The 72,089-nt window shown below is 39.8% G+C and overlaps 1 protein-coding gene across 1 annotated transcript; it reads left to right on the top strand.

The window, feature by feature from the left end:
- Positions 1-18,468: 18,468 nt before the first annotated feature.
- On the top strand, positions 18,469-62,483 carry LOC110562465 (cytochrome P450 2J4-like). The gene is made up of 9 exons (XM_060365241.1): positions 18,469-18,684; positions 27,121-27,283; positions 30,190-30,339; positions 30,791-30,951; positions 37,051-37,227; positions 40,649-40,790; positions 45,767-45,954; positions 49,012-49,150; positions 62,229-62,483. Exons 1-9 carry the CDS (start codon positions 18,469-18,471, stop codon positions 62,405-62,407), a joined length of 1,515 nt encoding a protein of 504 aa, XP_060221224.1. The 3' UTR covers positions 62,408-62,483.
- The last annotated feature ends 9,606 nt before the right edge of the window (positions 62,484-72,089 follow it).

The following is a 72,089-nucleotide window of genomic DNA, read 5'->3' as shown; positions in this document are numbered from 1 at the left end:
AAGAGACACCCAAGCTGTGTATCAAGAAGCATTTTTATTTTATGCATACAACAGTGCCTAGAGGACATTTATGTACTTATCAACAAGGAATCCCAAATATCACAAGATTGAGTGTTTTATATAGTTTTTTTTTTGGTCTGTATATTGCTATATATACTGTGATTGGATGTTTGCAGCTACTAGATGCTGATATCAACAATGATAGATGAGGAAGAAAGCACTACGGAGGAGACATGGACAGGTTTTCATGAATGACAGCACATGTCAGCTTGCACTTATGTCTGGACTGAACATTGAACAACCCAGTTGTCAGATCCTTCTGCCTTCTCTCTGTTTTCTAGAGCCCTCTCCAACTATTACCACCACATACTAGGGAGCTGTCACACTCACAGTGCTGGTGTCCACCTATTTATAGTGTCCAGCTGAGGAGTTAATTTATTGGCCTGGTGTGTCTAATAAATTTGGGGACCTGGTCATCTTGATAAGGTTTTAATAGTTCCATATAATCCCAAATTACTCTCATAAATGTATTTTCTGGCACTCTTTCTACAATCAGTGATGTTATTGTTTTGTCCATGCTTCCTTTGTGGAAAAATGGTATCATCTGGTGTCCACTCAGGTACACAATCATCTTAAAAATGGAGTCAAAATTGGTTAGTAAAACAGAGTCTCTCATGGCAAAGTGCATTCTGTACTGTTTTACATGATATGTTCCCTGCTCTCCATTTTGGGATTAGGACCCTTATGTGCTGCTCTAACTCAGCATTCCTTTCCACAGGTTTCATGTCATGTCTAAAATATTGTTGAATTCCAATGGATATACATGCTGAAGCACCATCAAATGCAATTTGCAAGGGCATCTCCAAAACATCCACCATCTCTAACAAAGGTGTAACCTTAGGATCATGCTTTCCATAATTTAAGGCAAAAGCCCACTGGAATTCTGAATATGAATCTATGGCAAGGTGCATGTATTTCAGTTCTCCAAACTCTGTAAAATGAAGCACACCAACCACTGTATGACCTTGTTCTAAGACAACACTAAGTAGGATCTTCATTTCTACTTTAGTATGTAAACCTTTATCCAGTAATTGAACTTTTAAAATACGCACACCAATATCCAGTCTGACCAAGTTGGCCTACAGCTGAAGACTTTCTCTCCAGTATCTCAATGGGCTGCCATTGTGTAATATCTTCAAGCCTCTGTGGACTTTTCTCATCTGGAAACACCTCTTTTGTTGTCAGTGCTAGTACCGGATTGGATTGCTGTGAATGCTCTCTATTTGGATTCAAAGATTTCCCCAACCTCTGTTCTATGGTCTTTAATTTAGCATCTTTTCTCAATCTCTTCTTTCTCCAACTCTGTCTTATTCCGATCGTTCCTAAAGAGGATATACAGAACTGAAATCATCAGTGAAAAATTATTTGTATAAAAAGGGAAACAAACTCAAATTGTATCCAGAAGTACTGTGTCATTGTGTCTTCCTCCATTTTCAACAAAGAAAAAATATTTTTAAATCTCAAAATCTTTCCCTAAGGACTTTACTTTCTTAGACCCAGCTTCCCTTTTAGACATCACCAGTTCAGATGTTTAAGGCTTCTCAGTTTGTCTCTGGATATATATATATATATATATATATATATATATATAATTTTATTTTATTTTATTTTTTGCTTCCCTCACTGGAGCCTGACCTCTTCCTCACTCTGGGAAGCTATTGAGTCCAAAATGTTTGCTCCTCAGATGAGCAACTTTGGGAAGCTTCCTTGTTAAAGAGCCACTTTTTTCTCTACCTAAAAAATCTGCCTCTCTGGGGTTTATATGTATCAATTTTCGTTTTATTGCAGCCTGCCGGGGGCCTTGCTGCTCTGCAGGGGTCTGTCTAATCAGGAATCTGTGAGCTCCTAGTTTAAGAACTTCTTTTGCTTTGTTTTTAAGGAACAGAAATAAAAAAAAAACTGCTCTATAGTTTTACTTCCTATGTAAGTTCTTGCTAGATTACTGTAAATTCTGCTAAACTTTGGTATGCCGTTTGTTGTGGGTTATTAACATTTATTATTGATTTATCTGGAGTTAAACAGCAGTTATTCCTAAACCACCTGTATACCCAAATCACCACATAGAAACTAGGATATACTTAATTAACCTAGAGCACAATGCTGGACAATGATTACTCCTTCCTAAACCTCTAAACCGCAGAGCTTCCTCCCATTCAGAATTTTCAACATTATACTTTCCTTTAGTCATATCTTAGGTCAGATTCATCTCTCCTCATGGTTCCAAGACCTCTCCTGCCTTATTCCTGCTCTCCTACCCTCCCACTTGCTTTCTTTTCCTCCCCTCTGGACCAGGATGTCCCACCCTATTCTCTCCATTGCTCAACATTGTGACTGGTTGTTTTATTGACAATACAGAGAACAAATGGTGGCATATTTACACAAACTTGAGGCCATCACAATGCAATGTCCTGATTAAAACTAGATAGTGGAGTAGATAAATCAGCATTTCAGTGAACAAGGGTAAATGGTATACATTCTTCAAAAACATTATACCAACAGAAGAGTGGCTATCTGGGCTGTTTTCCTGCCAACATTATTTCTAGTGGGTGGAAAGGAATGCAGCAAGGCTGATTTTTCCCCACAACTGGCTTGACAGGTCTCCAGTGCCTGGCTTTGTTCAGGCTTGTGCTTTAAACTTTAATTCAATAACCCCAAAATCCCGTTTTTAATTCTTTGTTGTCTCAGTACCTCATTCTAAGTCCTGAAAGCAGAAGGACTTTGGGAAAATTCCAAACGGAAATTTCCACACTAAAACACGCCCCCCCCCCCTTTTTCTTAAAGTTTGCTGGAAATGCTATATATAAAAAAAGAAGCATCCATTCCTTCAATAATTACACCACAGTTTTGTTAATGCCATATATAATGAGCATTTCTCATTTAATTTGCAGCTTTCCTTTCAGTCTACTTTTTCCTGGTACCTGTTCTACAAGGCATATGACAACACATGTAATCTCAAGATATGAATCTTCAATCTTTCTCCTCCAAAGAAACATGGAAACAGGCATGCTACCGTTTAAATTAAAATTAAGTAAGGCCCTTTGTGGACCTAGAACAGAGATAAAGGATCACGAAACGTCTCGGTCTTAAAAAAACAAACCAACAAAACCAACCAAGTGTGTGTGGTTAGATAACTGGACTATGCACACCATGAGGAAGTCCAGGGTATGACAGACTTGAGGTGTGCTCTAGCCTTTTAACTAAGGATCAAAGAGATCAGAGGAAGCTCAGTTACAACAGAAAGTCTAGGACTCTACCCCTGGAGTCCAGCTTCCTCTTGAGCTCCCTTAAGCCTGATGATATAAATTTTATACTGAGATCCAAAGGGGAAAGGTGAGGGATGTCAAATCGAAGCACCCATGGGCATCCCCATAGGACATGTGTTTTCCTGATCACAGTTAAATCTGTAAGCTTATTTTATCCTTATTGACATAGTCTCTGAGAGCAGAAATCTTACCGTATAATGGAACAAATCAGATTAAGAAATGTGAAATGTTGCCCCCACAAAGCATTTGATGGACAGGACTTGGTAAAGGAAAAAAAACATAAAAGTTAATTCATTCCCACTCTGCCTATCTCATGAAGTTTATAGAGAGCCATAAGAAACATCTATGTCTTTTCACTTTAGATTGAGATAGTACCAGTAGGACACAGAAAATGTACCCAGCTTGATGAACCAATAGATTTCTTGGAGTCACTCACAAGTGAATATATGATTCAAGGGAAACTTTTCATCAAGAAGTTTCCTGCTTGCTTCTCAGGCAGCTGAACAATTGAACTGTCTTCTCCCCATCCCACAACCTATCAATAGTTTCCCAATTATGTATCCTCAGGGAGGGGTCTTACCAACCTCATGAACCCTTCCTGTCTCTCCATGAGGCAATGCCAATAGGTTCCATGCATCAAAGGTAGCAAGCACCTAATCACAACTGTTCTATTTTGTCTCTGCAATGGTCCTAGAGAGAAATGATATACATAATCACTACCTGACTCCAAACACCTGGTGTCACTCCTTTTTTTTTTTTTTAATTCTAGGGAGAGCTCACCAGATTTGCCATAGTTTTAATACAACAGTACAATAGAGTTTGTAACCATTTAACACAAGTGTTCTTGTCATTCCTCCTTAGAACTCAATTGATCATGGTACCTTGTAGTTTAATAGGTATACAATATCATGACTCTGTAAAGTCTTTCTGCTCAGACCAGTTGTCAAATTGGTGGGATAAGCATTGCTTCTGCAAGCTCATATTCCTATTCACACACTCATTCCTTCATAATATCTGTCCACTGGAGCCTTCCCCATCTGCTGGCCCATCAGAATTGCTCTTGATCCATTCAGCATTTTTTTTCTACCAGTCCTCATCCTACTATGGGGCATCTTTTCCAGGTATATTAATCCTTCAGGCATTAAAAAGTTTGGATGTTGAGATGGCCTTGATTTTCCTGAGCCCACATGCTTTTTAAAGAATGGAGGGCGCTACAGCCTGGTCGGAGGCTCCTCAACCACTATTAACACACTGACTATTTTAAACCTGTTTTCCAATAAAGCTTATCATTCTGAAGAGCTTAAACAGTACAAGGGATCATCTCATCTGATGAAGGAGATCTATGTCCCTGTTGTTTAAAAGCAACTGGAGGAGAACATAGAGAGATGGCTCCAACAAGAGAGATGGTTCAGTAAGGAAGGGCATTTATTCTTGGTGACAATCAGGATTCAATCCTAGCACCCACATGGCAGCTCACAACTGCTCATAGTTCCAGAGGAGTCATTACCTGCTTCTGACATCTGAGGGCACCAGGCACACTTGTGGTGCATAGACATACATGCAAGCAATAATTGGGAGGTGAGAAGGTTCCTACAGTTAAAAAAAATAAAAATTTGGCTAATGTGATAATTTGCTCTTATTCAGGAGCAGTTAGAAAAGACATCTTCATAATGAACTGAAATCGATTCTGACTGCATCCTATACTAACATGCAAAGAGGTTGTAGCAGACATTTGGTAAAGGGGTCACTGGGCAAGAAATTGTCAAAAGAAAACACTAACACTGACTAAATCACCTTGATAGGAGTATATTGAAAGCAAGGTCATCAGATAAAAAAATGTAGGGTTGAGGAATGAGATCTTGTATCAAAGAGGATCTTTTTATCTCAATAAGTCTCCAGATACAAGTAAAAGATGTTCCTCTCATTCAATTAAGTTTACATTTGTGGTAATATTCTACAATATAGCATTCAGCTGGCATTTTCTTCACCACTTGCCCTTTCATAATTGAAAATAGATTCTTTTCTCATACAACATATTCTTATTATGGTTTCCACCCACCACTTATCCTCCCAGTTTCCTCTGCCTTCTCTCCCCTATAGACTTTTTTTTTCCATTTCTGTATCTCATTAGAAAGACCCGAAGGCAACAGGAGCTCAACAAGGAGAGCAACAGAACCAAAAAAACTCTGGGCCTTTCTGAGACTGATACTCCAACCAAGGATCATGCATGGCGATAATGTAGAACCCCTGCACAGATATAGCCCATGGAAGCTCAGTCTCTAAGTGGGTTCCCTAGCAAGGGGAATAGGGGCTGTCTCTTACATAAACTCAGTGGTTGGCTCTTTGACTACCTCCCCATGAGGGGCTGGGGGAGACTTATCAGGCCACAGAGGAAGTCAATGCAGCCAGTCAGTTCTGATAGGCTAGGATCAGAAGGAAGCCAGTCCTGATGAGACCTTATAGGCTACGGTCATATGGAAGAGGAGGAGGACTTCCACTATCAGTGGACTAGAGGAGGGGCATGGAAGGAGAAAGAGGAAGGGTGAGATTGGTAGGGGAAAATGGAGGGGGCCACAGCTGGGATACAAAGTGAATAAACAAGAAGAGCAACAGAACAAAATAAATCTGGGTGAAGGGGTCTTTTCTGAGACTGGTAATCCAAACAAGGACCATGCATGGAGATAACCTGGAAACCCTAAACAGATGTAGCTCATGGCAGCTCAGTTTCCAAGTGGCTTCCCTAACAGGGACTGTCTCTGACATGAACTCAGTGGCTGGCTCTTTGATTACTGCCCTGTGAGTGGGGAACAGTCTTACTAGGCCACAGAGGAAGATAATTCAGCCAGTACTGGTGAGACCTGATAGGCTAGGGTCAGATAGAAGGGGAGGAAGACCTCCCTTATCAGTGGACTTGGAGAGGGGCATGGGAGAAGATGAGGGAGTGAGAGTAGGATTGAGAGGGAATGAAGGAGGGGGCTACAGCTGGAATACAAAAAAGGAATACTGTAATTAATATAAAAAATAAAAATTATATTAAATAAATAAATAAGAAAGAAAAGAACAGGCTTCTAAAGGATAACAATTAACACAAAAAATAAAATATAATAAGATAAAAGTAAAACTTTAACATCAAGCCTGGGCAAAGCAAACCAACAGAAGGAAAATAAACCCAAGAAAAGGTACAATAATCAGACACCCACTAAGCAACACCTTTCAAAATAGACAATATTTACCTTGGTGTGACTCTAACCAAGCAAGTGAAAGACCTGTTTGGGAAAACAACAACAACAACAACAAAAACCTTTAAGTTTCTAAAGAAAGAAATTGAACAAAATATCAGAAGATGGAAAAAATCTCTCATGCTCATGGATTGGTAGGATTAAAATAGTGAAAATGGACATCCTGCCAAATGCAATCTACAGATTCAATGCAATTCCCATCAAAATACCAACACAATTCTTTACAGACCTTGAAGGAAAAATTCCCAACTTCATATGGAAAACAAAAACCCAGAATTGTCAAAATGATCCTGTACAACAATAGATCATCTGGAGGTATCTCCATTTTTTATCTCAAGCTGTACTACAGAGTAATAGTAATTAAAACTGCATGGTACTGGCATAGAAACAGAATGGTGGATTAATGGAATCAGATAAAAGACCCAGAAACAAACCCATATGCCTATGGATACTTGATTTTTGACAAAGAAGCCAAAATCGTACAATGGAAAAAAGACAGCATCTTCAACAAATGGTGCTGATCTAACTGGAGGTCTACAGGTAGAAAAATGCAAATAGATCCATACTTATCACCTTGAATAAAACTAAAATCCAAGTACATCAAAGACCTCAATGTAAAAACAGACACACTAAATCTGTTAAAAGAAAAGGTGGGGAAGAGCCTTGAACTCATTAACACAGGAGACAACTTCCTGAACAGAATACCAACAGCACAGACTTTGGGATCAACATTCAATAAATGGGACCTCATGAAACTGAAAAGGTTTTGTAAAGCAAAGGACACTGTCGTCAGAACAAAACAACAGCCTACAAACTGGGAAAGAATCTTCAACACTATATCTGACAGAGGACTAATATCCAGAAAATATAAAGAACTAAGAAACTTAAAAAGCAACAAATCAGGTAATCCAATTATAAAATGGGGAACAGGGAGGACAAGATGGTGGCACCAGGAGAACACTGCATCTGAGGAGCAGGACAACATTTTCCATAAAGCGACCAAGAGACTGAACTCTGGGCCCTAAAACAACAGCAATCATGTTTCCCAGGTGAGAGGAAACGCCCACAGCATGGGAATCAGTCAGGTCCACTCTCAGGTCACCCAGCCAAAACCCGGAAGAGATCCCTAGTCTCACAGGCACTAGGTCGCCAGACCAGAGCTATATGGCTGCGCGTCCTGATCACCTTCTCAGGCTTATCAGTGGGAACAAAAAACACTAGAGACTGGGAGTCCCTGTTGGGAGAAAACCCCACAGGGAAGGAAGGAAATGGTACTGACTTGGGTCACCCAGTCTTTCCCTGGAAAAATTCTTACAGACCAGTGGGTACAAGCCACCAACACTGAACTGGGCTCCAGCCACAGGCACAACAGTTGCTGCACGCCCAGCTCTTCCACACAGACAGAGCTGTGCGCCCCAGGGCAAAAGAGACTGGGAGTCCCGGTCTGGAGAAATCCTCATAGGAAATGAAGCAAAGGGGATGGACTTAGGCCACCCAGTATATCCCTGGAAAAGGGCCCGTAGACCTGCCCAACCCAGGGACCTGCTGTGTGCCAGATAGCCTGCTGTTACCAGGAGAGCCGTACCCACCCATCACAGATTACTGCTTGGGTACTGGAGCACAGAGCCCCAACCTCAGACCTACAGAAGCCCAGAATCCCCTAGATTAACCCCCAGATACTGTGCCCAGTTATCCCTAACAAAACTGACCAAACCACAGAACACACTGGTTACAGCAGCATCTCAATAAACTTACAGCAAGAAACCCAGAAGCAGGGCAGCTGTCTCCAGAACTTCTCCTGGTGAGAGGAGAGCCCTCTCGACTAACAAAGAGCACAATTACCACTCAGGTCTCTATACCTGAGGTGAGCAGTGGCAACTCCTGAAAAATATGGGCCATCCAGTGACTATACACAAAAAGTTGAGAAGGCTTCCTTCAGGAAAAACCATCTTCCTGCCAAGGGAATTCTCCCCCACAGGATTCCAGGAACCACCAGAAACTAACTCCAAACACCTAAGATAGCCCAATGGGTAGAGGGCAATGTAAAGGCTCAACCAGCAAAAGACAGAGCAATTGGCATCTTCAGAACCCAGTTATCCAGGGGCAAGAATTATAACCCAGCATAATTGAAATTCAAGAAGATGACCTAACATCTATTCTCTTGAAGAGGATAACAGAGGAAACAAATAAAATGCATAAAGACCTAGAGGAAGATAAACTCAAACAGATTATGGCCATCCGGAATGAAATAGAGGAAGCTAAAAACAAACAGACTATAGCTATTTTTAAAGAAATAGAAGAAGATAATAAGAAACAGATTATGGCCATCTGTAAGAAATACAGGAAGTTGCAGCCAAACAGTTTGTGGCATTTAGAGAAGAAAAAATTAAATCAGTGAAAGAAATGAAGAAACAGAGGTTTGTTCAAACAAACAGCTGAAGGAATTGAAGGAAAAACAAGAAAATACAGTCAGACAGGTGAAGGAAATCAACAAAATGACTCAAGATCTGAAGATAGAATTGGAAAAATTAAAGAAAACACAAATGGAGGAAATTGTGGAAAGAAAGAACTTAGGGAAGAAAACAGGAAGAATCTCAAATGTGGAAGATACAATGGAAGAAATAGATATATCTGTCAAAGAAAATGTTAAATCTAAAATATTCCTGACACAGACTGTCCAAGAAGTTCAAGACAACATAAAAAGACAAAACCTAAGAATAATAGGAAAAGAGGAAAAAGAAGATTCCCTCCTCCCAGGCACAGAAAATATTTTCAAGAAAATCATTGAAGAAAATTTCCCCAACTTAAAGGAGAGGCCAATAAGAATACAAGAGGCCTACAGAATGCCTAATAAATTAGGCCAGAAAAGAAAATCCTCCCACCACATAATAACCAAAACAGTAAGTATACAGAACAAAGAAAAAATACTAAAAGCTGCAACAGAAAAAGGCCAAGGAACATATAAAGGCAAACCCGTTGGAATCACACCTGACTTTTCAACAGAGAATGTGAAAGCCAGAAGGGCCTGGACGGATATCATGCAGACCCTAAGAGAACACAGATGTCAGCCCAGGCTACTATACCCAGCAAAGCTCTCAGTCATCATAGATGGAGAAAACAAGATATTCAATGACAAAAACAAATTTCAACAATACCTACACACAAATCCAGCATTAGAGAAGACACTAGAAGGGAAAATACAACCCAAGAAAACTAGCTACTTTCAAGAAAACACAGAAAATAATTAACCTCATTACAGTAAGACAAAAAGCAACCAAGCACACAACCTTATGACCACAGGCAACATCAAAATCAAAGGAACTAACAGCCACTCGTCATTAATCTCTCTCAACATCAATGGACTCAATTCTCCAATAAAAAGACACAGACTAACAGAATGGATGCATAAACAAAACCCAGCAATCTACTGCATACAAGAAACACACCTAAGTCCAAGGATAGACATTAGCTGAGGGTAAAGGGTTGGAAGACTGCTTTCCAAGCAAATGGACCCAAGAAACAAGCAGGAGTAGCCATTCTAATATCTGATAAAATAGACTTTCAACCAAAATTAATAAAAAGAGATGGGGAAGGACACTTCATACTCATTAAGGGAAAATTCCATCAGGAAGACATTACAATCCTGAACATCTATGCCCCAAATACAAGGGCACCCACATTTGTGAAAGAAACATTGATAAAATTTAAAGCACATATTGATCCCCACACATTAATAGTGGGAGACTTCAACACCCCACTCTCAACAAAGGACAGGTCAACAAACCAGAAATTAAACAAAGAAACAATGACTCTAACAGAGGTAATGAACCAAATGGACCTAACAGACATTTACAGAACTTTACACCCGAACACAAGAGAATTTACCTTCTTATCAGCAACTCATGGAAACTTCTCCAAAAATAGACCATATATTTGGTCACAAAGTGAGCCTCAACAAATAGAAGAAGATAGAAATAATCCCTTGTATCCTGTCTGATCATCCTCAATTAAAGCTAGACCTCAATAACAACAGAAATAGCATAAATCCTACACACACATGGAAACTGAACAACTTGTGACTAAATGACAGCTGGGTCAGGGAAGAAATAAAGAAAGAAATTAAAGTCTTCCTAGAACTCAATGAAAATGAAGACACAACATACCCAAACTTGTGGAACACAATGAAAGCAGTGCTAAGAGGAAAGTCCATAGCACTAAGTGCCTTCAAGAAGAAATTCGAGAGAGCTCATTCAAACAACTTAATGGCTCCATAAAAAACCCTAGAAAAAGAAGAAACAGACAAAAAGGAGTAGATGGCTGGAAATAATCAAACTCAGGGCTGAAATCAATCAATTAGAAACAAATAAAACAATTCAAAGAATCAATGAAACCAAGAGCTGGTTCTTTGAGAAAATCAACAAGATAGACAAACCCTTAGCCAAGCTAACTAAAAGGCAGAGAGACACCATCCAAATCAACAAAATCAGAAATGAAAAGGGGACATAACGAGAGACACTGAAGAAATCCAATCAATGATTAGGTCTTACTTCAAAACCCTACATGCCACAAAATTTGAAAATCTAAATGAAATGGACAATTTTCTTGATCGATTCTGCTTGCCAAACCTGAATCAAGACCAGGTAAATCAATTAAATAGGACTATATCCCCTAAAGAAATATAAGCCATCATCAAATGTCTCCCATCCAAAAAAAGCCCAGGGCCAGATGGTTTCAACACAGAATTCTACCAGACTTTCAAAGAAGAGCTAACACCAATACTCTTCAAACTATTCCACAAAATAGAAACAGAAGAAACACTACCAAACTCATTCTATGATGCCACAATCACCTTGGTACCTAAACCTCACAAAGACACAACAAAGAAAGAAAATTTCAGGCCAATCTCCCTTACAAACATTGATGCGAAAATACTCAACAAAATTCTTGCAAATGAAATACAAGAACACATCAAAAATATCATCCACTATGACCAAGTAGGCCTCATTCCAGGTATGCAGGGGTGGTTCAATATACGGAAATCCATCTATGTGATCCACCATATTAACAAATTAAAAGAAAAAAAAAACACATGATAATCTCCCTAGATGCTGAAAAAGCATTTGACAAAAATTCAACATCAATTCATGTTTAGAGTATTGGAGAGATCAGGGATACAAGGCACATATCTAAACATAGTAAAAGTAATATACAGCAAACCTCTAGCCAACATCAAACTGAACGGAGAGAAACTAAAAGCACTCCCACTGAAATCAGGGACAAGCCAAGGCCACCCATTCTCTCCATATCTCTTCAACATAGTTCTGCAAGTCCTTGCTAAAGCAATAAGACAGTAGAAGGAGATCAAGGGGATACAAATTGGAAAGGAAGAAGTCAAATTATCACTATTTGCAGATGATATGATAGTATATGTGAGTGACCCCATAAACTCCACCAGGGAACTCCTACAGCTGATAAATCCCTTCAGCAAAGTGGACTGATACAAAATTAACTCTAAAAAAAATCAGTAGCCCTCCTGTATACAAAAGACTAAAGGGCTGAGAAAGAAATTAGGGAAACAACACCCTTCACAATAGCCACAAGTGATATAAAGTACCTTGGTGTAACCCTAACCAAGCAAGTCAAAGACTTGTATGAAAAAAAAATTTCAATTCTCTGAAGAAAGAATTAGAATAAGATATCAAATGATGGATAGATCTCCCATGCTCGTGGCTTGGCAAGATTAGCATAGTAAAAATAGCCATCTTACCAAAAGCAATCTACAGATTCAATGCAATTCCCATCAAATTACCAACACAATTCCTTACAGACCTGGAAAGAAAAATCTCAGCTTCATAAGGAATAACAAGTAATCCAGAATTGCTAAAAACAATCCTCTACAATAAAAGATCTTCTGGAGGTATCTCCATCCCTGATCTTAAGCTGTACAAAAATAAAAACTGCATGGTACTGGCATAGAAACACAATGGTGGATCAATGGAACTGAACAGAAAACCCAGAAATAAATCCCAGACACTTACATGGACACCTGATCTTTGACAAAGATGCCAAAACCATACAATGGAAAAAAGATAGCATCTTCAACAAATGATGCTGTTCTAACTGGATGTTTGCATGCAGTAAATTAATATAGATCCATAGTTATCACCCTGAACAAAACACAAGTTCAAGAGGATCAAAGATCTCATTAAAAATCAGATACACTAAATCTAATAGAAGAGAAAGTGAGAAATAGCCTTGAATACATTGGCACAGAAGACAACTTCCTGAACAGAATACCAACAGCTCAGACACTAAATTCTACAATCAATAAATGAGACCTCCAAGAAACTGAAAAGCTTCTGTAAGGCAAAGGATACCATCAATAGGACAAAATGGCAGCCCAGAGAATGGGAAAGGATTTCCACCAACCCTACATCCAACTGAGGGATAATATCCAAAATGTATAAAGAACTCAAAAACTTAGACATAAACCAACCAGATAGTATAATCAAGAAATTAGTTATAAGGGCTAGAGGGAGGGCTCAGAGGTTAAGCTCACTGGCTGCTCTTCCAGAGGTGCTGAGTTCAATTCCCAACAACCACATGGTGGCTCACAACCACCTATAATGAGATCTTGTGCCCTCTTCTGGCTGCAGGTGTACATGCAGGCAGAACATTGTATACATAAGAAATAAATAAATATTTTTAAAATTTTTGTTTTTTTATATTAATTATAGTTTATCTACTTTGTATCACAGCTGTAGCCCCCTCCCTCATTCCCTACCAATTCCACCCTCCTTCCCTCATCTCCTCCTTGTCCCTCTCTAAGTCCACTGATAGGGGAGGTCCTCTTCCCCTTCCATCTGACCCTAGTTTATCAGGTCTCATCAAGACTGGCTGCCATGTCTTCCTCTGTGGCCTAGCAAGGCTGCTCCTCCTCCGGGGGTGGGGGGGAGGTGAGGAGGTCAAAGAGCCAGCCACTGAGTTCATGTCAGAGACAGTACCTGTCCCTTACTAGGGAAAACCCACTTGGATGTTAAGCCGCCATGGGCTACGTCTGAGTAGGGGTTCTAGGTTATATCCATGTATGGTCCCTGTTGGAGAATCAGTCTCAGAAAAGACCCCTGTGCTCAGATATATTTGGTCCTCGTGGTGCTCCTGTCCTCTCCAAGTCTTACTAAGTCATATGATTCCCTGTACTCTGCCCAAAGTTTGGTTGTGAGTCTCAGCATCTACTTTGATACACTGATAGGTAGAGTCTCTCAGAGGTCCTATATGATAGGTTTCTGTCCTGTTTCTTATTTTCTCCTACTTCCAATGTCCATCGCATTTATCTTTCTAAGTGAGGGTTGATCATCTTACCCTGAAGGAAATGACTTATAGAGCTAGACAGAGATTTCTCAACAAGGAATTTCTAATAGCCCATAAGCACTTGATGAAATGTTCAACATCCTTAGTCACCAGGGAAATGCAAATCAAAACAATTCAAAAACTTCATCTTATACCTGTAATAATAGCTAAGATAAAAAACTCAAGTGACAGCACATGCTGGTGAGGATGTGGACCAAGGGGAATGTTTCACCACTGCTGGCAGAAGGGTAAACTTGTACAGTCACTTTAGAAATCAAATTGGCTATCTCTCAGAAAATTGTTCTACCTCAAGACCCAGATAAACCACTCCTAGTCATATATCAAAAAGATATCACAAAGACACTTGCTCAACTGTGTTCATAGCAGCTTTATTCATGATAGTTAGAAACTAGGAACAGCCTGAATGTCCCTCAACTAATGAATGGGTAAAGAAAATGTAGTACATTTACACAAAGAAATACTACTCAGATATTAAAAAGGAGTACATCATGAAGTGTGCAGACAAATGGATGAAACCAGAAAATATCATCTTGAGCAAAGTAACCTAGATCCAGGAACACACATATGGTATATACTCATTTATAAGTAAATAGTATCCTTAAAGTAGGATAACCATGCTCCAATCCACAGACCCAAAGAACCTAAATAACAAGAAGGTCTCAAGAGAGGGTGTTTGGCTCTCACTCAGAATGAAAAAATAAAATAGACCTAGGAGGTAGAGAAGGGGAGAAACTTGTATGGGAGAAGGGTAGGGAGTATAACAGGAGAGATCAAGAGTGGGGAAAATTTAGGGAGAGAATTGAAAGAGAGAACTGAAATCAGGTGTAGGACATCCATGGAAAGAGCCAGAAATCTTGGACGAGGGGAAATTCCGAGTAAACTAGGAGGCTGACCCTAGCTAAAACTCCTAGCAGAAAGGATTTAGAACCTGTAATTGCCACCTCTTTGGCCACCAGGTAAAACTTTAAATGGATGGCTGTGATCACCATCCCCCTAGCAAAACCTTCAACCCCAATTGTTTTCCTGCCTACAAAATATGCAGGGATGTAGATGGAGCAGAAATTGAGGGAAAGGCCAACCAATGAATGACCCAACTTGAGATTCATTCCTTGAGAGAGAGCAAACCCCTGACATACTGATATTTTGCTATACTTGTAGATAGGAGCATAGCATAACTGTCCTCTGAAAGGCTTCACCCAGCAGCTGATGGAAACAGATGCAGATACCCATGGCCAAATAGTAAGCAGAGCTTGGGGAATCTTGCAGAAGGGGAGGACTGAAGGAGACAGAGAGGTCTTGGATATCCAATAAAACATATAGAATCAACTATCCTGGGCCATAAGGTGCCCACAGGCTGAAACACCAACCAAAGTGCAACTTTAGGAGGTTGCAACCCTCTACACATATGTAACTGATGTGTAACTTGGTCTTCATGTGGCTCCCTTAACAACTGGAGAAAGGGCTCTTTGTGAGTCTGTTGCATGCCTTTGGAGCCCATTCCATTAACTGAGCTGTCTTGTCTAGCCTCAATAGGAGACGATGTGCCTAGTCCTTCAGCAATTTGATATGACAAGGCAGGTTGACATCCATGGCAGGCATCCCCTTACTGAACAGAAAGAAAGGAGGAGTTGGGGGAAGGTGAGGTAAGAGGGAGAGACTGGTAGTAGAGGGGAAATGGGAAGCTGATATCAGGATGTAATGTAAATAAATTAATTAATGGAAAATAATAAATTGATAATAATAAACAAATCAGAATAATAAATACATGAAAAAATAAATAATAAAAATAAATAGAGCTGTGTTTTCTGGTGTTTCTCTCTGTGGGTATGTTTGTTGTCATCTGCTGCAGAAGAAAGCTTCTGATAATGGCAGAATAAGGTGCCATCAATGAGTATAATATAGTATCATTAGTAGTCTTTTTATTATTAAGGTTTCTATTGTTTTTGTTGTTTAGACCAGAATTACCTATTTTTACTCTATGACTCTGGTTCTTTGTTACGAAGGCAGGGTGCAGTATGGCCTTAAGTCAATTCAGACATTCATTTACAAAGTTTATGCCACAATTGCCCTAGTATATTTCGAAAGTAGAACAGATTGTAGATCAAAGGTTTTGTGGTTGGGTTGGTGTTTACTTTTATATTTTACTAGCCTGCATGGTACCTTTTTCAATTATTGATCCTAAGACGTAGGATGAAGCTTTTATGTAAGCACCAACTCCACCTCTACAAGGTCAATGAGTTGTGTGGGTGTTGTCTTCGTAATATGACCTTGCTGGCAGTTTGTGGAGAGTAATATAGTATCTTGAATGCACACGGAGTTGTTTGGGGACTTCCATTGGATCTTTTGAGCCAACTACTCAATTGGATGAAATCCAGCCTTTGCACTGGAGGCTTCATTTGGTGATAAGAAATGGCCAGTTGCATTTCTGTCTCCATCATTTGGAGACTTTACTGAGTAAGTCATCATATATTACAGGAAGTTTAAATATACTAGGTTTCTATATGTCCGCTCAAATGCCCTTCAGTTCCAGCTGTCTCTCTCCTCAGTCCCTCCTTTAATCCCATCTCCTATTCTACTTTTCACCTGATTCTTTTGTTCTGTTCCCTCCACATCCTTCTTCTACAATCTATTGTATTTCTCCCTTTTAGAGAGATTCATATGTCACCCTCACCCCCATTCTCTTATTTTATACCTAATCTCTCTGGGTCTATAGACAGTAACTTGGCTGTAATGTATTCAAATATCTAGATATAAGCTAATAGATACCATATTAATATTTCTAGGTTTGGATTGCCTCACTCAAGATAATTTTTGTAGTTTCATTCATTTGCTTGTAAATTCCATGATGTTATTTTTAAAAAGAGCTGAGTAGTACTCCATTGTGTAAAAGTACTACATTTTATTCTTGCATTACTCAATTGAGAAATATTAGATCATTTCTAATTTCTGTGTATTACGAACAGAGCAGCAATGAACATGATTGAGCAAGTGAACCTGTAGTTGGGGATGTGACAAGAGTGATACAGCTTGGTTTAAGGCAGGTTGATTCTCCTCATTCTCGGGAACCTCCGTACTAATGTCTGTAGAGGCTGTACAAGTCCACTCTCCCATCAGCAATGGAGAAGGGTTTATCTTGCTTCACATCCTCAGCAGCATGAGCTATCATTGGTATTATTGATCTCATCCATTCATATAGGTATAAGATGGAATCTCAAAGTAGTTTTGATTCACATTTCCTTGATGTCTAATGATGTTGAACATTTCTTTACGTGTTTCTCAGCCATTTTTGTTTCCTCTGTCTGACTTTTATGTTTAGATCTGTACCCCATTTGGAAATGGGTTATTTGGCTTTTGATATCAGATTATTGAATTATCTATATTTGTCTTGTGCATATATGCAGTGAAGTAAGGTGTAATTGCATGGTCCAGCCTCTTAAAGAAAAGTGTGACCTTCCCCACCCCTACAAGAATCTGTCAATTGTGGAGAGCTACACTTCAGCCTCTTTATAAAAAATTTTATAAGGTTCTCTTTAAAGCTTCATATCTAAGCTGTTACATCTTTTCTGAGGAGTAATTGGAGGGGTTGTCAGAGTTTTCTATGTCTCTCTTTTTTAACCATGAACCTGCTGTCATCAATTCCTGTGCAAAAGATGCTTCTGTGACATTTACAGTCAGCAGGATCATGAATCATAGGCTTTCATATGGTTTCTTGTTAGAGAATGGACCACAGATATCCTCATGACCTCATGGGTCAGCCTTTGCCAAGACCTAAGCATGTTCTCTGGTGGCAGTACAGACTACGGACATCAACAAGACTTTCCGCGACAGCATTGGCCATGGACACTGTGATAAAACTTGGTAGCACCACAGACAGTAGACTACTCCATGTCCTCTGGAGCAACAGGTATCATGGACAGCAATACGGTCCGTGATGGCAGATCGGTCCATGGACAGCAATATGGCATCAGGAGGCAGCACAGACCAGGGTCATCCACATGGTTTTCAGTGGTAACAAGGGGCATGGACATCAATAGGGCCCCAGGCTGTAGCAGGATCACAGACCCCAACATGGCCATTGGCAGCAGCACAGCCCACAGACATCAACATGGCCTCTGGCTGCAGCAGGACCACAGTTTCAAACATTTAACCAGTCATTTTAAACCACGTTGGGTGTGAGTTTCTGGGAACACAGTGTTTGCCCCCTGGGGATGATGGACTCAGTACTTGCAAGTGAACATGCCTTGGCAGAAGGAGCTGAGCAGAGCACACCAGGAGGAGACTAGAGAGAGAGGGGTGTGGAGTAGATTAGGTAAAAGTGAAGAGGAGCAGAGGGCTCTTTGGTTGCCTACTGTATTATCCAGTGATGAGGAAGGGGCAGGGCAGAGAGATGGGGCTAGGCCAATAGGAAAGAGTAAACAAGCAGAAGAGAAGGGCACTGGAAACACAGAGGGAGGCTTGGTCTGCAAGGAATAGGGTAGAACATAGCAAAGCACTGTGAGTACTGTCAGCAGACTGGCCCAGCGCAGACCCTCACCATGACTAATACAGAGGGTTCCCTGATGACTGATATCTGGGCAAGGATCCATCTCTGGACTCTGCTGCTGGCTGCTCTCACCTTCCTGCTCCTGGCTGGCTACCTCAAACACAGGCATCCCAAGAACTATCCTCCAGGGCCCTGGCGCCTGCCCTTCATTGGCAACATGTTCCAGTTCAGTTTAGAGTTGTCACATCTGCATTTGGACATCCAGCCGGTAAGAAATGGAGAGGGTGTCTGGCTATGCCATTATCCAGTCCCGAGCGGTAAAAATGGAGATTCTTGTACTGCGATCTACAGAAACTGGTTGTAGGTTAATGCTGGCTGCCTGCTAACCCAGCCAGTAGAACTAGTGTCTAATTTGTGCCCTCATTTAAGAGACAGAAGTTTTGTTGCCAAAACGTTCATTTTATTATCCTTGTATGAACTGTTTCCATTGTTAGTTCATTATGGTCTTACAACACACTGTGTATGATTTCAGTTGCTTTAAGCATGTCAAGGTTGATGCATTAATTACTAGTTCATCTTGACAAAGAAGCCCTGTTACTTCCAGAAATGTGTACGCAAGTTTTGAGTGTTAAACACTCATGCAGGAAAGACAAAATGAAACTGTTCTCTTGATCAGAAATTTCTGTAGTATCAGTTCTCTCCTAAACAGGCCTGTTTAGTGTTTCCACATCCTTGCTGACTGCTTGCTTACTGACTTTATCAACTATAGAAAAAGGTGCATTAAGTTACCAGCTCCACTTGGAGTTGTCCACTTGTCCTCATATGTCTACCTCTGGTCGACCTACCTTGGTTGGTTTTGTTATAGTGTGTGTGTGTGTGTGTGTGTGTGTGTGTGTGTGTGTATCTTTGGTATATACTCATTTAAAATCAGCAGATGTTTTAGTACAATAACCATCATCCTTCCTAATGTCACTTATTATCTGTTGTAATTTTCTGAGCCCTGTACCTAGAAAAAAAACTAGTTGGACCATGTTTTTAATTATCATTTCTACTTGTTGGTCCACTATTTATTATTTTATCTTTTACCGTTAGATGGGTAGAGTATGCAATTTTGTATACTTAAACATGAAATTTTTTACTCCTTAATTTTATTACTTTATCACTATATGTCTCTTTCTTTAAACTTTCATTCTTGTTTCCCTGTGTATTTGTTAGACGCTTCGGAGTAACTTTTTATTCACCTTCACTCTTTCATTACAATTTTTATCATCCTCCCAGAAGCTGCTCTGTTATGATATATACACATATAACTTATGAGACTTTGTTAACAACATTTTCCAAGTGAAGCAAAGCAACTACAAACATGGAGGACCCCTGTCTCTCTTCTATGACACAACCATCTCAGGTGTTGTCCCCATTCACACTGAGAACCAGGTCAGACACTAACCTGCTCTTCAGTGTCTTGTGCAGCTGTGACTTAAAGGCAGAAGAGTCTGAGGCCTTTGATTCTTACTTATCCCCTCTTAGCTCTATCTTTCTTCTGACCCTTCAGAGTTACAGTTTCCTTTCTGAACTCAAGCACATTCTTTCTCCATTCTTTCAGAGAAAGCTGCAGCAGAAGGAAACTTCTTATCTTTGCCCCACCTCAGAATGCCTTCTCCTCCATTTCAACACTATTTTTCCCAATTGTAGGACACTAGGTTGATAATCTTTCATCCTTAATGTTTGTAGATATTATCCCACTTAGTTCTATCCTTGCTGGTTTCTGCATAAGTGGTAAATTATCTTCACTCTGCTTTCAAGAGATTTTCTGGTTTTAGTTTCCATATTGATGGTGGTGATTTTGCTTAGTAAAGTTTGTGACTTCGTGCTCTTGAGTTCTTTATGGCAGGTTTGTATTTTGGCAGACTAAAAAGGTGCTATCATTCCTTAATTATTTTCCAACCTATACTTTCTACTTCTTGTTTTTGTAAATGGCTGGATGCTGCGGCACAGCCATGGCATCTCTGGTTCTGGTTCTTGCCAGTTGAGATCTGCTTTGTTTGTGTTGTGCAGAGTGGAGCTTCTTCTCACCCCTATATAGCTCATGGTCATTCTCTGCTGAACTTTTCCGTAAAAATTTCTACTTAGGTCATTGCACCTTTCTGTCCTCCAATTTCCCTTTGCTGGCCCTCCCCAACTTTTATTTTTTGCTGAGACTACTGACCATTTCAAAATAAATTATGTTTGCTTAATAAGCTTTCATTATGCATAATTCCAAAGTTTGTCATCTGAATAGGCTTGAGATGTTCTTGTTTTGAGGCAATTTCACTTGCACAGGTAGATTCTTGGGGATCTGAACACTCATTTTTTTCTGAGTAGGGATTCAAGAGTAAAGTTAGGTTATAAAAAGTCGATAGTGTGAATCTTGGTGACCTTACCAAATGTGATCCCCACTCCCACACAAATTCACCTGACAATGTCATCAGCACAGTCTTCTGAGAATGAGGACATCTACAGACTATAAAAGTCCATCAGAATATTGAGTCACACAAGTCAGAGATGTCTTCCTTCCTCTGTCCTATGAGGAAGAGACACCTTTGTTACCATAAGAGAAAGTAGAAGATTAGAGTCCCAGTCTGACCTCATTTTCAGACTGTCTTTGTCACAGAACAGCTATGAAGCTAATAATTCTGCTCATGTACTCAACCCAGGTGTGATGCCAAGGCAGAGTGAGTGATAGAGCTCCACTCATGAACCCAACTACTGCACTCCATTGAAGGTTTGGAGAAGTCCATGTTGTTTATGGTGGTCAACTCAAAGACATATAGGCAGGAATGCAGACATCTTGTCCTGTTGGTCTGTACTTTTCATGGCTTTTGGCTAAAGCCTGCAAGGTCTCTTTGGAGTTTACTCTCTGTTCAGTGCTGTTGTAATTAGCATGATTAAGAAATTGTTTTACATGACGTTAGAGTTACTTAAAAATATTGATCTTTATCTTTTTTTTGCAAATATATTGGATGTGTCTTCACGGCTTAGGTGAAAGGCCTAATGTCACAATAGTTCAGGATAAAACTGAGACTGGGCTTTTCTTCCCAGGAGATTGAATTTTCATCGCTTTATTTTGTACTTTTATGAGTTTACATTTTAAGATTTCTGGGCTGTTCTTTTCTAGCTCCATCCATCTGCCTACAAATTTCATGATTTCCTTTTTTTTAATTGCTGAGTACTATTCCATTGTGTAAATGTGCCACAATTTCTGCATCCATTCAGGGATATCTAGGGTGTTTCCAGATTCTTGCTGTTACAAATAAAGCTGCTTTGAACATAGTTGTGCAAATTTCCTTGTTGAATTGTGGGGTATCTTTTGGGCATATACCCAGGAGTGGCATAGCTGTATCCTGAGGTACTGCCACTCCCAATTTTTTGAGAAGGTGCTAGACAGAAAAGTAGGCATGGTATACACTCACTTATAATTGGATATTAGCCATATAATATTCGCTAGACATACTGAAATATACAGGGCTAAAGAAGCTAACACTAAGGAGGACCCTAGAGAGAATGCCTAAATCTCATTTAGAATGGCAAACAGATAGACACCAGAAGCAGAGGAAGAGAGGAAACAGGATGGGAGTCTACTATAGAGGGTCCTCTGAAAGGTTCCACCCAACAGGTGATCAAGCAGATGCTGAGACTCACAGCTAAACTTTGGGCAGAGTGCAGGGAGTTCTATGATTGAAAGGGGGTATAGAAGGACATGGAGGGGACAGGAGCCCCACAAGGAAATCAACAAAGCTGAAACTTCTAAGCCCAGGATGCCCAGCAGTGACTGATATAGAAACCAAGGACCATGCGTGGAGAGGACCTAGACACCCTGCTCAGATATAGCCGATTGGCCGCTCAGTCTCCATGTTGGTCCCAGAGTAAGGAAAGCAGGGTCTGCTTCTCTCATGAACTTGATTGCCTTCTCCTTGATCACTTGACCTTGGCCATGTGATCTTGCCAGGCCACAGAGGAAGAGGATCCAGGAAGTCCTGATAAGGCTTGATAAGCTATGGGCAGATGGCAGAGGAGCAGAACTCCCCCTTTCAGTGGACTAGGGTAAGAGGATGGGGGGGAAGAGAGATGAAAAGTAAGACTGGAAGAACTTGAGGGAAGGGTCTTCAATCGGGATATGTGCTGAATAAATTGTGAAAAAATAACATAAAAAAAAGATTTCTGGGTATAAAGAAGTACCCAGTGGAGTAGAAGTATAAGTCATTCTAAATGGAGGAGCTGGCATGAGTTAAGACACAGTGACAAAGAAGAAGCTGGCCTTCTTGTTGAGCATGTGGAAACTGTGTTTCCCACCCACCACACAAATTCCAAAGTTTCTCTAGTGCAGCTTACTGATTATTTTAAGAAAAATATTCTTAAATATTTATTATATATATGTATGTATGTATGTATGAGCTTGTACCTGTAGCTTCAGAAATAAGTATTGCTGGATTCCTGAAAATGGAGTTACAAGCCATTGTGAGCCAACCAACATGGGTGCTAGGAATCAAACCATGGTCCTCTGCACGACCAGGAATCTCGCTTCACTGATGTGCCATTTCTTCAGCCCTGGAACTTGCTGTAAATAAGAACAAAATCTAATGAGTTGAAATGGTATGTAAGTTATATATTTAAATGAGTTATTAGCATTGTATGTTTGAGTGTTTTTTTTCTATATGTATGCTTACAACAAGAAGAGTGATTATTCCATTAGAGTTATCTATAAGCTAGCGTGTGTTTGATAGGCCTTGAAATCAGAACTTCTAGAAGAGCAAAGCACTCAAGACACCTAACCGCTGAATACCTCTCCAGCCCTACCGAATAGTTTTTCAAATTTTATTTTTATTCATTTATGTATTTTTTTTGCATACCAGGATTATATTTGTGACCTTCTTGCTAGATAAGCCCATCTGCCTGTTCTCTGAGCTCTACCACTATATCCACTTTCATTCCTATTAATAAGAAATACATTCCTCATTATGTAAATAGCTAGGATAATTTTACTTCGTTTACTTGTCCTAATTTTTGTGAGAACCAAGTTATTGATGAGAAGTAATAAGTCCTATACTTCATATATTTGAAAATCAAGACACATAAAACCTCACTAACTTTTCCCCAAAGTAAGCACATAATAAAAAGCATAATCTTCACACAAGCTGGCTAGCAGTCTCTACATCCAAATTAGTATATACTCACTGGGCAAACCTTCATACCCAGAGGCCTTTGGTTTCTGGCTCAGACTCGGCAAGTTGACTACTGAAGCTGCAGCGAGATGCCTCAGCAAAGGGTGCTCAGCAGTCTTGCTTCCCACCTCACTTTTCATGAGCAGCCATTTCTTCCAGGAGCCTGACCTGCTACTAGTTCTCTCATGTGATTCCTGACTTCCTCTCTTTAAATAATTCATAAACAGTGTGGTAATAAGACCTGAGTTTTTATTTGCATTGGATTGTGAATTTCTTGAAGCTAAAATCACCAAAATTTTTAGCATTTGGCACTGATCTTTGGCTGGGTGATGCTTACCACGAAGCTGGGAATCTGAATTCAGTTTCCAGAACCTACATTTGAAAATCTCAGTGTAACAACCTACAATTGTAAATTCTGGGCTAGTGAGGAGCAGACACGTTAATCTCCAAGGCTTGCTAACTAGCCAGCATAGCTTTCCCAGGCCAGTGAGAGAACTTAACTCAAATAAAGCAAGGTGTATGACTTTTCACAAAGATGCCTGGTGATGAACTCTGGCCTTTACTCATACATATAAATATGCACACAAATAATGATACACAAAGATAAAAACATTTAATTCTAAGGCCACAGAGACTGAGGTTCTTTTGTGAACATACAAACATGCACACACACACACACACACACACACACACACACACACCTCACTGCCTTTCTTAGGTACTACTTTATTTTTTTTCTTCACTATTTATTCATTATAAATAATGATTGAAGCTCCCTCCCTCAACTCACCCATTCCCACCCTCCCTCACTCTTCCCCTAGGCAAACTGGTAGGGGTATTTCCCGACTATTGTCATCATCCTATAGCTTGCTAACTCTCATTAGGAGTGCCTGGATCCCCTTCTTCTGTGTCCTGGCAATGCTGCATCATCAGGGGCGAGTGATCAGAAAGCAGTCAACTTTGTTCATGACAGAGGCATTCCATGCTCCCCTTACTCAGAAATCCACATGGAACTGAGCTGCCAATAGACCACATCTGGAGCAGGGGTTCTAGGTCCTCTCCATTCATGGTTCTCTTTTGGTGCATCAATCTTTGCAGGACCCCATGAGCTTAGAACTTTTAGTTTTTTTGGTCTCCTTGTGGGGCTTCTGTCCCCTCCTTGTCCCTCTACTCCCACCCTTCTCTTCCTCCATAAGACTCTCTAGGCTCTGCCCAAATTTTTTCCCTGAGTCTTAGCATCTACTCAGATCCCCTGTTGGGTGAATCCTTTCAGTGGACCCTCAGAGGTAGGCTCCCAGCCTGTTTCCCCTCTTCCACTGCTTCTGGTATCTCTCCTGTTTTCCCTTCTGAATGAGAATTAAATATCTTCCCTAGGGCCCTCCTTGTTGTTTAACTTCTTTAGCACTATAGATTTTAGTCTGTTTATCTCGTATTACATGTCTAACATCCACTTATAAGTGAGTATATACCACATGTGTCTTTCTCCTTCTGGGGTACCTCACTCAGGATGACCTTTTCTAGTTCCACCCATTTACCTGCAAATTTCATGATTTCTTTGTTTTTAATAGCTGAGTACTATTCCAGTGTGTCGATGTACCACAATTTCTGTATTGATTCTTCTGTTGAGGAACATCTAGGTTGTTTCCAGCTTCTGGCTATTACAAATAAAGCTGCAATGAACATAGTTGAAAAAAAGTTCTTATTGAATGGTGGGGCACATTTGGGTATACTCCCAGGAGTGGTATAGCTGGATCATGAGGTAGTACTATTCTGAGAAAGTGCCAGATTGATTTACAAAGTGGTTATACAAGTTTGCAAATCTTAGAACACATGAAAGATATCATCCACTATGACCAATTAGGCTTGATCCTAGATGTGCAGGGGTAGTCCAATATATGGAAATCTATCAATGTAATCTACCATATAAACAAACTAAAAGAAAAAAAGCACATGTTCATTTCCTTAGATGTTGGGAAAGCATTTGATAAAATCCAACACTTTTTCATGTTTAAATTCCTGGAGATATCAGGGATACAGGGCACTTCCCTAAATGTATTAAAGGTAATATACAGCAATCCTATAGCCAACATCAAACTTATCAGAGAGAAACTAAAAATCAATTTCATTGAAATCAGGGATAAGGCAAGGCTGTCCACTCTCTCCATATCTTTTCTATGTAGTTCTTGAAATCCTTGTTAGAGCAATAAGACAATTAAAGGAGTAAAGGGATTCAGATTGAAAAGGAAGAAGTCAAAGTATCACTGTTTGCAGATGATATGATAATATACATGAGTGACCACAAAAATTCTACCAGGAAGCTTCTATAGCTGATAAGTACCTTCAGCAAAGTAGCTACCTCTTATAGGAGAGGTAATTGTACATTTTTTTTCTTTTCCTTCTGGATGACCTTTTTTTGTTGCTTATTAAATTTAAGAACATTGATATTGTGAAATCTTTTTTCAAGTTGCATTTTTTATTGATTTGAATTTATTACAATTTGTTCACTTTGTATCTCTGTTGTAGCCTCCTCCCTCATCTTCTCCCAGTCCCGCCCACCCTTCCTGTTCTCCCCCTTCTCCTCTCCCCTAGTCCACATGGATGTAGTTTACATGCATGTCAGGTGCCCACAGAAGCCAGAAGATGTTGGATACCCTGGAATGGGAGTTAGAGACAGTGTGAGCGGTCATGTGAGGGCATTAACACACAAGATTAGAAATGAATTTGATTTTAATGACTCCATTAGTGACATCTCTTATGATAAAAGACATGCGTTCATTGATGCTGGCCATATGACCAAGACAGGGCTGACTTGCTGAAGTTAAATGATGTTTTTAAGGACTATGAACACAGAAAAACAGGAAGACTGATTCTAGGCTCTGACTTTAATGTGGGTGCAAGATTCTCAGATGAGACCCCGTCATTATATTTGTTTTGACACTGTTCCCATAGTTTTAGATCTCAAAGCAGTAGGGTGACAGTGCAGGAAGATGGGGATGATATAAAGGACCAAAGTTACCTGAAGTAATTGAACTCCTGTGTTTGATACCACTGTTACAGTTGGACAAGATACCACTGTGGCAGGTATACAAAAGGCAGAGGTGGGGTCCACATGGTTCTGATTCTTGGGCACACAGGTACTAGAGTCTTCAATATTGCTCACACCCTCTCATTCAAACCAACCATGTTTTGTACATTGTGCATTTCATGAAGACCCTCAATCTCTTCCAAATACCCCATCATACTCCTGATTGTTCCTCATACTCAAGTCATACTCATCTGTAGCATATTCACCTTCTTATAGAGTACATACATGTTTAATTGATTTGGATTTAATTCAGAGGAGGGGAAAACGTTTTCAGAAACACTTCCAGAGATCAAGGTGCATCCCTTCATTCACATTGTTACACACATATCACAGCACAAGTCCGTTGAGCGAACACCAGACGGCCATCCCTTGACACACTGACACAGTCACGCTCAACTGTGACTATTGAAATGTCTTTCAGTTTGTGAAGAAGTACGGAAACATAATTAGCCTGGATTTTGGTAACATCTCCTCAGTGGTCATAACTGGATTGCCCTTAATCAAAGAAGCTCTCAGTCACATGGAACAAAACTTTTGGAAACGCCCGGTTTTTCCCAGCAGAGAACGTATCTTTAAAAATAATGGTAAGTTTATTTGGCCTTTACTATTGAATTCAGTGTGTTATTTAAAACAAGATATGAATTTGTATGGAAAATAGAACATATGTTTGGAAAGGTTCCAGGGAGACCTGGAGGAAGGAATAGAAAAAGGATATGACCAAAATTATAACATCGGTGAAATTCTCTATATGGGTCTTCCCTAAGAATGATAGCATGTATGGAAATAACCCAGAACCCCTGCACAGATGTAGCCCATGACAGTTCAGTCTCCTAATGGGTTCCATAGTAATGGGAACAGGGACTGTCTCTGACATAAACTGATTGGCCTGCTCTTTGATCACCTCCCCCTGAGGGGGGAGCAGCCTTGCCAGGCCAAAGAGGAAGACAGTGCAGCCACCCCTGATGAGACCTAATAGACTAAGATCAGAAGGAAGGAAAAGAAGACCTCCCCTACCAGGATACTTGGGGAGGGGCGTGAGTGGAGAAGTAGGAGGAAGGGAAGAATTGGGAGGGGAGGAGGAAGGGAACTACAGGGGGATACAAAGTAAATAAATTGTAATTAATAAAAAAATAAAAATAAAAAAAATCTTCATGTAAAAAAAGTGAAAAGTGTACAGATAATATTAAGTTTCTGATAAAAAAAGGTGATTTAGGATGACAGGTAGAGAACAGAGGAATGAAAACAAAGACATCATTTTAAGTTATAAAAGGAGTGTGAACACTCAAGGTGACAAAAAATGACAGTAGGCTAGACTGGGGTGGTGACATTAAAACCCCATGGACTGAAGTCATTTAAGAGAGAAAACACCTGTGTAGGTGACTTAGGTCCAGTCCAAGAATAGTCCTTAGTTGGTCCTTCAGTTTCCACAAGTCCCTCTGGAGTCTGGTTATTTGGCTCTCTTAGTCTTCTTGTGGTGTTCCTGTCCCCTCCAGGTCCCTCTATCCTCCATCTCCACATATACTTTTTCACAAGACTTCCTACACTTCTCCCAGTGTTTGGCTGTGTGTCTCAGCATGTGTATCAATCTGCTGCTGGTTGGAGTCTCTCTGAAGACAGCTGTGCTAGGTGAGGGATAGCTTGAGATTCATGTGGATTCCCTAACAAGGGATTGGAGAGCTGTGTGTGACTTAGGCTCTGTACCTGATTTCTTATCACCCCCCCCCTTCCCCGGCAGGGATGCCTAGCCATACTGCAAGAGAAGAGAATAAGTTCAGTCCTGATGTGACTTGATGTGCTGTGGTGGGTTGTTGGGGGTTTTATGTTTCCTGAAGATTAGGGGACAGAGGAAAGAGAGAAGAGGGAGGGAGGGAGGGAGAAACTGGAAAAAGAAAGAGGGGCTAGGATCAGAATATAAAGTCAATAAACAAATAAATCGTTTTAGGTTTTTTTTGTTTTGTTTTGTTTTGTTTTTTTTTTTTTTTTGTGAGAAGCCACGAAGCCATCACGGTCTATGACTCAGATACCTTCAAAATGGGGGTACTGGGGAAGTATCACAGGGGTGGGTGATGAAAAAAGGAGCAATGACGGGAGACAACATGATTGGTGGTGGTAACTTCTATTTGGGAGAAACAGTATTTTCAGAAACACAACAGTGGCTTATGTGATACATGAGATGAGTCTAAATTCCTGTAACTGGCAAAGTTTGCACTCATCTGTGTGACTCAGAAGTGATTACCTTCAGGGTAAAACTACAGTTACTATCAGAAGAAATTATTTAAATTATTGGAGTTCATTAGATTTTTTGAAAGAGAAAATATGCCTCTCTTATCAGTGGACTTGGAGAGGGGCATGGGAGGAGATGAGGGAGGTATGTTGGAATTGGAAGGCAAGGAGAGAGGGGCTACAGCTGGGATACAAAGTGAATAAATTGTAATTAATAAAAAATTTAAAAAGGAAAATCTGGTATAAAAGGTGAGTTTTAGACATAGTCTTTAAGAACTCCAATGTTTCAGGATTTAATAGAAAAAATTAAACAACAAAATTTATAAGAAATACCTGGCAAAGAAGTAGGAAGAAAGTCTATAGCTGAAGGACCAAGAATTAAAAGGAGAGTTTCAAGAAATAAATGATTGAGTTGATGAAAGATCACATAAGATGGAGGACAGGTCCTGTGCTGATGGAGTTGAATATTCTTCTGAAAGGTAAGACATGGTCAGGGGCATGGGTGGCAATGTATGTGCCCTGAGACATGATGCTGAGCAGAGCAGCATGTTCCTCCTCTTTGCTCCCCATGTCCCACCTGTGTGTGTGTGTGTGTGTGTGACTACCTGTGTGTGTCTGCCTGTGTGTGTGCATGTGTGTGGGTCTGCCTATTTTTTGTGCATGTTTGTATGTGTGTATGTATGAATGAGAGAAACAGAGAAAGAATCAGAGAAAAGAATATTAATCCTTCCTAACTTCTTGAAACATTTTGTCATCTTTTAATGTCTGTGTTTTATGAACCTTTCTTTTACTGTATATTTACATTCTATATAGAAGTATGCCTTGACTATCCATATATACATTCCGGGTAGTCATTGGGATAAATTGGCTTATACATTTACTAATCAAAGGGGATGCTTTAGAACCAAAACACTTGAATTTGAACACCTAGATTTGAACAACATGTTGTCTTTCTAATCTTATTTTTCAATTTGTTATCATGCCTCAGCATTTTAGCAACTGAAATGGACACTTTCTTAGTTGGTAGTAAACAAATGGAGCTCTTGTCAGAACAACATTATATAATAGAAAGGAAGTACTTACTAAATTATGTGCTGTTGCAAATCACCAGAACATGTTAGCCACTTGCTTTGGGATCATCTTTAGAAGCTATGAATTTGCATATCTGCCCTTCATTTCATCTGCATGTGTGTCTAATACAGTTTTCATGTATTTTATAGCCAGAATCGCAATATCATAATATTAAATCTTTTTTTTTTCTTTCCAGGAATTGTCTTCTCCAGTGGACAGACATGGAAGGAGCAAAGACGGTTTGCATTGATGATGCTCAAGAACTTTGGACTAGGGAAGAAGAGCTTAGAGCAGCGCATACAGGAGGAGGCCCTCTACCTTGTGGAGGTCATAGGAGAGGAGGAAGGTGGGCATTTCACAGGGTAGTGCAGGGTGCTCTGACCATTTTGTTCATTGAACAGATTCTTATTGTCTCAAGCTTATCCTGGTACCTCAGTGAGCTGGGCACTGAGGATTGAAGAGTAAATATCTAGCAATGTACCTGGTGCAGGAGTTCTGCAGTTAAACACAAAAATGGGTCATTTAACAGGTCCCTGAACAAAAAGCCTGGCTATCTATGGGACAAATATTGACCAAGTCCTTGAATCATGCCAAGCCCCATGTAGGAGGCTGTGGCCCCAGGTTTTCATATTATACTTTATTATGCATACTTTATATCACACAGAGTTGAAATATTTAATAGAAAAAAATAATAAAGATAAAGAAAGAGAGAAAAATAAAGTAAAAAAGAAAAGAAAGAAAAAAAAAACCAAACCAGTATCTTTGAAAGACTCTTCCTTCCCCATCTCCACCTCCAGGACAGCCTTTTGACCCTCACTTGAAGTTGAAAAATGCAGTTTCCAACATCATTTGCTCCATCACCTTTGGAGAGCGCTTTGAGTATGAGGATGGTCAGTTTCAGGAGCTGCTGAAGTTAGCAGATGAGACAGTATGTTTGGAGGCATCAATGATGTTAATGGTAAACTCCCTGCTTTTGCACATTAAGGAAAGAATATTGGATTGGGAATGGGGCAAAACCAAGGTCCTGTTTTGTTTTGGTTTGTTTTGTATGGGGGACTCTTTGAAGTTAACATACAATGTCTTAAATGTGAAATCTAATACAAACCCAATCACAATGTATGAAAATAGCCTATATCTGTACTATTTTTTATATTTACATTTGCATATATAGATAGATGTATGTGGAAATTTCCCTTTATGAAAACAAATAACCACAAAGAGGTTAGGGACCCTGGCCCCTTACCTGGACAGCACAGTAGAACTGACCCTGGCTGTGGGAAGGTGGGTAAGCCAGGGCTGTGAGCTCACGAAAACTGGCTTGACCCCTCATCTGCTATGGTGTAGTGTGAATAGGGGAAAGATGCTCTGCCCCCTCACTCCTTGCCAATTGCAGCCAGCAGGTGAGCTGGCCCCAAGGTCATGAGAAGGAGAGAACTGGCCCTGCCCCTCACTGGCTGCAGCACATGGGAGAGTGGGCCCAGCACCTCACCTAGACAGCAGAGTTGAGCTGGCCTTACTGAAGTAGGCACAGGTGGCCTTGCCCAAGGACATGAGTGTAGGAGAGCTGATCCTGTCCCTTTGCATGCTGCTGTATTGGGTAAACTACCCTGAGCAGTGCTGGAGAGCTCGTCCTGGTGGTGCAGGAGCAGGAAAGCTGGCAGGCAAACCAAATGAGCTGCCTCCAGGCCCAGATCCAGGACTTTGAATTGGCCCACCCAACATCTATCCCATTATGAACATGTGAAAGGACCAGCCTACAGAGTCAAAACTGCAGGATTTCGATGACACAGGGCAACAACAGGATATTCTAAATGCTCTAGGATAGCTAGTGTAGCAGAAGCCAGAAGCCTCAAACCAGACCAATGATGCACTACAATGAACATTTCAAGTAAAGATGCGTATAAAATGGAATACGCTGACACACACTGTGATACACTGCAGTTTCTATGACTTGTTTATTTTAAGTCCATCTAGTTTTGTTTTAGTTTTGTCAGGGAGAGGTTGCAAGGTCAGATGGTAGATTTACAGGGATAAGGAAATGAGTTGGATTGTGGTACTTGCTGTGAAATTCAGTAAAGAATCAATAAAAGGTATAAAAAACAAATAATGTTGAAATTGACTGGGATTGTCTCCTTTTAAAAAGTTATCTACTATCTATTATTTATTTATTTATTGCACTTTATTTACTTTGTACCCAGCTGTAGCCCCTTCCTTCATCTCCTCCCATCCCATCCTCCTTCTCTCCCTGTGCCCTTCCCCTAGTCCGCTGATATAGGCCATCCTCCTCCCCTACTATCTGACCCTAGCTTTTCAAGTCTTACCAGGACTGGCTGCATTCTCGTCCTCTGTGGCATGGCATGGCTGCTCCCCCTCAGGAGGAGATGATCAAAGAGCCAGCCACTGATTTCATGTCAGAGACAGCCCCTGTTCCCATTACTAGGACACCAACATGGAGACTATATGGGCTACATCTGGATACAATATGAATAAATTGTAATAATAAACAAATAAACAAACAAAAATATATAACGAAGACTGGGCTGCCCATGGGCTACATCTGTGCAGTGGGTCTAGGTCCTTTCCATAAATAGTCCTTGGTTGGAGCATCAGTCTGTACAGGCCCCCAAGGGTGCAGTAATTTTGGCTCTGTTGGTCTCTTTGTGGAGTTCCTGTTCCCTCCAGGTCTTATTATATTTTTAAGATTTTAATATAATTATATAATTTCTGCTTTAATTTTCTTCTTTCAGATACTTCCAAGAAGCTCTCCTTGCTCCCTGTCAAATTCATAGCCTCAAAATTTTATTAATTATTGTTTCTTATATGTATATATATATATATGTAGAAACATTTCTAAATACATTACACAGCTTGCTCAGTGTATATTATGTTATATTTATGTGTGTTTTCAAGAAAGACCTTTTGGTGTTGGATAACGATGATAATGATAAGCTCTTCCCTGTAGTGCTTTGGACAGGGTTGATGTCTCTTAGCCATGTTTATTACTGTTGCCCTTATTTAACTCACAGATAACTTTGATTCTTATGTATCTGATAAAACCTAATTGGTGGTTTACAATGTGTTTTTTTATTTTATTTTTTATTAATTACGCTTTATTCATTTTGCATCCCCCCATAAGCCCCTCCCTCCTCTCCTCCCGATCCCACCCTCTTTCCCCTTTCTGCATGCATGCCCCTCCCCAAGTCCACTGATAGTGGAGGTTCTCCTCTCCTTTCTGATCTTAGTCTATCAGTTCTCATCAAAAGTGGCTGCATTGTCTTCTTCTGTGGCCTGGTAAGGCTGCTCCCCCCTCAGGGGGAGGTGATCAAAGAGCAGGCCAATCAGATTATGTCAAAGGCAGTCCCTCTTCCCATTACTAGGTAACCCACTTGGACACTGAACTGCCATGGGCTATATCTGTGAAGGGGTTCTAGGTTATCTCCATGAATAGTCCTTGGTTGGAGTATGAGTCTCTGGGAAGTTCCCTGCGTTCAAATTTTCTTGTTCTGTTGCTCTCCTTGTGGAGTTCCTGTCCTCTCCAGCTCTTACTATTTCCCACTTCTTACATAAAATTCCATTCACTCTGCCTGACAGTTGGCCATCAGGCTCAGCATCTGCTTTGATAGTCTGCAGGGCAGAGGATTTCAGAGGCCCTCTGTGGTAGGTTCCTAGTTTGTTTCCTGTTTACTTCTTCTGGCATTCAGAGGCCCTCTGTAGCAGGTTCCTAGGTTGTTTCCTGTTTTCTTCTTCTTCTGATGTCCATCCTCTTTGTCTTTCAGGATGGGGATTGAACATTTTAGATGTGTTTTGTATCAGAGAAGGTTCTTTATGTGCGTTTCTAGAAAGAAATACCATCAGGCTATCTCTTTAAGACCAGGGTGTGTTTTTATTTGACTCATCAAGCACTTTACATATTAACATTTGCTTTTGTTTTTGTTTTCTTTCAAACCTCAGATTCTTCCCTCCATGTGTCTTCCATTTTACTGAGCTTTTCAACCATCTTATTGATCTTATTGATCTTGTTGACTTATTCTTTTATCTTAATGAGTTTGCTGTCCAGGCCATTATTGAATTCAGTTGCCTATTTGAATGTCCTTTCAGCCTACTGATCATTTCTATAAGAAAATGTTTGAACTTTTTGTGCAGCACTTAACTTGTTTCCAGTTACGCTTCTGTTCATTTGTTCAGGAGTTAATGACTCTTAGTGACACCCTCCCAGCCTGTTTCTTCATATATATTGTGTATATGTGCCACAGGCTACGTTAACCAGGACATTCTTCTGGAGTGTGTGCAAGTAACAATTGCAGGCATTTTAGCTTACCATAGACTGGGTATGCAATGGTTCTAGAGAGTAGGAATCTGAAGCTGTCACTGGTCCTTCAAAAGTTCATCTTTTCTCTTTAATACTTTCTGTTTCTGTGCATCAACTTCTCTATGATGCACCCAAAAGTGGATTTGTTCTCCTTTGTCCTCTCCCTACAAGCACTTTATCCTAAAGTTCAGTGATGCTATATCACTAAAAACTACGGTATTGGTTAGGATGACTTACAGGAATAAAAAGGAGCATAAAGAATGAGTTCAGTTGCACCCATTGTCTACACTATTTTGTGTACTTGTATTAACTCTTACTTGTGGTAGTTGCAAGTCCAGCAGCTCCATTGCTTTCCTCCTAGTAAGCAGAGCCTAGGAAGTCAGTGGAGTTCAGTGAGTGCCCAGACAACTTCTGAGTGTGTGTGTGAAGGGAGAAATAGTTAGAAGGCAACATGGAGGTGGCAACAAGTGATAATAAACATTCTTGGCATGACCAATTACATTAGACACTTTGATAGACTCTGTAAATAAATGTCTTCATTTTTTTCAATTATACTCTACACGTAAAAAGATGCAACATGATGTCTGAAACCTGGTACAAAATTATGCAAGCAATATAGACAATAGTCCATAAGTCCTCTGTATAATGCTTTGTGTCTTGAATACCATTCAGTGGGCAGACAGAGTGAGACTTCAGTAGTAAAGGATCTAATATTAACACTATTGAATATTATTAATGATATTAAATATTGACATATTTTAATGTAATTAATAATATCAAATGTTAGCACATTTTGATGCTAAGAATATTAATAATTATTATTGACAAATTTAACACTATTAGTAATATTAAAATATTAATATTATGTTATCTAATGTGAAGTTAGTAAATGAAAGAAAAACATATATCTGACTCATTTTAGATACTGTTGATTTTATAGCACTCTGCTATTCTATTTACTACATATCACTGAAACTCTATGATCTTCCTTACTTAAATAAATGTTGCCATCTTACCATATAGTAATTAAATCATGTTGGGGATACCAGCATACACAGATACCTACTAATTTTCCTGAGAGAAATACACCCTGTTAAAAAGTTAGAAAGAATTTACTGTTACAATGGCCACTCTCAGCTGCTCCATCGTAGTATGGAATTCTCCAGTCCAATTACCTAAAATATAGCTCGACAATTGTTTAGACAGATTTGCAGCACAGGAAAAATTCTCATGTGGCCATTGTCACAGTAAATTCTACCAGAGTGGACGCAGGACTAGCCACAGGATTATCAACATGGATTGCTGCAGCCATGAATCATCTGAAGGAATGGGCGGGCATGGGAGCGTTAGCAGGCCTTCTGGTGTTGGTCTCCTTGGTTTGCCTGTGGTATATATGCAAGATTAGAGTCTCACAACAGTGTGATGCAGCCATGATCATTCAGGCCTTTACAGCCATTGAAGCAGGACATTCTCCCCAAGCATGGTTGGATACCATAAAAAGCTAAAATGATACGCTCAGGATGCGAGGCTAAGCACTGCACTCAGGGTCAGCCGCTTTTGACCCAGAGAAGAGCATGTCTGATTGCATGCGGGTTGATGCCCCAGGTCCCGCCTCTAAGAAAAAGGTATTGGACGGGTCTGATGCTCTTTGGGTGGATGACACCTAAATGAACATGGGTACAAAGTCCCAATTTATTTCTAATATGAGAGATCAGACCTCTACTCTTGCCTGATGCGTCTAAAACAAAAAGGGGGAACTGTAGAGAGCTGCGGAATGCTATGCCTTAAAGATGGAGCTGGTTTCTGCCTTCCACCTTCCCGATGGTGAGTGCTCTCTGTCACAAACAATTCCACATTTGGCTAAGGCTGAGGATCTGGCTTGCTTCCATGTATGTGGACCTATCTGCATTGCCCACGTGGCACGCCTGGGTTGGCTACCCAGAGGCTATTTAAGCTGTGGGCTGGCTTTCCCCAGGGTCCGAGGATTGTTCAAGGTTCCTGAATAAACTGCATTGAAAATATATATATATATATATATATATATATATATATATATATGTATATTTCATTTAAAAAAAAGTTAGAAAGAAGGTGAAAAGATGACTATCTCTTTGCCTCTAATCAAGTAGCATAACTTCCAGGGTAGGACATTTCACCATTACTTTTATGAACTGAAGAACAGGGACCATGCCAGTTTTAGAGATATTCTCTATTCCCAATAAATATAAATGCATAGACCTGAAATAGAAATGCCCTCCATGTGATCACAGAGGCAAATATGGTTGTACTATTAAAAGACATGTGAAAAAATGGTGACGATTTGGAAGACTCCAAATCTGTAGGGCTTAAAGTTACAAAGCACTATGTTTGGCCTTGAGTATAGTGGTGGCTTATAAGGATAAGTCAAGAAGTGAAACCATGAGACCATACTGGCAAATGTTCTCTATGGAAACGTTTTCAAATGATCTGAGTAGGCAATGAAGGTGGAATAATAAATGAATAGTATGCAGCATTCAGATGGAAGAAATGATGGTATAGAACATGGAGGAAGGAGTCAAAATCATTAAAGTGGCCTGTTGTAGCATATGTTTTTTATGGCACCTGTTTAAGCAGTGGTGAGAGGCAAACCAGAAACCAAGATGACCACAAAGTTCCAATAGATGAAACAATGGGAAGGACAAGATTATTTAGAAATGTGAAAAAGTTATTCCACGTTTTCTCCAATATTTTCTTATTTTTCTTCATAAGCTCTACAATGTCTTTCCATCCATAATTAAATATCTTCCTGGACCACATCAAACACTTTTCAGAAACTGGGAAAAACTGAAATTGTTTGTTTCCCGTATGGTGGACAGTCACAGGAAAGATTGGAATCCTGCTGAGCCAAGAGACTTCATCGATGCTTTCCTTACAGAAATGACAAAGGTGAGGAAGGTGGTGTCTGGGTCTTTTTAGGAAAAATCATACGGTGATTTGGAGGTATTCAGTTGATCTTGCATCATGCTGCCAGATATTTAAGGGGATATCATTGTACTGAGTGTATTACTAGGTGAATCCCTATGTCTTTTGGCCAAGTGGGCTCTAAGAATTATGGGACTCCATCACCATGATGTTCCAAGCTCTCAGAGGGCACTGATATCCCCTGCTATGGCTCCTTCCTTCATTCTCAGTGCCAGGCTTGTAGCATCTTTCTCATCTCATCATCTGCTTCCGTCTTTACATCTCCTTTCTCTGATCAAGGGCCCCTCTAATAAGGATAATTAATGTTAATACTCCTTTTTGAAATTAATCACAACAGCAATGTCAATTTTTGCTTATCAGTAAAATGCACAGCTTATAAAATGAAGATCTGTGCATCTTTGCAGATCAGCAATTACACGTTGTGGGAATATAAATCAGGAATAGTACTTCAGAAGTGCGTGAAGTGGTGTGCCAAATACATCATTAGAAGGAGAGGGTTCACTCTTTGAGATTCTCTTGATGGAAGATGATGTAGCTGTGTGTCACTCTTTAGACTTTGCTCTTAGGTGAAGAATCTATTCTCAAAGAGAAAAAAATAGCCATTAAACTTTGGAGCTCTAGTTATTGATGATTTGGTCAAAGGCCAATCACCCACACCATCTTAGTTAAAAATGACTTTAATAGAATAAAAGAGTTTAACTCCAAAATCTGGATTAGACATTGCCTTCCTCTAACCCCATATCAAGACTCTCCAATGACATAAAGGCCAGAAAGTAGCCAGTTGCATGTTTGTGTTGCCTATGCATCATTTTGACAATACTCAACAAAACCAATTTGAGATACTGAAGATTTATTTTCATTCACAATTTCAGGTGTTTGATCCATTGTTACAGAGAAGGAATGGCAGACTAGTTATATTCAGGATGGCAAAAGTATGGTGTAGCCTGCACATCTTTATGTAGCAAAAATCAGACAGAAACCAGAGTCCAGGACCTTATAATAACTTTGAGTACCTCCCCTGGTGGTAGAAACTACAATGGACCCTAATTCTCTAGAACACAAAAAATAAGTTCCACCAGCTAGGAAACAAGTGTTCCAAACATGAACCTGTAGTTGTTTTAGATTCGGATCATAATGCTAATTTTCCTGCTACAATCTCAGTAATGTGGCTTATCCACATTACTACATGTGTCACAGACTTTTTGACTCACTGGATTCCAGGTTCCTCCTCTGAGCAAGTGAACAGTGGGTAATGCCTGTCCACCCTCTCATTTATTTCATATGTCTGCCACAATTCAATAGAAGCATCATTTTACCCTTAGAGGAGGAGGCAAATTATTTACCATATAGAGTTCATGTGTGAGACCATCAACATTAACAGGAACACAATGCAGCCACCAAGGACAATGCTTGGGGAGGACCTAGACCCCAGGCTCAGATGTAGCCTATGGCAGCTCAGTCTCCAAGTGGGTTTCCCTAGTAAGAGGAACAAGGGCTGTCTCTGACATGGACTTAGTGGCTGGCTCCTTAATCAGTTCCCCCTGGGAGGGCAGCCTTGCCAGGCCACAGAGAAAAAAGATGCAGTCAGTTCTAGTGAGACCTGATAGGCTATGGCTAGATAGAAGGGGAGGAGGACTTCCCCTATCAATGAACTAGGTGAGGGGAATAAGAGGGAAGGTGGAACTTGGAGGATATCAGGGAGGGCACTACAGCTGGGATGCAAAGTGACCAAATTGTAATAAATAATCAAAACAAAGCAAAACAACAACAACAAAAATTGATTCTTCCAAAGAAAGTTGTAAAGACAGTATTACATTCTTTAGAACTACTGATATGTGTTGGCTGTTCACTCTAATAAAAATGGTCTTCCCTGCTGTGTACTCTATTCCTAAACTTTATATACTTTCTAAACTTCATAAACCCTCAAGGCAGGAAATTGGACAGGCCCCAATATGATGAAATTTCTTAGTCAATCCCGACTCCACAGACTCACCTAAAGGCCCTAGGGTACTATCATGGTCATTCACAGCCCTGAGTCAGGATAGTAGCCTAGACCACCCTAAAAGAAAAATAATTCCACCCATCCCTGAACAGGAAAACCCACCAATCCTGAGCTCCTCCAAGGTCAGGTATTGAAATCCCACTAATCTTCACCCTGTAAATCTCTACCCTAGAAACTGCCCATCCTACAAGAAACTCTGTATAGTCAGTGTCTGCTCAGTTCTCTGCTGTTCCTCATCTAAGCAAAGGCAGAAACACTACTGGGTTTTTTCCTCACAGTAAATCTCTTGTAGGAGGTTTGCTGTCCAATGTGACTTTATGGTATTCCTTGGATTCCAAAAGCCAGGATACTTTTCCCTTTAGATTGAAACACTTAAAATAGTTCCCAAGAGATTTCAATAATGAACAATTAATGAGAGTATTAATTAGGACAGTGAACATAAAGTTTTTACTTAATTTCTGTTGTGAGCAAAAACATTTGTTGAGTATTTGCTATATTTTCACTTAATTCACATAACTTATCATGATTCAGATGTGGTTTTGTATTATTCAGAGAAATCTAGACGAACAGAACTATAAGTCATTCTAGTAAATCATATATATATGATGTTTCTTGAGAATTAGGGTCTTTTGGAGTCTGTGATCCAGCTAGTCCAACAATGACTGTCTAACAATAAAAAGTCTAAGAATCATCCATGAACTGGATGTCTCAGCTGATCTTAAGTATATGCCAGAATCCCAAAGAAATATGCTCTAAGAACAGTGAAGGAATTGTCTTGCCAGTGAGAGGAGAAGCAAGCAGGCGAAGAGCAAAAACCTCTCTTATTCCATGTAGGCTGCTACCAGAAGATGTGGCCCAGATTTAAAATACACTTTTGCACCATTGAAGATCTAGTTAAAGGGGGATCTTCCCACTTTAAATGGTTTAATTAAGGAAAATTCTACACACATGTAGCTAGCAACTTGGATCTTAGTTAATTCCAGATATAGTCCTCTAACTCTACATTTTATGGTTATGCAGCTCAGTGTTTTTGTGGAACTCCTAATATTAGGATTTGGATGGGGGGTGTCTCTGACCCTTTTGCCTGTTCTTGGGACCTTTTTCCTCCTACTGGGTGGCCTCCATCCAGCACTGATCTAAGGATTTATACTTAATCTAATTGTAATTTCTTATGCCCTGTTTGGTTGATAGCCCTGGAAGTCTGCTCTTCATTGAAGAGAAACTGAGGAGAAGTGGATCTGGGGAATAGCAGAGATGAGGCAGAAGTCTGGAAGGATTGTAGAGAGGGGGAACTGTAGTCAAGATGTCACTTATAGGAGAATAAATAAAGAGATAGATAAACAAAGAGTAGACCTTAAAAAAAAAACACAATGTTTTCTCTAGAACCCAGACAAGACTGCTACAAGTTTCAATGAAGAAAACCTCATTTGCAGCACTCTGGACCTCTTCTTTGCTGGAACAGAAACAACAACGGACACACTGCGCTGGGCTCTGCTCTTCATGGCCCTCTACCCAGAAGTGCAAGGTGAGCATGTGGTGAATGCACCTGGATAGGCAAAATGATGCTTCTGAAAATTGTTGCTTAGATTGAGCCACTACTGCTACGAAGTTATTGCCATTCTCTGCATCAAGAGATGCAACAATGTGTGGCCTTGTTTTTGTTCCACAGACTTCCAGGCCTTCAAAAGTAGTGGACCATCCCATAACATTTTTCTCAAGGTTAAATAGAAGAGTTTATCAGGTGGGATATAAGAATATGCTTTGAATTGTTTTAATTGTTTCTAATTTATTGATTTCAGCCCTGAGTTTGATTATTTCCAGACGTCTACTCCTCTTTGGTGTGTCTGCTTCTTTTTTTTTTTTCTAGGGCTTTCAAGTGAGCCATTAAGTTGCTTGCATGAGGTGTTTCGAATTACTTTTTGAAGGCATTTAGTGCTATGAACTTTCCCCTTAGCACTGCTTTCATTGTGTCCTATAAGTTTGGGTATGTTTTGTCTTCATTTTCATTGAATTCTAGGAAGACCTTAATTTCTTTTATTCTGAAAATACTGCAACCCTTCCCTTCTCTAAAGGTCTCACGGATTCCCAAATTACACCACCTCCTAGGACTAAGTGTTTAAAACTATATGCTATTCTTTACACTTCTCATTAAATCCTCTACATTTGAGGTCTTGGCCTCTGTGTGTTCATGGTATGTTATAATGCAAAATGTGATTTAGTCTAACTTTAATACTCTCCATAGTCCTTTACAGTCTAAATTCTGTTCAAAAGTCCAGAGTCTCTTCTGAGACTCAAGGCAATATCTTAACTGTGACTCACTGTAAAACCAAAATGCAGATTTATATACTTCCAGCATACACTGGAATAGAGTATACATTTCCAGTGTAAAAGAGAAGCATGGAAGAATGGTGAGGAAACTCTAAAACAAAGCAAGAATGAAACCCAATTGTTCAAACACCAAAGCCTGAAACTCCATGGATGATGTCTGGAAACATAGTTTCAATTTCACCCTTCAACATAAGTCTATTTACTATCCCTTGCAGATTTTTTTGGAGATGTCTCTTGGGTAGGGCATCTGCAGCATCTTTGAAGTTCTACTGGTACCCAGGCTTCACTTTCAATGCAATGTGTTTTCATAGGCCTCTCATGGGGACTCTCCTGTTATATGCCATGTTGCCTCGTAAGATCTCATAAACTACAAAGGAAGAATCATCAACCATCTTGCAGCTCCCAAATATGAGGATGACACTAATAAGTTTAACTTCCATGTTGTCTTCGCCCCTTGGGCCATTGGATCATATTGGCAGAAGGTTTTGATTTCCAGAAGCTGAAGACTTAATTTATGGCTCAAAAAAAAAAAAAAAAAAAAAAAAAAAAAAAGACTCTATAAGAGTGGGGGGTGGGGGTGGTGAGCATATAGCCAGATCTTGAACCTAAAAATTCATATCTCAAGTACAAACAGGGCACAGAGAGCAAACTGGAAATTGTGCAAGATTATTAACAATCAAAGCTGACCCCAGTACCTGAGCTTATGGAAATCATTTTTTATTCAAACTTGTACAATATGCATCTTGGGTTAAAACAATTTAAAATTCACATCTCTTTGAATATGTGCATTTTAAAAAAGTTAAAAGTTGCTGAGATGCAGATGTGTCTTCTGTGGCAGAGGCTCTAGAATGTCAGCAGATTTAAGTAACACTTACTGTACCCATGATAATTTTGCAATATACACAGCAGCTAAGACAGAGGACCAGCCAGAGTATCGATGGGCTGTGAATAGATGAGGCATGACATACATGAGCTAGAGAGGCAATCCAGTCACAAGGAAGTGAACTTTGGTAACTGCACTAGCATTGATGAGCTTTCAGGACATGGTGATGAGTTAAGCAACCATTTGCAAAATTTCACAAACTGTCCTGTCCCACTCAAATGAGTTACCTAGAATGGTAAATTCTCTATATGTAAAAAGTTGAATGAAGATGGGAACTTAAGTGTATTTAATAGATATTAAGTTTCAGTTTCAACTAAAATTTCTTGATAATTACACCACAATAATATGAATATGCTTCATGATTATTGATTTTCACACTTTTTATTAATTTTTATTTTTTAATATTGATCACAGGTCATTTACTTTGTATCCCAGCTCTAGTCCCCTTCGTCATTCCCTCCCAATCCCACCCTCCCTCCCTCATCTCCTCCCTGCCCCTTTCCAAGCCCACTGCTAGGGGAGGTCCTCCTCCCCTTCCATCTGAAGGTAGCTTATCAGGTATCTTCAGGACTGGCTGCCATGTCCTCCTCTGTGGCCTAGGAAGACTGTTCCTCCCTCAGGGAGGAGGGGGGAGATAAAGGAGCCAGTCAATCTTTCAGTTCATGTCAGAAATAGTTCCTGTTCCCCTTACTAGGGTAAACCCACTTGGTTACTGAGCTACCATGGGCTACATCTGAGCAGGGGTTCTAGGTTATATCCATACATGGTCCTTGGTTGGAGAAAGTCTCATTGAGCACCTCCATGCCCTGATATAATTTGTCCTTGATTTGTACACTTAAACATACTGTTTATCCATAGTTCGTGAACCACACACAATTAACCATAATTCTTGAGATTCTAAGGCAAGATTAGTACAACTCTGAGGTTATTGTATACAAAGGAAGACCCTACTTTAAAAAAATTGTGGCTATGGTGATCATGTTTGTTATATAAAATGTCAACTTAGGTATTTAACAGACTATTGTTCACTGATAGACATTTATTTACATTTAAAGTAAAGTCTAAATTAGAAAGTGTAACAGGCAAATTACTCCAAATTTTTTTAAATTGTTAGGGAGTGAGGCTTATCTCTACCCTCTCTGAGGTGGCTTCAATTAGGACTGCCTTTTTTTTCTTTTTCTTTTTATTAATTACAGTTTATTCACTTTGTATCTTAGCTGTGGTCCCCACCCTCATCCCTTCTCAATCCCACTGTTCCTCCCTCTTCTTATCCTATGCTCCTTCCCCAGTCCAAAGTCCTCCTCCCTTTCCATCTGACCCTAGTCTATCAGTTCAAATCAAGACTGGCTTCTTTCTCTTCCTCTTTGGAGTGGTAGGGCTGATCCCCCCTCAGGTGGAGGTGATCAAAGAGCCAGCCCATGAGTTCATGTCAAAGATAGTCCCTGTTCCTGTTATTGGGGAATCCTCTTGGACACTGGGCTGCCATGGGCTACTTCTGTGCAGGGGTTCAAAGTTATCTCCATGCATGGTCCTCATTTGTAGTATCAGTCTCAGAAAATTTTTGGTTCTGTTGCTCTCCTTGTGGAGCTCCTGTTCCCCCTTTCTATCCAATCATGTTCATAGCAGCTTTATTTGTAATTTCCAGAAGCTGAAACAACCCAGATGTCCCTCGGGTGAGGAATGGATACAGAAATTGTGGTACATTTACACAATGGAATACTACTCATCAATTAAAAACAAAGAAATCATGAAATTTGCAGGCAAAAGGTGTGATTCTAGAAATGATTGTCCTGAGTGAGGTATCCCAGAAGTAGAAAGAGACACATGGTATATGCTCACTTAAGGGTAGATATTAGACATATAATGTAGGATAATCATACTAAATCCTGTACACCTAAAGAAGCTAACCAAGGAGGAGGACCCTGGTAAGAAGCCCAATCTTCATTCATAAAGGCAAAGGAGATGGACATCAGAAGAGGGAGAAAACTGGGAACAGGACATAAGCCTACAACAGAGGGCTTCTGAAAGACTCTAACCAGCAGGGTATCAAAATACATGCTGAGATTCATAGCCAAACTTTTTGCAGAGTGCAGGGAATCTTAGGACTGCCTTTTAACCTCAGCAAAAGAACATGGGAAGGAAGCAGGGAGCCATCTTTTCAGATGTTGTCACAGGGTCAAACATCAGGTCTATTTGCATTTTACTGGGCAGAACATAGTCATATATTCAGATTGACTCCAAAAAGAATCTAGAAAATCAAGCTTTTAGTTAGAAAACAGTAGAACCTCTATTATGATCAAAAGTGAAGAAACCATATGAAGGACACTTAGCAGTTTCAACTCTTTGTTTGGCTTATATAAGTCCATGAAATTATCAAAATATGTATAAAATAAGATCTGCTTATTATTAGTTGTCAGATTAGGAAATGATGCATTTAAGAATGTAAGTAGCTTCAGCAGCAAATATATTCTCTCACAGTTTGCAAGCTCCTTGGGAAATCACAGTCTATAAATATTCAGGAGGAAGAAAGTTTGTATCCTCCTATGAATGCATTTCATGAAATTCATTTACCAGTGGAGATGTGTTTGGAGACGATTAGAATTGTGAACTGTATTATCGCCTTTAAATAGGCCAGTGAAATGGTTCAGCTGGGAAGGCTACAAGCCTGACTTCCTGCTTTCAATATCTGGAGCCCAGATGACACAAGAAGAGAACTCACTCCTACAAATTGTCCTATGCACTTCACTCCTTCATTTTGGAATATGTGCATATGCACATAAATAGGAAAATAGAAATTCTCTTCAACGTTTCTTTTTAAAAACCAGGAATCAGAGAAATTCCCTTTTCCTTAGGACACTAGGACACAGCAAAGCTTTGCCATCTAGAGACAGAATATTAATCCTTATCAGATAAGAAATGTCCTGATGCCTTGATTGTAGATATTCCAGACACTCACACTCAGAATATTAAGCTTCTGCTTTCTCCAAACCATTAGATTAGGGGATCTTATTTGCAGAAACCTAAATGGGACTGCTATGAGCTTAGCCATGCTGATCACAGCTATTCAGTTCAGGATACATGGAGAGCAATGGTTATATGGTAGGCACAAGGAAAATCACAGAGATGACAGTTTTTCATAGCAGTTTTTTGAGGAGATGAGGAACATGGTGTTTCTTTATAAACAAAACACTGGGTGAAATGTACAAAGGCAAAGTCTTAGAGACAGCTTCTCTGTCTTCAGGAGAAAGCCCTAAACACTGAAGCTAACAGAGCCTCCTGTTTTCTTGCAGAGAAAGTACAGGCTGAGATTGATAGAGTGATTGGCCATGACAGGCAGCCAAGTACAGACGACCGAGAGTCCATGCCCTACACCAATGCTGTCATCCATGAGGTGCTGAGGATGGGCAATGTCAACCCCTTGAATGTTCCCAGAGAAATAACCGCTGATAGCACATTGGCTGGGTACCACCTACCGAAGGTAATTTTTCACTCTCAGCTTCTGACATCCAGTTAGTCTTTGGCATCATCTGAAGAACCCAAACAAAATAACACATATGTCTGTCCCAAGAAGTCATTTAAATTAGAAGAGAGATATTTTTTGCATTTTTTTATTAATTTCATTTTATTTACTTTGTATCCCCCCTGTAGTTCCTTCCCTCCTCCCCTCCCAATCCCTCCCTTCCTCCTCCTTCTCCATGAATGTCCCTCTCCAAGTCCACTGGTAGGGGAGGTCTCCTTTTCCTTCCTTCTGATCCTAGTCTGTTAGGTCTCATCAGGAGTGGTTGCATTGTCTTCCTCTGTGGCCTGGTAAGGCTGCTCCCCCTTCAGGGGGAGGTGATCAAAGAGCAGGCCAATCAGTTCATGTCAGAGACAGTTCCTGTTCCCATTACTATGGAACACACAAGGAGACTGAACTGTCATGGGCTACATAGGGCTTCTGGGTTAACTCGATGCATGCTACTTGGTTGGACTATCAGTCTCAGGGAAGACCCAAGTGCCCAGATTTTTTTGGATCTGTTGCTCTCCTTGTGGAGCACCTGTTCCCTCCGGGTCTTACTAACTTCCACTTTTTCATAAGATTATTTGCAATCTCCTCAAAGTTTGGCCATAATATTTACAACAAAATGTAGCATTCATTTCACGTCAGCACCATGAGAATAGAAAAAAATAAGATACTTTGGTTGGATTTTCTCAGTCAAAGTTAGCTTTATTTGCTAATGAACATCCTCATATTTTCCTATGCTAATGTGACCTCACAGGAGTAAGAATTTCTTTTCCTTATGCGTGCTAACATGTGCTTTTTCAGATTTTGCTTACTCTCCCATAGTTGAGAACTTTCTGTCTCACAAAGGAAACCAGTCCAAAGAAAAATATTACATGTAAGAAATTGAGAGAAAAAAAGTAGATAATTCCAAAGCAAACATGTGCTGAGGATGCTTATTTATTTCAAAATGTCTAATCTTCTTTTCATAAGCATTAATCCCCACTCTATACATTAGAAAGTTGAGACTCAGTGAAATAAGTTTACACAAGGCCTCTCAACGACAATATAAAATGACAAAAGATTTAGAATCTGGAACTAAACCTGTTCTGATTGTTTCTACTGCCCAAGACTTACTACTACACTGGGAGATATCCATCATTTTTTACTCCATGAATCCTATTTACATTCCCTCTGTTTGCAGGCCATATGCAGACCGTAGTTTGGGATCTAATCAGGGTTTCTGCAGAGAGCTCTTCTGATCCCATCACACTTTTTCTACACAAGGCTATTTAATCATCTCTTCCTTCCTTTCTGTATAGTATATATTGAACAAAATCAGATATTTCTTGGCAGTGAAGGGTAGAGGTCCAAGGTTTCAATTCAGCATGATGAATGGGAAAGGCAGAGCAGGGAAGTCTATATGATAGTTGTCAAGGTGCAGAAGGAGAGCTTGAAACAGACTATCTGCCCACCAAGTTCCTAAGTGAGGGGTATGGTGTCACAAAGCCATGGAAAGTGTACTGCCATTAGAAAATATTCTCTGGAAATGTCCTCATGGCCTACCATCAGTGGGGTTCCGTTGTAATCTCCTAGACAATTATCAATTACGAGAGACCATAATCAAGATTAACTAGCATAGGTAGCTTCTGTGGATTTGTAGTTCTTTGTCTTATATGCTCAGAATATGTTGTTCTCAGGAAAACTTTCAGAGTTAGTTAGGATCAGGAAAGTCTACCCCAGAGGCACACATATAACCATGCATTTAACCCCAGAGAGCAGACCACTTCAACATATGTCTTCTGACATGCACCTTCAATGCCAAGTCTAAGAGAGGTTCTAGGCACTGACAATCCAACCAGATAATATGCAAGTGTAGCAAAAATCCAAGGCTTTGACCTTACATAATCCTAGGTCCAGAAGAGACTGTGTATCTGTCCACTGTGCGACTGTCATGGCAATGGATCTTACATCTCTTCACTGCAGTGGAAACCACGATACAGAATAATGTGCAGTACTCACAGAAAGGGGGGTCATCATGCAGATCTTCCTACTCTGTGTATGAGATACGATTTTTACTGCTTGCACACCTGAAGATTTTCTGTCTGTATAACATCCTCAGCAAAATAAGCATGTTAGTGTCATAAATATAAGTCATGAGAATGCCCAAAAGAAAGAACTCTGGTCATAACTAGAGGCAGAAAGGCTGGAATGAAAGATGAAAGGCAAAGCCTGAAAAAGAAAAAGAGAGGTTCTAAAGGAAAAGATTGTAGTGCTGAGAATAAAAAAAAAAAAAAAGCATTAGACTTTAGTCAGACATCATAGAGGAAGAATAGTATTCATGACAAAAGAAACAATGTTTAAAGGGGGATTGGAATGAATGGGAAACTGTGCTGTTAAGAAAACAAAACAAACTATGGCAGCCAAGATGGTGGAGGAAACTGATCCTGGAGAATCAAATAATGCCTCTTCACACTAAAACTTATGGAATTATTTTACAGAGCAGATAATGAAAATAATGGGAAATGGTGTTGTGATGTGGTAATGTTGTATTTATGCCATGCCTCCTTGTTATCTGTGGAGCAGATGTGGGACTGAGAGAGCAATTGAGCAGCCTGTAGTAAGGCGTCTGTGTGAAAAAGTAACTGACATGACAAAATCAGAGACTGAGACATTCAGCGAATGGTTCAGGTGATAGAATGGGGCAGAGGAGTAATTGTGAGGTAAAGGCACACTCTGAGGAGTCCAGTCAACATACCAGGAGCGTGATGGACTGGACTTGCTAACACTGCATGCAATTAACTTCCCATGCATGTTCAGATGTCTTCTCCATATCACATGCTGACTTCTTCCCACAAACCTGCAGTTTGTAATAAAGAGAAGTCTAATAGCCCTGAAATATGCAAAGGACACACAGTCCATAATTGATCTGAACTAAGAATGGGATTTTGTGGGGAGCTAAGGAGGCAAACACAAAAGGGATGTTGGGAACCCCCACCCCTTGTCTAGGCCCATTCCACACATCAAACCTTGACTCTTTGCTGTCCTTTCTAGGGCACCATGGTCCTGACCAACTTGACTGCTCTGCACAGGGACCCCAAAGAGTGGGCCACTCCAGATACCTTCAATCCAGAGCATTTTTTGAAGAATGGACAGTTTAGGAAGAGAGACTCTTTTCTACCATTCTCAGTGGGTAAGTGGTAATGAGAAGGAAACAGGTCAGAATCCTACTTCACCCCTTGCCTTCTCTTTTTTTAAATTTTTTTAATTAATTACAATTAATTCACTTTGTATCCCTCCTGTAGCACCCTCCCTCTTCCCCTCATAATTCCTAACTTCCTCCCACTTCTCCACACATGCCCTTCCCAAAGTCTACTGATAGGGAGGTCTTCCTTTCCTTCTTTGTGATCCTAGTCTATTAGGTCTCATCAGGAGTGGCTGCATTGTCTTCCTCTGTGGCCTGGTAAGGCTGCTCCCCCCTCAGGGGGAGGTGATCAAAGAGCAGGCCAATCATGTCCTGTCAGAGGCAGTCCCTGTTGCCACTACTATGGAACCTACTTGGACACTGAACTGCCATGGCCTATATCTGTGCAGGGGTTCTAGTTTATCCCTATGCATGGTACTTGGTTGGAGTATCAGTCTCAGGCAAGAGCCCCGTGCTCAGATATTTTTAGTTCTGTTGCTCTCCTTGTGGACCTCCTGTCCTCTCCAGATCTTACTATTTCCCACTTCTTTCATAAAATTCCTTGCATTCTTCCCAAAGGCTGGCCAAAAGTCTCAGCATCTGCTTTGACAGTTGACAGTCTGCAGGGCAGAGCCTTTCAGAGGCCCTCTGTGGCAGGTTCCTAACTTGTTCCCTGTTTACTCCTTCTTCTGATGTCCATCCTACTTGCTTTTCTGGATGGGGATTGAGCATTTTAGCCAGTCATCCCTCTTGATTACTTTCTGTAGGTGTACAGATTTTAGTAGGTTTATCCTATATTATAAGTCTATATGAGTGAGTATATCAAGATGATCTTTTCCAGTTCCCACCATTTACCTGCAAATTTCATGATTTCCTTGTTGTTTTTTGTTTGTTTGTTTGTTGTTGTTGTTGTTTTATTGCTGAGTAATATTCCATTGTGTAGTTTTACCACAATTTCTGTATCCATTCCTCCACTGAGGGGCATCTGAGCTATTTCCAGCTTCTACCTAGTACAAATAAAGCTGCTACAAACATGATTGAGCAAATGTCCTTATTGTGTACTTGAGCCTCTTTTAGATATATGCCTAGGAGTGGTATAGCTGTATCTTGAGGAAGTGCTATTCCTAGTTGTCTGAGAAAGCAACAGATTGATTTCGAGAGTGGTTGTAAAAGTTTACTTTCTCAAAAACAGTGGAGAAGGGTTCCCCTTTCTCTACAACCTCTCCAGCATGTGTTGTCACTAGAGTTTTTGATCTTGGCCATTCTGATGGGTGTAAGGTGAAATCTCAGGGTCGTTTTGATTTGCATTTCCCTCATGACTAATGACTTTGAGCATTTCTTTAAGTGTTTTCTGCCATTTGATATTCCTCTACAAAGAGTTCTCTGTTTAGCTCTGTTCCCCATTTTTTAATTGGATTACTTGATTTGTTGCTTTTCAACTTCATTAGATCTTAATATATACTGGATATCAGCCCTCTGTCAGATATAGGTTTGGTGAAGATCCTTTACCAGTCTGTAGGCTGTAGTTTTGTTCTGACAGCAGTGTCAACAGTGTCCTTTGCTTTACAGAAGCTTTTCAGTTTCATGAGGTCCCATTTATTAATTGTTGTGTTTAGAGCCTGTGCTGTTGGTGTTCTGTTCAGGAAATTGTCTCCTGTGCCTATGAGTTCAAGGCCCTTCTGCACATTTTCTTCTAACAGATTTAATGTATCTGTTTTTTTATTAGGTCTTTGATCCACTTGGAATGTAGTTTTGTGCAGGGTGATAAGTATGGATCTATTTGCATTTTTCTACATGTAGACATCCAGTTGGACCAGCACCATTTGTTGAAGATGGTATCTTTTTTCCATTGTATGGTTTTGGCATCTTTGTCCAAAATCAGGTACCCATAAGTGTATGGGTTTATTCTGGGATTTTCTTTTCGGTTCTGTTGATCCACCATTCTGTTTCTATGCCAGTACCATGTAGTTTTTATTACTATTACTCTATAGTACAGCTTGAGATCAGGGATGGAGATACCTCCAGAAGATCTTTTATTGTAGAGGATTATTTTAGCAATTCTAGGTTTCTTGTTATTCCATATGAAGTTGAGAATTTTTCTTTCCAGGTCTGTAAAGAATTGTGTTGGTAATTTGATGGGAATTACATTGAATCTGTAGATTGTTTTTGGTAAGATGGCCATTTTTACTATGTTAATATTGCCAAGCCATGAGCACGGGAGATCTTTCCATCTTCTGATTTCTTATTCTAATTCCTTCTTCAGAGACTGAAAATTTTTTTGATGTAAGTCTTTGACTTGCTTAGTTAGGGTCACATAAAGTACTTTATGTCATTTGTGGCTATATTGAAGGGGGTGGTTTTCCTAATTCTGCTCTCAGCCCTTTTCTCTTTGAGTTAATATTGTATCCAGCCACTTTGCTGAAGGTGTTTATGAGATGTAGGAGTTCCCTGGTGGAATTTTTGGGGTCACTCAGGTATATTATCATATCATCTGCAAATAGTGATGCTTTGACTTCTTCCTCTCCGATTTGTATCCCCTTGATCTCCTTCAATGATCTTACTGTTCTAGCAAGGACTTCCAGAACTATGTTGAAGAGATATGGAGAGAGTGGGCAGCCTTGACTTGTCCCTGATTTCAGTGGGATTGTTTTAAGTTTCTCTCCATTTAGTTTGATGTTGGCTATAGGCTTGCTGTATACTGCCTTTACTATGTTTAGGTATGTGACTTGTATCCCTGATCTCTCTACTACTTTAAATGTGAATGGATGTTGGATTTTGTCAAATGCTTTTTCAGAATCTAAGGAGATTATAGTGTTGTTTTATTTTTTCTTTCAGTTTGTTAATATGATAACATGTTAATATGTTAACATTGAGGGATTTCTGTATATTGAACCACCCCTGCATACTTGGGATGAAGCCTACTTGGCCATAGTGGATGATATCTTTGATGTGTTCTTGTATTCAGTTTGCAAGTATTTTGTTGAGTATTTTTGCATCAGTGTTCATAAGGGAGATTGGCCTGAAATTCTTGTTCTTTTTTCGGTCTTTGTGAGGTTTAGTTACCAAGGTGACTATGGCTTCATAGAATGAGTTTGGTAGTGTTCCTTCTGTTTCTTTTTTGTGGAATAGTTTGAAATGAATTGGAGTTAGCTCTTCTTTGAAGGTGTGGTATTATTCTGCACTGAAACCATCTGGTCCTGGGCTTTTTTGAATGGGAAATTTTTGATGACTGCTTCTATTTCCTTAGAAGATATAGGATTATTTATTTGATTTACTTGGTCTTGATTTAGCTTTGGTAAGTGGAATTGATCAAGAAAATTGTCCATTTCACTTAGATTTTCAAATTTTGTGGCATATAGATGTTTGAAGTAAGTCCTAACAATTGTTTGGATTTCCTCAATGTCTGTTGTTATGTCCCCCTTTTCATTTCTGATTTTAATTTGGATAGTGTCTCTCTGCCTTTTAGTTAGTTTGGCTAAGGGTTTGTCTATCTTGTTGATTTTCTCAAAGAACCAGCTCTTGTTTTCATTGATTCTTTGAATAGTTTTATTTGTTTCTAATTGATTGATTTCAGCCCTGAGTTTGATTATTTCCAGATGTCTACTCCTTTTTGGTGTGTCTGCTTCTTTTTATTTTTCCCCCTAGGGCTTTTAGGTGAGCCATTAAGTTGCTTGAATGAGCTGTCTCGAATTTCTTCTTGAAGGCTGTGATCTTTCCTCTTAGCAATGCTTTCATTGTGCCCCATAAGTTTGGATAAGTTGTGTCTTCATTTTCATGAATTCAAGGAAGACTTCTATTTCTTTCTTTATTTCTTTCCAGACCCAGCTTTCATTGAATAGCAAGTTGTTCAGTTCCTTCTGTGTGTAGGCTTTTTGCTATTTCTGTTGTTGTTGAGGTCCAGCTTTAATTGTTCTTGATCAGATAGTATACAAGGGATTATTTCAATCTTCTTTTATCTTTTGAAGCTCCCTTGTGACCAACTATATGGTCTATTTTGGAGAAGGTTCCATGAGGTGCTGATTAGAAGTTAAATTCTTTTTTATTTGGGTGTAAGGTTCTGTAGATATCTGTTAGGTCCATTTGATTTATGACCTCTGTTAGAGACATTGTTTCTTTGTTTAATTTCTGCTTTATTTACCTGTCCTTTGTTGAGAGTGGGGTGTTGAAGTCTCCAACTATTAATGCGTGGGGATCTATGTGTGGTTTAAGTTTTATCAATGTCTGTTTTACAAATGTGGGTGCCCTTGTATTTGGGGCATAGATGTTCAGGATTGTGATGTCTTCCTGCTGGAATTTTCACTTGATGAGTATGAAGTTTCCTTCCCCATCTCTTTTAATTAATTTTGGTTGAAAGTCTATTTTATCAGATATTAGAATGGCTACTCCTGCTTGATTCTTGGGTCCATTTTCTTGGAAAGCTGTCTTCCAGCCCTTTACCCTCAGGTAATGTCTATATTTGTGACTAAGGTGTTTTGTTTTGTTTTTTGTTTTGTTTGTTTGTTTGTTTGTTTGTTTTGTATTTTTTATGCAACAGACTGCTGGGTCTTGTTTATGCATCCATTCTGTTAGTCTGTGTCTTTTTATTGGAGAATTGAGTCCATTGATGTTGAGAGAGATTAATGACCAGTTGCTGTTTGATCCTTTGATTTTGATGTTGGCTGTGGTAGTAACTTTGTGTGCTTGGTTACTTTTTGCTTTACTGTAGTGAGGCTAATTATTTCCTGCATTTTCCTGAAGGTAGTTAGTTTTCCTGGGCTGTATTTTTCCTTCTAGTGTCTTCTGTAAAACTGGATTTGTGTGTAGGCATAGTTGAAACTTGTTTTTGTCATTGAGTATCTTGTTTTCTCCTATGAGTACTGAGAGTTTTGCTGGGTATAGTAGCCTGGGCTTAAGTCTGTGTTCTTTTAGGGTCTGCATGATATCTGTCCAGGCTCTTCTGGCTTTCATAGTCTCTGTTGAGAAGATGTGATTCGGATGGGTTTGCCATTATGTGTTTCTTGGCCTTTTTCTGTTACAGCTTTAGTATTTTTTCTTTGTTCTGTATACTTACTGTTTTGATAGTCATGTGATGGGAGGATTTTCTTTTCTGGTCTAATTTATTGGGTATTCTGTAAGCCTCTTGTATTCTTATAGGCCTCTCCTTTAAGTTGGGGAAATTTTCTTCAATGATTTTGTTGAAAATATTTTCTGTGCCTGGGAGGAGGGAATCTTCTTTTTCCTCTATTCTTATTATTCTTAGGTTTTGACTTTTCATGTTTGTTGTCTTGGATTTCTTGGATAATCTGTGTCAGAAATGTTTTAGATTTAACATTTTCTTTGACAGATATATTGACTTCTTTCATTGTATCTTCCACACCTGAGATTCTTTCTTCCATCTCTTGTACTCTATTGGTTATGCTTAACTCTGTCGTTCCTGTTATCTTCCCTAACTTCTTTCTCTCCATTTCTTCCATTTGTGTTTTCTTTAATTTTTCCAATTCTATCTTCATATCTTGAGTTATTTTGTTGATTTCCTTCACCTGACTGTATTTTTCTGTTTTTTCTTCAATTCATTCGTCTGTTTGTTTGAACAATCCTCTGTTTCTTTTATTTCTTTCAGTGATTTAAATATTTCCTCTATAAATGCCACAAACTGTTTGGCTGCAACTTCCTGTATATCTTTAGGGATGGCCATAATCTGTTTGTCTTTTCTTCCTTGTATTTCTTTACGAAAGGCCATAATCTGTTTGACTTTATCTTCCTCTAGTTCTTTACATATTTTATTTGTTTCCTCTATTATCCCCTTCATAAGCTTGGATATTAGGTCATTTTCTTGAATTCCAATTATACTGGCGTGTCCAGGGCTGCTTGCCCCTGGATAACTGGGTTCTGGAGATGCCATATTGCTCTGTCTTTTGTTGGTTGAGCTTTTATGCTGCCCTCTACCCATTGGGCTATCTTGGGTGTTGGGTGTTAGTTTCTGGTACTTCCTGGAATCCTGTAGTGCAGAGAATCCACTTGGCAGGAAGATGGTTTTTCCTGAAGGAAGTCTCCTCAGCTTTTTGGGTATGGTCACTGAATGGCCGGTGTTTTTCAGGGATTGCCACAGCTCACCTCAGGTGTACAGACCTGAGTGATAATTGTGGCCTTTGTTAGTCAAAGGGGCTCTCCTCTCATCCAGAGAAGTCCTGGAGACAACTACCCTGCTTCTGTGTTTCTTGCTGTAAATTTACTGAGCTGCTGCTGTAACCTGAGTGCCCTGTGGTTTGGTCAGTTTAATTAGAGATAACTGGCTTCCTCTTGGAGCAGTATCTGGGGGTAAATCTCGAATCCCAGGCTTCTGTAGGTCTGAGGCTGGGGCTCTGTGCCCCAGTACCCAAGTGGTAGTCAGTGGCAGGTGAGCTCTGCTCTCATGTGTGCAGCTGGAGGCTAGAGTCAGGAGACTGTGGATAGCCAGAAACTTTTCCTGAGCTAGTTATCTTGAGGTATGGCCAGTTGTTGCCCCACTGTGGGTTTTTCCCAACAGGAAGGCCCAGTCTGTGGTGTTTGGGTTGGCACATAGAGTGCACAGGTGCTGGCAGGTGTGGCTCCAACCTGGTGACTGGGCAGGAATCTGAGACCTTTTCCTGGGAACTTTCCTGTGTGTGCTCGTGGTGGGGGTGGGAGGGAGGGTCAGCTGAGTGTTCTAAGTTGTTTCCCTCCCTGTGGGGTTTTCTCCCAACAGAGACTCCCAGTCTCTAATGCCCTGGAGCACACAGTTCTGTGATGGAGAGTCCAGTGAGCAGCCGGTCTCTGTGCTCCCTGCTGGAGCCCTGCTCAGGGCTGGTAGTGTGTGCCTGCTGGTCTGCGGGACTTTTTCTAGGGAAAGACTGGTTGACCTGAAGTCAGTCCCATTTCCTTCCTTCCCTGTGGGTTTTTCTCACAACTGGGACTCCCATTATTTGGTGTTTTTGTGCCCACCGTTCAGTCTGGGAAGGTCATCAGGACACACAGGCATGTGGTTCTGGTCTGGCGATCCAGTGCCTGAGAGAACCGCGATCTCTTCCGGGCTCTGGCTGGGTGATCTGAGAGTGGACCCGACTGATTCCTGCACTGTGGAGTTTCCACTCACCTGGAAAACATGCTCACTGTTGTTTTAGGACCCAGAGTTCAGTCTCTTTTTCATGATACCTACGTTGCTGTCCTGCTCCTCAGATGCAGTGTTCTCCTGGCACTGCCATCTTGGATCCCTTCTCTTAAGCCCACAAATCTCCTCTGTAATTTGAACATCTCCATATAGCTCTAGCCAGTGCAGCTCCAGCATGTTGTTTGCATCCCAATGTTCTCTGCAACTAGCACTGCTTGTCACCACTCCTTTCTCTCAAGCTCTTCCTTTGCCTCTGATGGAAATTTTGGCTTCCATTGTTTTGTTTCCCACAACATTAGAAACAAGAGAGACCGAATCTTTCTTCCTCCTCATCATAAGAAAGTATTCAGATACATGACATCTTTTCAAATCTTTAAATATAAAATTATCGTTAAGTAATGAGCACTCAAAGGTAAATATCTCAAATTTGTAATGAGGTGGGTAGGCGGCATGGGAGACTGGCTACCTACTTGCCGCAATGGGTATATCAAATGATAGTTATAATTGTTCTTTGCATAACTGTTGTGGGTTATGACCTATAACAATGCTTCTTCTATTGGAAGTAAGTAATTTTCTTTTATGGCTTTAAGCATGCTTTTAAAAATCTAGTTAGATAACCTGTTTTCTGAAACTTGATAGTCGGTTAAGGGGATATGGTGATGATCCACTCTCTTATGTTTTCTCTACAGCCAATAATGAACAAAACTTGTAGTCTTGCTATTGCTAAACAAGTAACAAACTGTCCTGCTGTATTACAGTTCTTGGCTTTTATGCATTGCACATATAATTACAAGTAATTATGTAGGTCCTTAGTTCCATGAATATATACTGTGATATATTACATGTTAAACACACACAGAAGAGCATGAACGTAGTATGACAAAGAAGAGGCAGAACTGTTCCTTAGAGCATGTGTCCCTTTGCAGCCTTTCAAGTTGGAATTAGTGAGCACTGCAGAGATATGAACACAGACCCAATGTTCTGTAGCTAGAGCTCAATGTTCACCAGATTTTTTCACACTGAGGCTTGTGTTTTCCTAACACTATCACTCCAGAAGGTGACTAAACACTAAGCAGAGAACACACTGTAGAATTCTGGGATGCCCTGGTAGTGTCTGGCTGGAACTGTTTCTGTTCTTTTGGTCTCTCCATGTGCATCCCGTTGACATATCACAATTCACTTTAGTAGGAAATCTGACAGAGTACAAGACATCTTTCCAGTCTTCTTGTTCAAAGAAAACTAAAAGAAAATTCAATTATAGCTCAAAATATCAGTTACATATTTCATTTATTATAATTATTTTAATTTATCAAATCAGATCTTGAAAGTGTAGAATTTTGTTTCTTCTTACATCCCACATAAGTGCTTTCTGTGTTGTTTCCCAGGCCTCCAGTGAAAGAAATGTTAGTATATCCTCATGCTTTTTATAGGGAAATGATTCTCTAGGCCAAATAAAGCCTGCATCCATGCATTTTCTTCATATTGCAAAGTCTTTTCTCCATAGGGGCTTCATGTATTGTCCCTGTACCTGTTTTATCCACACCAGCTGTAAAGTAAAAACAGCAGTAAAAACAGCAACCCAGAGCCTCACTAGTGCTTTTCTGGTTTTTGGTGAAAGGGAAAGTGTCCAAGTAGCCTTTAGTCAAGACTATGTTTGTTGAATTTCCCTCCTTGACACAATATCTGAGATGAACAACTTTTTAGGAGGAAGTTTTATTTGACTCAAGGTTCTAGTACTCTCAGTCTGTGGTCAGCTGGCCATAAGACCAGTGCCTGCAGTGATATCGAGCCTTTATTAAAAGTGATTGACTAAAAACATGGCCACCTCTTGAATGTCAGAAGGCAAGGAAAGGGTGCTCCCAGATTGTGGGTATGGCTCAAACACACTTAATTATGTATAGACATACCACTTCCCAGTACTGCCATGTTGGGCAAACAAGCTTATAGATGGACTTCCTTGCTGACAAATGAATAAAAACTAAACTACACATGTTCAATTTACATAGCCTGAGTGTGGTATCATTCAAGATTCCCAGTTGATTGAGCACATTTTCCAGAGAAAGACCATATATGAGTAGGGAAAATGCATCCTTGAAGAGCTGTTAGCATTCACTGATGCTATGAGAAACTCAATAGTGAAGGCTACAGTTAGTGCTCTCCCTGGTGTGGGGAGAGGGAACTGCTAAAGTGTCGGGTTCATCTTACCAATTATTCCAGAATTCCAATCCTCCTCAGTCATTAAAATCCCGTTTGCTTTCTATTGCTGTGATAAAAAACCATGACCAAAATTTAACTTGAAAAGGAAAGGGTTTATTTAACATATAATTCATGATCACAGTCCATCACTGAAGGAAACCAAGGTAGAAATTCAAGACAGGAACCTGGAAACAGAAACTAAGGCACAGGCTATAGAAGCACTAAGCTTAGTGGCTTGTTCCCGTGGCTTAATCTGCCTGCTTTCTATTAATGCCCAGGACCATTTGCTTTCCACAATGATCTGGGATCTGAGTAAAGAGAAATAAGAAAAGAGGGAATTTAGAAAAAAAAAAGCAGAAAGAAATTCTTTTTAAGCATGAACTCTGACATCAACATTGGTCACATAATCTAGGGACAAACGCTGTAAACAATATGTTACTGTTACTATTTTTATTTACACACTCACGAGTACATTATAATAAAATAGCCTTCAGCAAGTTGGAAAGTTGGAGAAGTGGGCAACCAGTGCTGCCTAGTTCAAAAAACCTGAAATATTTGAAATAAGAAGCATCTATAATCCAGCCCATGCTTGAAACCCTAAAAGTATCCTGTAGACGAGGAGAGAGTCCAGGTTCACAGGCTGAAGAAGGTGGAGTGTGATGGTCATGAGCAGACACAGCAACTCAGTCATGGGGGCTCAGGAAGAGGGAGCCTTGACAAGTGACAAGTGTTGCTGAGCCGTATGCTACCATCCATGCTCAGGACAGGTTTCTTCTCAATTCAATGACCTATATGTCTATATTCAATGACCTATATTTAGTCATCTCTGAAATGACTTCAGAAATAGAACCCAGTTTTCTAGGTATCTCTCCGTCAAGATGGTAACTGACTCGTTTACTATTCTGTTGCTGTGAGCAGATACCATGACCAAAGTAAATCTTATTAAAGAAAGCACTTAATTGGGGGGTTTGCTTCCAAATTCAGAGAATTAGCTCATAATCATTATGACAAAAAGCAGACAGGCATGGCACTGGAGCAATAGGTGAGAGCTTTATATCCTGATCCACAAACAGAGAGAGGGAGAGGTTGTGTGTGTGTGTGTGTGTGTGTGTGTGTGTGACTGTTTAAAAGTAAATGTTATTTGCCTGTCTTTTTGTCACTTTGGAGGATTACTGCCTCTGTCTGCTAACCTACTGTCCAGTAGCTTCTAGCCTCCACACAATCTTACCTAGGCCTAAAAAGGTTTCAGCTTCCTAGAATGCTGAATAAACTCAACTTTCTAGCTCTTTTTCAACTTAGGCTGGCTAATTCACTCAGCTATTGTATTTCAAACTTCTCTCCAAGCTGACTGATTCAAACTGCTTTTTCTCAATTTTGACTGAATTGTTCTACTTGGCCTCAAATTAACTCTAGCAATCTATTGTAATCGCCTGGCTCCTTCTCATTTTCACGTTCATTCTGTCTTTACCTGTGTCTAGCTTGTTCTGTCTTCAACCTGACTCTGAAAAACTCTTCCAGTAAAACTGCCTCCTCTCCATATGAACTGAACATAACTGAGTGGAACTTCATGCTTTTAACTGAACTCTTCATTCAACTGAACTGTACCAATCTGCACTGAGCTGAACTCAACTGCATTGCCTGAACTCAAATGAAATGAACTCAATGAACTGCCATCGTTTCTCTCCTCTCTCTTAAGTTGGCTTTCATTCCTCTCTGTTCTTGTGAGAGATGGGCATATTGTATTCTGTCAAGTACTTCTCTTATTGTTTTATTTGTCATTTTGTCTGCCTCTCAGTCAGACAACAATTTCAAACATGGGTGCTTCCGTCTACAAACCATCATCATTTTTTGGAGATTGATGGTGTGTAGTAAGGGCTTATCTGTATTTGAGCTGGATCATACAGACCTAGAAGGACTTTGGCTCTGATCAGAGCAGCCATGTTGCTGGATTAAAATTTTTCTACAAGAAATGGAGGACAGAGAGAAGGGGGTTGGAAATTGGACCTAGTGTATCTTTTGATACTTCAAGCCCATTTCCAGTGACACACCTCTTCCAACAAGGTCATGACTCCTAATTCACAAAACAGTTTCATTCCCTGCTGACTAAGTATTTACTTGTATGAGCCTATGGGAACTACTCTAACCTAAACCACCATGGGAAACAATATTACCCATCACACAGGCCAAGCTTTTAATCACATGTTTCCTGCCGAACAACAAGTTCCCACTTACACTGTCACACTCAGAAAGAAAGAGAACATTTCTCATATTTGCCCACTTGGAGGTCTTAGATTCATGATAAAGAATGGTTTTGTCATAATCACAGAGGAAGTTGTAGTCAGGACATGTTACTAACCCAAACTTCTAAATTTGTATATCATGGTACGTGGATTCTTAACTTGGGAATTTAATAAGTTGATAACCATATTATTCAAGACAAGCGACAGAAAAATCTTGAAAAACACAAAGATGAATAAAACATATTAGTTACAAAAAAATCATATAAAGTAAGATGCTGGCATCATGTAATATATATTCATTTACTATGTACCTCTTCAGGTCTGTTTTCATTTTATTTCCTCAACAATATGTATTAGGCCGATAACAAAGTGGAAACATGTATGCATCAGGAAATTCTAGAATGTTTAATGTCATTGAAAACCAATGCAGCTTTGTATACAATAACTTATTGGAATGGTGCATACTATCATTCCTGCTATCATGTATTCTTGGAAACCCCATAAGGATAGAGGAAAAGAAGCTCAAATATTAAGAATAGCTTTGTCTTACTGCTGGTCTAAGCAAATTTTCTATAGCTAATACATTTCTTTTCCTAAATTATATCCATTTTTTAGTGAAAAATATATTATTTTGAAAGAAAGAAAGCACTTGATGGCAGAGTAGACATCTCACTTGGTAAAGTGCTTGCCTTGGTAGCATAGAATAATTTGGTCTCCAGAACTCACAAGAATAACTTGGAGCAGAGGAGTCTATGCTTATTATAATCCTAGTGCTTGAAAGGAAGGTTTCTTGGGACTCAGTGGCTTGGCTTACTAGGCAAGTTTCAAAGACTTAGGACCTTATCTAAAAACGTGGGGGAGGGGGTTGGCATTTGATGCTCAACACCCTTGTCCTCTGGTATTTATGCACTCATGAATACAAACTGAGAATACATATACACAAACAAATCCACACAAACAGGGGCTTAAAGATGAGTTAGAGACCAGATGGAGTACTGCATTGTTGTTGGGATACTTGATGAGAATTTTCACCAAAGAAGAGAATGGGGTAGTGCTGGGATTTTCCTAGATCATCAGAGATCTCCCATTTAAACCCAGGTATTTAATAAAGAGACTTACAAGAAAATGGACACAATTGATACAGCCAAAAAATACATGTGTTTATACAAACATTTGATGGATATGCAGTGTTCATGTATGTATGGTGTAAGGTACCCTAGAGCAATTGCTCACAGAGTTGTAAGAATGCCCCCTGCCCAGGCATTATTTACAAATATCAATGGAAGGAACCATGATACTTGGGAAAATGGTAATTCTTTGTGCTAGCAAAGTGAAACAAAAGTCTGAGACAAATTGTTATGCCAAAGGTCAGAAAATACCACTTTGAATCAGGCCCATTTGACTAAATGAGGAAGATGTTAGACATAATGAGCTGGACACAAAGCCCAGTGTCAGCTCAGAATTTGCAGTGGGAAGTTAGGGGACACCAGCCTGAAGAAGTAGTAAAGTCAGCTGATAAAGTGACTCATCTGTTTTTGTCCCTCAGGAAAGAGAGCTTGCCTGGGAGAACAACTGGCCAGGTCTGAACTGTTCATTGTCTTCACTGCTCTTATGCAAAAATTTATTTTCAAGCCCCCAATCAATGAGAAGCTGAGCCTGAAGTTCAGAAATTTCCTCACCCTTTCCCCAGTCAGTCACTGCATCTGTGCTGTCCCTAGACAGTGATGCTGAAGAATGAAGAAGAAAAGAAAACTGGAATATATGGTGCATGCCCTGAAGCTTCTGGGCCTTCCTCACACAAGTGAAGAAAGATGTCATAAATGAAGGTGATTCAAGACACACTGAAGAAATTGGGCTATGAGAATTGAATTAAATTTTTGGAATGCTTGTCCTTTAGTTTGGTGTTGGAGAAAACATTTATGAGTCCAATGGCATAACAATTTATATAAAAGTTTAAAACAGAAAGGTGAGTCTGTCTATAAAGAAATGCATTAAATTTAAATAAAATTAATAATAAAAATTTAAATATGATTAAACATGCAAAGTGCATCCTGAGATCGTATCTCAATGAGTGTGCTGTCAGTTTGCTTCCTTCCTCCTTTCATACATGTCTATCTGTTTTCTGCAAATTGAAATCTTTGCCTGAAGTGGGACAAAGAGACAATAAGTATCAGAAACCAGTTTCTGATTGCATCCACAAAAGCAGGCTGTGAGGACTGTCCTATATGACAGATCTGCCTCTAACTTATGCAGTTTTGCCTCCAGGTAGTCCTGGAAACCAGCAGAGCAGTGATGTTCTCAAACTCACAGGCAGGAAACACAAGTGGTATAAAATCAGTTTTCTCTCTTTTTAAAAACTTTATTGGTTCTTTGTTAATTTCACATCATGCACTCCCTTCCCACTCATCTTCTTCTTCCCTTATACCTGCCTTCCATGCTTGTTAATTTCCACTCAAAAGAGAGAAAAAAAATCTACTGTAGAAGCTGTACTGTGTCACAGTGTTTCCAATAGCGTATCTTTTGTCCATACTTCTTTGCTTGCAAATGCTCATAGCAGTCATTGGCTTGGTACAAGGTCACCAGCTTCTGCTACACTCTCATAACTAGAACCTTACTGGGACTCTTCTTGGATATCCAGTTGTTGACCTGTGTCATGGAGATAGTGTTGTTTTGAGTGTGTAGGACCCGCCTCATTTAAGCAGTCCAGCAGTTCACTGATGGGATAGTTGTTCAGATCAGACAGTCCAAAGCCCTGGATCTGGAAGAAACAGATATTTGAGCTGGTCAGCCTGCCAGCTCTCCTACATCAACAACACTGGGTGAAAAATACCCTGCCTGTTCAAGCTAACCCATACAATGCCACAGCAAGCAACGGCCAGAGCTGGCTCTCTCATGCACTCAGGGCTGGCTCATTCACACGTATGCCATCAGGGCCAGCTCCACTGACCTGTCCAGGGAAGGTACAGAGCCTGTTCTACCAAGTTCTGTACCAGGAAAGTGCAGAACTGAAGGTTCTCCATTAGTTATTCAATACCAAGTGTGTTGAGAGAGTATCATGTGTGTTGTATGACTGTAACACCTGTCAATTAAAAAAAAATCGGATGGCCTATAGTATAGGCAGGGAATAGGAAGTGGAACATCTGGGAGGCAGAAAGGATTCTGGGATATATCCAGGTGCAGGAGATTCAACCCACAAGATTTGAGGAAGATGGATGCATGGTACCTGAACAGAAGTAGCCAAACACATGGCAGAACCTTCAGTTCTAAACACCCTCAGCAAAGAGCCTGGATAAAAAATTAACTCAAACAAATCATTAGCCCTTGGTTAAGCAAAAGATAAACAGGATTAGAAAGAAATTAGGGAAACACCACCCTTTACAATGACCACAAATCATATAAATTGTTTAGGTGTAACTCTAACCCAGCAAGTAAAGCTCATGTATGACAAGAACTTCAAGTCTCTGGAGATAGAAAATGAAGACAACAACAGAAGACTGAAAGGTCTCCCATGCTTATAGATAGGTAAGATTAACATAGTAAAAATGAGCATCTTACCAAAAGCAATCTACAGATTCAATGCAATTCCCATCAAAATTCCAACAGAATTGTTTACAGGCCTTGAAAGAACAATACTCAATTTTATTTGGAGAAACAAAACAACAAACAAACAAAACTGAAGATAGCTTAAAAATCTTGTACAATAAAAGAACTTCTGGTGGTATTACCATCCCTGATTTCAAGCTATACTACTGATCAATAGTAATAAAAAAATATATGGTATTGGCATAAAAGCAGACAAGTTGATCAATGGAAAAGAAACCTATGAACATTTGATTTTTGACAATGAAACCATATAATGAAAAAAAAGGATAGCATCTTCAATAAATGATGTTGTTATAAGAGGATGTCTGCATGTAGAAGAATGAAAAAAGTTTTTTTTAATCACCCTGAACAAAACTCAAGTCCAAGTGAATCAAAGACCTCAACATAAAACCAGGTACTTTAATCTAATAGAAGAAAAAAACCTTAAGCACATTGGAACAGGAGACAACTTCCTGAAAAAAACACCAACAGCTCAGGCACTAAAATCAACAATTAATTATTGGGACCTCATAAGACTGAAAATCTTTTGTGAGTCAAAGGATGCTTTCAATAGGACAAAACAGTAGCCTAAAGAATAGGAAATGATTTTCCCCAACCCTACATCCAACAGAGGGCTAATATACAAAATATATAAAAAACTCAAATAATTCGATATAAAAAAAACAAATAACCCAAATAAAAATGGGGTATAGAGCTAAATAAAGCATTCTCAAGAGAGGAATCTAGAATGACCAAGAAGCACTTAAAGAAATGTTAAAAGTCCTTAGTTATCACGGAAATGCAAATGAAAACAACTCAGAGATTTCACCTTACACCTGTCAGGATGACTAAGATCATAAACTCAAGTGAGAGCACATGCTGGTAAGAATGTCAAGCAAGGGGAACCCTCCTCCATTGCTGGTGGGAATGCAAACTTGTACAACCACAGCAGAAATCAATTTGGCTACTTCTTAGAAAATTGTATTACTTCTAGCTCAAGACCCAGCTATACTACTTCTGGTCATCTACGAAAAAGATGCTCCACCATACCATGAGGACACTTGCTCAACTATGTTCATAGCAAATTTATTTGTAATAGCCAGAAACTTTTGACCTGCCTTTTGAGAGAGAGCCAACCCCTAACACTAGTAATGATATATGCTGTACCTGTAGACAGGAGCATAGCAGAACTCTCCTCTGAAAGGCTTCACCCAGCAACTAATGGAAACAGATGCAGAGACCCACAGCCAAGCATTAGACAGACCTTGCGAAATCATGTGGAAGAGGGGGAGAAAGGACTGAAGGAACCAGAGAGGTCAAGGACACCACAAGAAAACCTACAAAATCAACTATCCTGGGCTCACATGTGCTCCCAGATACTCAACCACTGATCAAAGAGCAACCACTGATGCACCTAAGCCCCTTACAGCTTGATCTTCCTGTAGGTTTCCAACAACTGGAGGAGGGGTGCCGGGGCCAGCCGGGCAGAGTCGAAAGGTTCTTGAGTTGGGTGTGAGGATTAAAATTAATAAAATAAACACACAGCACACAGAAAACTTTTTAAAGGTCCAGACTCGACAGCTTTTGCAAAAGGCAGACTGCTGCAGCAAGCAGTGCCAGCAGCCAGTCTCCAGTGCTGCCTCATCCTCTGCCTCCAGCCTTCTGACCACTTTATTTTTTGAGGAGTTACTTTAGCCAGTAAATCATCTCAGAACAATAGGTTAATTTGCACAAGGAGCCTGAGGAAGAGGTGTGACCCTCACAAGCTATCCCACCTGTTGTCACAAACAAAAGGAGATGGACTTGCAAGTTCTCCTCTGCCATTAGTAAAGGCCTGCTAAAAGCCATCTCTCCGCCGAGATTTAAATATCAAAGCAGGCCGCTGAGTCACGGCTCCCGACAGAGGGGCTCTCTCTGATTATGCTGTATGCCTTTGGAACCCATTCCCCTAACTGGATATCTTGTCTAGCTTCAATACGAGATTTGTCTAGTCCTACTGCAACTTGATATGTCAAGGTAGGCTTGTAGTCATGGCATCTCTCCTAATAACTGAGCAGAAAGAAAGTGGGAATGGGAGTAGGTAATGTGAGGAAGATAAGCTGTGATCAGGATATAAATAAATTAATGGAAATATTTAAAATAAATAGAGCTGTATTTCCCAATGAATTTCTCTGTAAGCAATGTCATTCTGTGGGTTCTGTATTTGTTCTCACCTGCTGCAAATGAAAGCCTCTTTGGGACTAATATCCAGAATATATAAAGAACTCAAAAAGTTAGAAAGCAGCAAACCAAGTAATCCAATTAAAAATGGGGTACAGAACTAAACAGAGAATTCTCTGTAGAGAAATATAGAATGGCAAAGAAACACTCATCCTGAGTGAGGTATCCCAGGAGAAAGGCACACAAGGTATATACTCACTCATAAATAGATTAGACATATAATATAGGATAAACCTACTAAAATATGCACATCTAAAGAATCTAATCAAGAAGGAGGACTTTGGCTAAAATGTTCAATCCCCATCCAGAAAGGCAAAAAGAATAGACATCAGAAGAAGGAAAAAACAGGGATCAGGACAGAAACCTGCCACAAAGGGCCTCTGAAAAGCTCTACTCTGCAGGGTATCAAAGCAGATACTGAAACATTTGGGCAGAGTGCTGGGAATCTTAGGAAAGAAGTGGGAAATAGTAAAACTTGGAGAGGACAGGAGCTCCACAAGGAGAGCAAGAGAACAAAAAATCTGGGTACAAGGGTCTTTTCTGAGACTGATACTCCAACCAAGGACCATGCATGCATGGAGATAACCTAGAACCCCTGCAGAAGCCCATGGAAGTTCAATGTCCAAGTGGATTCCATAGTAATGGGAACAGCAACTGTCTCTGACATGAAATGATTGGCCTGCTCTTTGATTACCTCCCTCTGAGGGGTGGAGCAGCATTATTAGGCCACAGAGGAAGACAATATAGCCACTCCTGATGAGACATGATAGACTAGAATCAGAAGGAAGGAGAAGAAGCCCTCCTCTATCAGTGGACTTGGGAAGGGTCATGTGTGGAGAAGGGGAAGGGATGGTGGGATTGGGAATGGAGGAGGGAGGGAGCTACAGGGGGGATACAAAGTGAATAAACTATAATTAATAAAAATTAAAATAAAAAAGAAATGCTTTTTTCTCTTTTAAAAAGAAATACATCCATATTCATCAGGGAAATGCAAATCAAAATGACCCTGAGATTTCAACTTAGAACCATCAGAATGGCTAAGATAAAATCACAAGTGACAATACATGCTGGAGAGGAAGTGGAGAAAGAGGAATCCTCCTCCATTGCTGGTGGGAATTTAAACTTGTAAAACCACTTTGGAAATCAATCTGGTATTTTCACAGACAACTGGGAATAGCGCTTCCTCAAGATCCATCTATAACACTCCTAGGCAAAAGATGATAAAGTACATCCAAAAGATGCTAAAGTACATAACAATGATATTTGCTCAACCATGTTCTTACCAGCTTTATTTGTAATAGCCAGAACCTGGGAATAACCCAGATGTCCCTCAAAGGAGGAATGGATACAGAAATTGTGGTAAATTTAAACAATGGAACACTATTCAGCTATTAAAAACAAGGAAATCATGAAATTTGCAGGCAAATGGTGGCATCTAGAAAAGATCATCCTGAGTGAGGTATCCCAAAAGCAGAAAGACACACATGATATATATTCACTTATAAGTGGATAACAGACATATAATATAGGATGAACATATTAAAATCTGTACACCTAAAGAAGCTAAGTAAGAAGGAAGACCCTGGATAAGATTATCAGTCTTCACTCAGAAAGGCAAACAGAACAAACATTGAATGGATTAGAAAACAAAAAATCGGACAGGAGACTACCACAGAGGGCCTCTGAAAGACTCCACCTAACAGTATATCAAAGCAGATGCTGAGACTCATAACCAAACTTTGGGTAGAGTACAGGGAATCTTATGAAAGAAGGAGATAGTAAGACCTGGAGGGGACATGAGCTCCAAAAGGAGAGCAACAGAACCAAAAACATCTGTGCCCAGGGGTCTTTTCTGAGATTGATATTCCAACCAAGGACCTTTCATGAATATGGATATAACCTAGAACCCCGGCTCAGATGTAGCCCATGGCAGCTCAGTATCCAAGTGGATTCTCTAGTAAAAGGAACAGGGACTCTCTCTGACCTGAACTCAGTGGCTAGCTCTTTGATCACCTCCCCCTGAGGTGAACAACTTTGCCAGGGCACAGAGGAGGACAATGCAGCCAGTCCTGATGAGACTTGATACCCTAGGGTCAGATGGAAGGGGAGGAGCACCTCCCATATCAGTGGACTTGGAGAAGGACAAGGGAAGAGATGAGGGAGGGAGAGTAGGATTGGGAGGGATTTAGGGAGGGGCAACAGCTAGGATACAAAATGAATAAACTGTAATTAATATAAAAAAATTAAAATAACAAAAGGATGACATTATAAGCCCAGAGGAAATTACTCCATTATATGACCTGCAGCCATAAATACCTTACCTTGTTCTAGCTTTCACAAATTGTAGCAACATCACTATGTAAAATCCACAGATTTTACAAAATCATGTTGGAATAAATACAGTCTTTTACCTAAAAAAAAAAAAAAAAGTGTCTTTGAAGATGGCAGAATAGAGCCCTAACCTATGAGTATAATAGAATAATATTAATATCATTTTATTCTTACATTTTTTATACCAGGATTATTGCTTGATTTTACTCTGTGACTCTGTAAGCTTTAGACTCTGGTCCTTGGCTACCCAGGCATTGTGAGGTATAGATTTAATCTCAGGGAGTCAGCCTTAACTGAAATCAGACTAGGTTTGTGACAACATTTGCCCTAGCATAGTTTGAAGGCAGAACAAAAGTAGGTCAAAGGTTTGTGATCGGATTGGTGTTTATCTTCTACTTTCATAGCCTGCACAGTATCTTTCTGAGTCAGTGACCCTGGGGCATAGGGTGAAGGTTCTATGAAGGCATCAACTCCAACCCTACATGTTCAATGAGTTGTGTGGGTGTTGACCTCAGTAGAATGGTCCTTCTGTCAGTTTGTGGAGAGCAATCTAGTCTCTTGGCAACAGAGAGAGCTTTGGAGGACTTCCACTGGACCTCTTCAGCTAAATACTCAGTTGGATGAAACACAGTTCTGACACTGGAAGCTTCATTTGGTGTTAAGAAATGGACAGTTTCAGTTTTGTCTCCCTCGTTATTTGGAGACTTTACTAGGTTCATAATAGAATATTATAGAAAGCTTAAACTGCACTACATTACTGCATAGTAACTGCGTAGTTACTACGTATTAAATGCCCTTCAATCTAGCTCATTCTAGTCTCTCCCTCATTCCCTCCATCAATCCTATCTCTTCAACTTCTCACCTGGTCCTTCTGTCCTTGTTCCTGCACATCCCTACATTACAATCTACCCAAAAAATCTATTCTTTTTCTCCTGTTCAGGGAGACTCATATTTGCCTTCTACCCCAATTCTATTCATTTATACCTAAACTCCCTGGGTCTATGGACTGTAATTTAGTTATCATTTATTCAATAACTAATATCTAGATATAAGCAAATATATACCATATTTATTTTTTCTCAGTCTGGTTTATGTCACTCAAGATAATGTGACTAGTGTCATCCATTTGCCTGCAATTATCATGATGCTGTTTTTAAGAGCAGATTAATACTTCATTGTGTAAAAATACCACATTTTATTAATCCATTATTCAATTGAGAAATATCTAGGCTGTTTCTAATATTTGGTTATTTTGAAAAGAGCAGCAATGAACATGGTTGAGCAAGTGAACTTGTAGTTGGGAATATGAACAAGAGTGATACAGCTGTGTTTAAGGCAGATTGATTCTCTTCATTCTCAGGAACTTCCATACTAAAGCCCACAGAGGCTGTAAAAGTTCACACTCCCATCAGCAATGGAAAAATGTTTTCCTTCTTCTACATCCTCACCTGCATAAGCTATCTTTGGTATTACTGATCTTAGCCAATCTGACAGTTTTCAGAATGGATCTCAAAGCAGTTTTTATTTGCATTTCCTTTCTGAACATTACATGTTTCTCAGAAATTTCTGTTTTCTCTATGTGACTTCACTGTTTAGATCTGTACCCAATTTTAATTGTGTTATTTGGATTTCAGACATCAAATTATTGAGTTATCTATATATTTTGGATATTAGGCCTCTATCATAACTGGACTTGTTAAAAATCTTTTCCTGTTTTCTGGGCAGGAGCTGGTGGTCTCTTATTTGGCAAAACTGTGTTGCTTTCCTATTACCCACATATTCTCATGATATCTCTCTAAATGGGGAAGCCAAATGACAGGAATCAGTTTCTCTAATTGGTAAAAGTGGATAAAACTGGACTTTGAAGCAAAGTTTCTTGATAATATATTAAATTTTCAGTATCATTTATCAACAATATGTTACAAATCAGATATCAGTGATGCACATGAAAAGTTGTAGGGATTTTCCATTTCATAGTACATGGTCTGGTCATTTTGGATTTGGGGAAAGTGTACTCTGAAGACTCAAATACATTAGCATTAGTGTTCTCTACTTGAGAATGGATAAAGAAAAGATTTTTAAAACATGTACAGATCTAAATGCTTTTCACCTTCATGACTGCACAGCAAATTTATTGGGAGAAAACTCATAACTTTACAAGTGTTGCTTTCCCTCTGTCAAGTGATATGTGCTACAGACTCACAAATCTGCACACCCCTCATTTCCCACACACATATAATCTCTCTCCTCTGAGACGCCGCTCCATAAGAAGGTGAGAAAAACAGCCTGGTGTGTGATGCACACCTTAAATCCCAGAACTGGAGAGGCAGACGCAAGTGGGTCTCTCTGAATTTGAGGTCAGCCTAGTCTACATAGATCTAGGCTAACCAGAACTACTTAGTGGGACACTGTCTCACAAATAAATAATCAAACAAGTAGATAGGTGATAGGTAGGTAGGTAATAGGTAGATAGATAGATAGATAGATAGATAGATAGATAGATAGATAGATAGAGTTGTCACATCTGCATTTGGACAACCAGCTGATGAGAAATGGAAAGGATTTCTGGCTGTGTCATGGCCCAATCCTGAAGTGTAGAAACAGGGATGCTCACACTGGGACCTGGAGGACTTGGCTATAGTCCAATGCTGGCTGCCTGCTAATCCAGCCAGTAGAACTGCTTTCTAATCTGTGCTCTCATTCAAGAGATACAATATCTTGATGCCAAAAGTTGATTTTATTGTCCTTGTAGGAGTGATTTCCACTGTTATTCCATTATGGTCTGACAACACACTATGTATGATTTTAATTGTGTTAAGTATGTCAAGGTGGATCGAAGACGTAATAGTTCATCTTGGTAAATAAGCTCTTTCTTTAAGAAATGTGCAGGTAATTACCCCTTAATTAAGTATGCTAAACACTCAAGCTGGAAAAATAGAACAACAACAACAACAACAAAAACCTCTTCTCTTGATCAGGATATGTGTTTAGTGTTTCTACATCCATGCAGACTGGGTGCTTACTGACTTTATCAACTACAGAAAAAGGTACAATGAAGGCTCCAGCTCATATGGGAGTTTGCCTGTTTGTCTTTGGTCTACCTCCAGTCTACCTATATGTGTTTTTGTTTGTTCATTTTTGTTATGATGTGTATGTTGGGGGTGTACACATTTAAGATAAGCAGAGGGTATTTTGGTACATACAATGAACATTTGTCTTCATAATGTCCCTTCCTATGTGTACTAATTTCTTGTGCCCTTTGCTAGAAGAATAA

Source organism: Meriones unguiculatus, chromosome 12 (genome assembly GCF_030254825.1).
Source record: "Meriones unguiculatus strain TT.TT164.6M chromosome 12, Bangor_MerUng_6.1, whole genome shotgun sequence".
NCBI lineage: Eukaryota > Metazoa > Chordata > Mammalia > Rodentia > Muridae > Meriones > Meriones unguiculatus.
The sequence above is the reverse complement of the archived record's forward strand: the minus strand, read 5'-3'. Positions and strand labels throughout refer to the sequence as shown.

What these genes read in the sequence shown, in the direction of transcription:
- LOC110562465 (XM_060365241.1), top strand. Translation starts at nt 18,469, where the DNA reads ATGACTAATACAGAGGGTTCCCTGATGACTGATATCTGGGCAAGGATC. An exon ending in ACGTATCTTTAAAAATAATG is followed by an intron (nt 27,284 to 30,189) that starts GTAAGTTTATTT and finishes TTTTCTTTCCAG; the next exon opens with GAATTGTCTTCTCCAGTGGA. An exon ending in TCCTTACAGAAATGACAAAG is followed by an intron (nt 37,228 to 40,648) that starts GTGAGGAAGGTG and finishes TGTTTTCTCTAG; the next exon opens with AACCCAGACAAGACTGCTAC.